The sequence below is a fragment of the Heterodontus francisci genome, chromosome 4 (genome assembly GCF_036365525.1).
Source record: "Heterodontus francisci isolate sHetFra1 chromosome 4, sHetFra1.hap1, whole genome shotgun sequence".
NCBI classification, from domain to species: domain Eukaryota; kingdom Metazoa; phylum Chordata; class Chondrichthyes; order Heterodontiformes; family Heterodontidae; genus Heterodontus; species Heterodontus francisci.
The window spans coordinates 171,343,087-171,415,175 of record NC_090374.1 but is presented as its reverse complement, the minus strand read 5'-3'; the positions used below and the strand labels follow the sequence as shown (position 1 = coordinate 171,415,175).

Sequence of the window (72,089 nt, the reverse complement as noted above, 5' to 3'; positions counted from 1 at the left end):
TCTGTCACTTTAGAATTGGCCTTTATAGCCACCCCAGGCACTGCTTCACAAAGCACTGACCACCTCCAGGTGCTTACCCATTGTCTCTCGAGACATGGAGGCCAAAGAAGAAGAGTTAGTTTTCTCTCATACTCAACTTTCTCCCTCTTTGTTATTTTGTTGGTTCTTAAAATCTGTCCAATCTTCTGACCTACCACTAAATGTGATGAGGGTGTTGCTGGCAAAAATCAGCATTTTGCCCATCCCTATACAACTGAGTAGCTAGCTAGGCAATTCCAGAAATAAAAATAGAAAGTGCTGGAAATATTCAGCAGGTCTGGCAGCATCTATGGAGAGAGAAACAGAGTTGACGTTTTGAGTCAGATATTACTCTTCTTCAGAACCAGGCAATTACAGAGGCCAATTAAGAGTCAACTACATTGCTGGGGGTCTGGAGCCACATATTGGTCAGACTAATTAATGACAGGCAATTTTCTTCCCCAAAGAATATTTGAACTAACCCAGTATCTTCACCATTACTATACTAGCTTTTTAATTCCAGATTTATTTAATTAACATAACTTAAACCCCCTAGCTTCCATGGTGGGATTTGAACTCATGGCACTTGTTCATTAGGCCAGGCTTTGTAATGATTAGTCCAGTAACAAATCCATTATGCTACCATTCCCATGAGCAGCAGTGGTGTGAAGTCAAGTCTCTGGAGGAGGTGGATATGGAGTGGCGGGGAGTGGAGATGAGATCATCCTCTGTGGAGTTGGAGGAAATGCACTCCTGCTCCTACTGGTTCTGCACAACAATTGTTTTCTATTTTTCCTGTTACAATCAGGTAAGGAGGGGTCAAAGGGCTCCCCTCTGTTCCCTCTCCTTGTTTGACCACAACAGGTATATTTATTTTTTAAAGTGGATATACTTACTAATTCAGTAAATGTTTAATTATTTACGCACTACGACCATAAAAAGAACCAATCAGACAGGTTTGCTTGAGTTTAACAAAGAAAGAGGTTAGCTTTATTGTACTTATACTGATCTAAGTAAAATAATAAACTATTCTCCAACTTTCAAACACACAAACACAAATAGATTACAGAGTGGGGAAGGATAGATTGGTTGAATTAGAATCGAGAGAAATAAAAAGGTGTATATAATCTGTAGAGCTTGGTGACTTGGCTGGCTTCTGGCTGAATTTGATGGTCCTGAGGCTTCCGGTTTGCAGATGTGGATGGCTGATTTGGTGGTTCTCCTGGAGACAGTGATGCAGATGATTTCCTTCCAGGGGTCTCTGTCTGCAGCAGTGATATGCTTAGGTGGTTATGGCCAGCAAGCAAGGTTTGAAGCTTGCAAGGTGAATTAGAGAGAGAGAGAGAAAGAGGGAAGAGGGACCCTACTTGGGTTTTCTCTTGTCAGTCTCTAGCTGCTTGTCTGGTTGTTGCAGAGAAAACACCAGCTTAAGCACACAGATGGTGGACCTGTCACATGACTGTCACCCAGTGATTCAACATGGTGGTTATCGGTGTGAATTCCCTCTTGTAACTTAATCAGTCCATGTCTAGGAATTCCCTTCCCTCAACCAGGCTCCCATTGTTCAAGTGATTAGTTCTGAGTGGTTTGTCTCCATCAGTTTAATGTCCAAGTGATGGCCTGAATGTCTTGATAATGGGAGCAGGATAGGCAGTACACTCAGATTCCCCAAGTCATTGTTCTTGCTGGGACTGGGCAGATACTTCGTCTCCACCTCAATGCATTGGAACGTAGTGTATAGTGATGCAAATTGGGGTGGCCATCTTAGCTGTTAGCAGAGTCACCTTTTATCTGTTTCTTTTCCTTTTAAATTTAATTCAGGTTTCCAGCTGGTGGATTAGAAAATCATCATTTAACATAGCATGTTTTCATGACATTCCTTTTAAGAACACTTGCCTTTTGGTGCCAATTACTCATTGGCCCTTTAAGAAACACAGACGGATCACTATTCCCCCACATTGAATACTGGCGAGGGGTCCTAGAACAGGCCTCTCATTTATATATGCAACGACTCCCCTAACAGCTGCTTTAGGCAGCTGCCAGTCACACTTGAAAAAAAACTGCTAGTCCAATATTGGACCAGATGTCTTTCAGACATTATTTGTGGAGGGGGTGGGGGAGCATTTGTTAGTCCCTAAAATTGGTCCTCTCAGCGTCCGTTTTACAATCCAATTTCTACCTCAGTGAAGATTGGCTATAAATAGCTGTCCCCTTACCTGTCACCAAACACTAAATTACATTACAAATAGAGCAGGATATATTGCAATGAAAGACATGTTAACAAAACAATGTTGCTTTGGAATTTTGTTTTTGATGGCCAGTTGTTTCAATGTTTGAGACTCCGAGAAGAACTGCAAAGAGTGAAAATGATACCTTGGGCCATTGAATATGGATAACTTTTAGGAGCTAGAGTTACAAATGACAATGGGGAGTCTCCAATTTCCCTGTGATTTCACTTTATAACTGATCAGAGAGCCAGTCCCACTCCAAATCTAAACACTACAGTAGCTTAACTTTGTTGTAATCAATATAATTAAAATCACTATAAATAGGAACTTGACAAATACGGACCTAATGTAGAAAGAGAAGACCATGCTTTTATATTTGTCTTTTATTTACAGTTAGGTAACAGATTAGTGTGAACAAAAAATGTGGGTAATCATATATTCTGCTATTTCTTCCAACTCAGTCAAAACAACTCACTTAGAAAACATTTTAACCAAATTTAGGTCATTATGAACTTTAGCTCAATCTCTCAGGGCCTACTCGTAAAGCTGAATCCTGGGGTCGACTCTGGGGATTTGTATCCAGTGACAAAACCAAAATCTAGTTACTCCCACCCAGACAGGGTTATCTGGCATGAGATTTCAAGCACAGAAATAGGAAGACACTATTAAATCATCTCAGTATAGGCATTATATGTTGACTGCTGTATATTAATAGCACAGATTCTGCAGTAGGAATGAGGGTGAGGTTATCAGCACCCTCAGCAGTTATTATGCAGTTAAAAGCGGAAATCAGGAAGTTGCTGTCGAATTTGCCCTGCCTCTCCTGAATATGTGCAGCACAACTACCTCACCCGGCATTCAAATACATGAAGGGTGTGAAGATGCAGTACGTAACTACTAGATACGCACTAAACATTATTACAACTGAGGTGGGAGGAGTGCATTGTCTTTTCTAGTCCCATTTCTCCACAGGTCACAACATATATTTTTAAAATGTTTACGCAGTTATCGATACGGTCAATCATATACGCTACTCTTTATCCCAGAATAAAATACACCAACCAAGTTTCTTTAATAAACAACAAAATTATCAGTTTATTATCAAACAAGACTTATCCAGTAATGAAGTAAAGCATTAACACACAGATTGAAATATGAAAGTTCCCTTTTTAAATTCCCCATACACACACTCACACACACTGAAAAAAATACAGAAATTCTCTCTGCAGAGGTCGGTTACAAAAAAAAGACAATAAAAAAATACTTTAGCCAGATACTTGCGAATTCTTGAAAAAAAGAGAAGATATGAAAGGAAGTCAGTTGTCCCTTTTGGTCTGGCATCTGGGTATATGGAGACGGGTCACTGGGATCTTTTCAGAAGCAATTTGTTCTGGGGATGACGAGAAATCGTCTGGTAGGCTTTCCAGGACATGTGGCATTAGGAGTTTCAGCCAACACACACTTGAATCACTGAGTTTTTCCAAAGACAGGAGGAAAGAGGAGCTAACACACTGACTGGCCTTCTCAGGGTCTCTTGGAGAGGTGCAGGCAAAATGAGTTGGGGTTTCTTCTTCCTTGGCAGGCAAAACACCAACTGTTTTCAAAACAATTCATACCTCGACTGAACTGAAAACAACATCCAAACTTCAAACAGAATGTCAACCTCCTGACCTCCATAAACCATGACAAGTGGCTTCTCCGTAAACATCTTACTCAGGTCACCAAGGTTTCTGTTATTTATTGAGCTTAAGCACATGATTTCCAGCAAAGATTGTTTTCCAACAACATCTCAAGTGTCCTTTCAGAGAACTTTGAAAAAAAGCACATCCATGGAACCTTTTCAGTTTTAAAACACAAGTCCTCAAAAAAAATTTTAACAAAATATGGAGCACTTTCGTAACAACATACCAGAAAAAGTTAGGACTCATCCATTCCAGCGTAAGTGAATTTTTAATGGTGCAATAAGTCTTAATTACTGTCAAACAACCACTCTGGCACTGAAAGTTCACTTATACAAGTGCAAATTCTCATTCCTTCAGATTTTAATTATTGTTGTAGATTTTAACAAAGATAAATATATTAGAGTAAAAATATTCTTTTTGAACTTTTTCTTTCTGTTTCTTTTATCTCCCTTGCTCTTGATCTAATTTTTATTTCACTTTCTGTACCTGATTTGATATTGAATCAGATATTCTAACTGACACTTTCACATTCAGATTCTGGTAGCCCAGTAAGGCTTCTTAGTGGGATTGGTTAAGAAGATATACAGTTGCTTGCAGTGTTTACACGGGTCCCAGATTCCCTGTAGAGGGCGTCATGCAGAAATGGCTTTCTAATTACGGTAAGTTATCATGCAAATGTCTACTAATAGGCTGTGGACAGCTGTAAGTGTAATGAAGGCCGATTGCCATTTCTTTGCCACTGAAGGCAAAATACAGGCCATTATGTCACAAATATTGGCCTAAAATCAGCACCTGCAGTGGGCATAGTGAAACTAGCAGACCTGGGCACCTCACGCTTTGCTCTCTGCTCAGCCTCAACACCCTTTTTGTGGGGGGAGAGAGTTCCAGATTTCCACAACACTTTGTGTGAAGTAGTGTTTCCAAACATCATCCCTGAATGGCCTAGCTCTAGTTTTAAGATTCTCTCCCCCTTTGTTCTGCACTGTCCCACCAGAGGCAATAGTTTCTTTCTATCTACTCAATCAAATCCTTTAATCATCTTAAACACCTCAATTAGACCCTTCTATACTCCAGGGAATACAATCCTGGCCTATATAACTTGTCCTTGTAATTTAACCCTTTTAGCCCCAGGATAGACTTTTGATTTCTACAAAAACAAAACAATGTAGATGTTGGAAATGTAAATCGGAGACACTCAGTGCACCCTGTCAAGAGAGAAACACAACTGGTTATTTTAGGTAGGGGACTCTTCCTTAGAGCTGTTCTGAAGATGAGTCCACATCCAAAATATTTGTTTGTGTTTCTCTTTCGACAGAGGCCGCCCGACCACCTGAGCTTCTTCAGGGCTTTAAACTTATAGATCTTCTCCTCTGTTTGAAGAAAGGCTTTTAAAAGATCAGGACACAAGCCACCAGACAGTCAAGTCCGTGGAGGCTGAGGAGGGATGGATTTTCCAGCCTCGGTAGTACAACAAGGTACAGAGAGAGTCCTAAAGGAATGGCCCACACCACTGCACGCTTGGAAATATCTGCAACAGAATTGAATTCATAACTCTACCTAGAAGGGACAGGAGTTTGCATGCACATGGAAGATATAAACACACACATTAATGCAGTGGTAAATCAGGACAAGTTAAGCCTTCCTCAGCTAAGAATGCAATTGCCATTAATTGTTTACCTTTGTAATCACCATTAGAACACACTAGAATTCAAAGAAAAAGTGAGACACAGTGAGTTAGCTCCTTTTAGTGTGAACATATAAATGTACACATTAGTATACATAAAGGTAAGTGCAATCATTTTCCTTTTGAAACGGTCATATTAACATTTAATGGAGATTACATCTAGAAGGAGAAGTTAGCTTAAGGGCAGTTTAGCAGAAGAGAGCTCAATTCAATAGCAGTACTGCATAAACAGGGTGAACATTTTGATTAGGGTGAATGATACATATGTAGCAGCAACGGTGTTGCATTTATTCTAATATGCAAACCTGTAGAAACTTCCCTTTTATTTAGGCTACTGCCTACTTTAAACACTGGAAAAAAGGCTTTTGCTCCAAAGGCAAGAACAGCTGAAATTTGACTATACAGACCAAATTGGGAAGTGCTCAAATGTCTTTTAAAAGAAAGAATTTGCCTTTATGTAGTGCTTTTCATGATCTCAGGACATTCTAAAGCGCTTTACAGCCAATGAAGTACTTTTATAGTGTAGTCAATGTTGTAACATAGGAAATGCACACTGCAAGATCCCACAAACAGCAATGTGATAATGACCAGATGTTTTGTTTTTCAATTGATGTTGGTTGACTGATATGTATTGGCCAGAATACCAGGGAGAGCCCCCTGCTTTTCTTTAAAATGTGGAATCTTTTAGGCCCTCCTGAGAGAGCAGATGGGGGGCCTTGGTTTAGCATCTCATCCAAAAAATGGCACCTCCAACACTGCAGCACTCCCTCATTTTGTTCTCAAGTCTCAAGTCTCTGGAGTGGAAACTGAATCTACGACCTTCTGACTCAGTGGAAAGAGTTCCCCCCCATTGAGCTACAGCTGACACATAGAAAACTGTAGGCTTGGGAAAAATAAAAGAAATAGTTCAAGAAAGCATCCTAAACTACTGTTGCAGCAAGGACACGAGTCTACTAAATAATTTCAAACGTACAAATTTTTGACTTCATTTTGCCACATCTCCGAATAGCTGATAATTACACCTTAAAAGTAACTCAATAGCAGAATTTTTACGGGAGAGGAGACTCCAGGATTCTAAAGCTGAACCTGCTCTCTTTCAATCAAAGTTCCTTGGATGATAGTCATAGCTTCCTGTGTCTGGCTGAAAGTGGATATACAATGACCACCAATGCTGAGTGGAGCAAACTTCCCCACTAAAGCACCAAGCTATTACATCAGCTATTATTGCTGACAACAGAGTTGGTGCTACTGGAACATTTAGTCCCTAGCACTTCTGGAGTAATCTGGCAATAAATCAGAACCACATCTTTAGCTGGTGTTATTTGCATCAATGAGGTCGATCATGGTTTCGTGCAATTGTATAAAATGGGTGAAAGAGAATCGGCATCTGGTTTTACACCTTGGCCCATTTTTTACAATTAAGTCAATGTCCCACCCTAAAGGCTGTACCTGCAATATGAAGGCTCTCCCTCGGTACCGCACTGGGAGCGTCAGCCTCGTTTATGTGATCAAGTCTCTCTGAAGGGGGACGTGAACCTTCTAGTTCAAAGGCGAGGCTGCTATCCACTAAGCCAAGGCTGATGACACATTAATACATGTTTGAGAATGCAGTTTACATATCTGGAAAAAAATATGAATAAACCATAGGGAGGTACAATGGAATCAGCAAAAATTCCAATCTTAAACCAAAATAACAAGGTCAACAAAGATGCACCACATAATTAATCACATGTAATATCCCTTCTTAAACCCACTGTCTAATACTCAAACCAGTCCAGAATGCAAACAAGATAGTGAAGATGGAGCGAAAAACTGAATATTTCACAACCTGTGAGGCAGCAGTGTAAAAATATTCAAAATTCCTACAAAAACAACCTTATGAAGGATGGCTATTGTGTTATAAGGTAATCTTATGAGGCAAAGAAAATCCCTGAAAATCAGATTTGGAAACATTTTAATGTGGCTTTGACATCCATCAATATTACAAAGCTTTGTTTCAATAATTTCACATATATCATCATAATTCAAAAAATAATGTTGTGTTGTTGCACAGTACTACCATCCTACAAATGGAAATTGTTGCCTATGTTATTGACACTTTCTATTGCTTTATAAACATACAAACACATGAAGTAGAAGTAGAAGTAGGCCCTTTGGTTCCTCTAGCCTGCTCTGCCATTCAATAAGATCATGGCTGATCTGTTTGTGTCTACCCATCTACCCCCAATAACCTTTGATTCCCTTGCCTAACAAGAATCTATCTACCTCCGCCTTAAAAATATTCAATGACCCCGCCTCCACCACCTTCTGAGGCAGAGTGTTCCAAAGTCGCACAACCCTCTAAGAGAAAAAAATTCTGCTCATCTCTGTCCTAAAAGGGCGACCCCTAATTTTAAAACAGTGCCCCCTCGCTCTGGACTCACCCACAAGAGGAAACATCCTTTCCACACCCAACTTGTCAAGACCGTTCAGGATCATATACACTTCAATCAAGTCTCCCCTCACTCTTCTAAACTCCAGTGAAAACAAACCCAGTCTGTACAACCTTTCCTTGCAAGAAAACCCGCTCATTTCAGGTATCAATCTAGTAAACCTCCTCTGAACCACCTCCAATGCATTTACATCCTTCCTTAAATAAGGAGACCAAAACTGCACACAGTATTCGAGATGTGATCTCACCAATGCCCTGTATAACTGAAGCATAACATCCTTATTTTCAATTCCTCTCATAATAAAGGATAGCATTCCATTAGCCTTCTTTATTACTTGCTCTACCTGCATACTAACTTTTTGTGACTCATGTACTAGAACACCTAGATCCCTCTGCATCTCAGAATTCTGCAGTCGTTCTCCATTTAAGTAATACTCTGCTTTTTTATTCTTCCTACCAAAGTGAACAACTTCACACTTTCCCACATTATACTCCATCTGCCAGATTTTTGCCTACTCATTCAACCTATCTATATCACTCTGCAACCTCCTTATGTCCTCTTCGCAACATACTTTCCTACCTATCTTTGTGCCTGCAAATTTAGCTACCATGTCATTGCTCTCCTCATCTAATTCATTGATATAAATTGTAAAAAGTTGAGGCCCCAGCACAGACCTCTGCGGAACTCCACTGGTCACATCCTACCACTCAGAAAAGGACCCATTTATGCATACTCTCTGTTTTCTGCCAGCCAGCCAATCTTCTATCCATGCTAATAGGGTACCCCCTGAGCTCCTACCTTGCTCAATAACCTTTTTCAGTGGCACCTTGTCAAATACCTTCTGGAAATCCAAGTACAGTACATCAATGGGCTCCCCATTATCCACAGCACATGTTACTCCTTCAAAGAACTCCAATAAATTGGTTAAACATGATTTCTCTTTCACAAAACCATACTGACTATTCCCGATTACCTTGAGTTTTTCTAAGTGCCCAGCTATAGTCTTCTTAATGATCGATTTCAACACCTTCCCCACGACAGATGTCAAACTAACTGGCCTATAAGTTATCTGATTTCTACCTCTCTCCTTCTTGAATAGAGGGGTTATATTTGCTACTTTCCAGTCTGATGGAACCTTTTCAGAATCTAGCAAGTTTTGAAAAATTAACACCAATGCATTAACTACCTCCTTAGCCAACTCTAAGGGGGCAGCACAGTGGCGCAATGGTTAGCACCACAGCCTCACAGCTCCAGCAACGCAGGTTCAGTTCTGGGTACTGCCTGTGCGGAGTTTGCAAGTTCTCCCCGTGACCGTGTGGGTTTCCGCCAGGTGCTTCAGTTTTGTCCCACAGCCTAAAAAAGACTTACAGGTGGATAGGTAAATTGGCCATAGCAAATTGCCCCAAGTGTAGGTAGGTGGTAGGAGAATTGTGAGGATGCAGTAGGGAATATGGGATTAATGTAGGGTTAGTATAAATGGGTGGTTGATGGTCAGCACAGTCTTGGTGGGGCCAAAGGGCCTGTTTCGGTGCTGTATCTCTCTATGACTCTTTTAAGACGCTAGGATGAAGCCCATCCGAGGACTGCAACAGTTGCGCGTTTCCCATTGTTATCACAGAGATTGGGCGTTCCTAAATTAGTCTCATGGAGTTTCCAAGTTGCAGGATTCTTTTGAGAAATAGGTAGTTCACCGCCTAGATTAACCAGCCAGTTTGCAAGACATGTATAAAATCTATGAGATCAATAGTTTGATGTACACTTTCTAACAAGACCATTCTGAGAACACTCTTTTGGAAATCATGGATGTACATGTTACGGAGAATGGTGCATCATGGAAAATGTGCTTTACATAATTTCTACAGGATTGACATACCTGCTAGTGCAGAGTTCCTGCTAATATTAAATGCTATGGCCGTACTTGGAAAATATGAAGAAATATGGGACTACATTTTCCTCCAACTTGTGGATGAGATAAGGGAAATCGAGCAAGCAGGAAGCCAGGTGTCCTGGTATTAAACTAATTCAGCTGCAATCATACATTTTGATTAGAAGTTTGGAATTGATAAGCTGATTTCTCTCAAACTGCAAATGTAGTTTGCAAATACAAGTTCCTTAACCTGTGTGGGTTTGGGGGCTATGGTGTCACACGACAGTCTCATTCATCCAACATCGTACCACTGAATTATTCAAGGTGAAAATTTAAGATCGACAACAAATAAAAACAGATTAAAAGCTGTAGGAGGCCAGAAGAGAATCAGTCACTGTCAGATGGTTCGTAGGGTCATAAATACAGCACCATTGAAAAAAAGGATCTTGCTGTTCTATGCCACCATTCACAACCTGTAGACGACCGATAGCGCTTTATAGCCAATGAATACTATTTGAGGTGCAGTTACTGCTGTAATGTAGGGGGAATACAGCAGCTAATATGTGCACAGGTAGGTCCCACAAACAGCAATGTAATACTGACCAAGTTATCTGTTTCAGTGATGTTGGTTGAGGGATAAATTTTGTTCTGGACAATTAAAATGTTGGTATTTGACTTTAAGAAAATATTTTTCTTTCCCTTCTACATTGGAATTTTTTACAGGAAGAAAACCTGAATATTATATGTATGTTTCCAACTATAATTTAATTTGTTGGGTTACTGTCAAAAACCCAAAGATGTGCATGCGCACACACACACACGACAGTGGTTCAGTAAGTATTCTAGTCGCCTGTAGTCATACACACTTGCAGAAGGCTACTGGTTATATTGATAGTCTGGAGAAAATGTCTACACTCACATCTTTATCAAAGCACAATTACATTGAATTACACAGAATTTACAGCACAGTAACAGGTCATTTGGTCCAACTGGTCTGTGCTGACACTTTTGCTCCACATAAGCCTCCTCCCACTCCTCTTCATCTCACCCTTTCAGCACATCCTTCTATTCCTTTCTCCCTCATGTGTTTACCTAGCTCAGTTGTTCTCAATCTGGGGTCCACCCACCTCACCGATATGTATAAGTAAATAGTTATTTTCTTAAAAGCATTATTAAAACACTGTACATGCAATACTTTCATATTACAAGCATTACACATGTTACAGTTGAGATGGGGGTTCACGATTACTAATCCATTTGAAAAGGGGTCCCTCAACCAAAAAAGTTTGAGAACCACTATGCTAGCCTCCCTTTAAATGCATCAATGATGAATATGAATCAGAATGCCCACTTCATTGCAAAAACCTTCAGCTATAAGCACTTCCATTTGCTTATTTCTAACGACATCCAATTAACAATTACCCTTACACAAAGTTTTGTCTTACGTACCTAGAATACTGCCGGTTCAGGATGAATTGGTGGTGTGTATAGAGCTCCGGTGCAAGAACATCTCTTTTCTGGCTAGTTATTTTCCTGCTTTAGGGAACTAAAACATAAACCTACACACCAACTTGCATGCAATATGGTTTCATTATTTTTCCTCCTTCCCCAGGACTTCATTTCCTTTTCTTTTATTTTTGGTTGAATCAGCATTTTTCTCTTTACTGCCAGTCTCCTCACCCCTGCTGATCTCTTCCTTATTCTATACCAAAGGTGCCTTTTTAGGATTCACTCATGCAATGTGACAGTTTTTAGCAAATACAAATACTTCAAAGTTATGGATTGAAATTCAGAAGTTCTCTTTTCCCAGTGGGAGACCATTTCCCAGCAATGCCCTTTACTGATTTGGGCCCAATAAGTTTATGAATGCATATTGTAGACCCCCAAGCAATGAAGCGTCCCACCAATTCATTCAAACCATCTGTTATTTCTTGTAATACATAAAAAGAATGAACTTGCACTTATATAGTACCTTTCATTACCTCAAGACATCCCAAAGTGCTTTACAGCCAATGACGTACCTTTGAAGAAGGTTCCCTTTAAGCTGTGTGGTCCAGAGTTGTGCTGCAATTTACAATGTACTGCGTAGGTAACAAACTGACTGTGCGCGGCTACGCAGCAAACTTAAAGGATCTGCACAATGCAACGTACAGGCCACACACAACAAAGAAAATTTAGAGGGAACACAGATTTCAAAGTGTAGTCATTGTGTTAATGTAGCCAATTTTGTGTACAGTGCAAGATCCCATAAATAACAATGTGATAATGACTAGATAATCTGTTTCAGTGTTGTTGATTGATGGATAAATATTGACGAGAACTCACCTGCTCGTCTTCAAATAGTGCCATGGGATCTTTTAAGTCCACCCAAGAAAGGGCAGCACCTCAGACAGTGCAGCATTCCCAAGATTTTGTGCTTAAGTCTCTAGTGTAGTACTTACATAGGATACAAGGCACTGAAAGAGGCCATTCTGCCCAGTCTATGCCAGTGTTTATGCTCCACTTGAGTCTCCTCCTGTCTTTCCTCATCTTACTTCATCAGCACAACCTTCTAATCCCTTCTCCTTCATGTGCTCATCTAGCCTCCCCTTAAATGCTTCTATACTATTCATCTCAGCCACTCCCTTGAACCCACAACATCCTGACTCAAAGGCAAGAGCCCTACCAACTTAGCCATGGCTGACACTTAGAGGTCCCTCCTTTTTTTGTGCCTGCCCATCATAAGTAGTGTGTGTTTTGCCAGAACAAGTTGAATGTGCGAATAAGGTAGACCGATGTAATGAAGAACAATGAACTCGCCTGACAAGAATCTACCATAATCTACTGTAAAGTTGTATTTCATGTGAAAGAACAGCAAAATTATAGGAAAATCATGCATGTATTTGTACATAAAAGGGACCAGATTACAAGGATATAAACTTTCAAGAACTGGAATGTGATAAAAAGAACCTGTATATATTACATTACAATATTAATAGAAGTTGTCTGGGAGTCAGACTCAGGCACCAAACTCTAGATCACTAAGAGTGCCTCTGGCTTGTGTGCCTGCATCTGATTTCATCTTCAAATATCAGGCTTAAAACCGATTCAACTCCAAATATGTTTTTTTTCAAAATATGCTAAAATCATTCATTTCAAAATACTGACTTTAAAGATGTAACTGTAAAAAGCTGCACCAGTACTAATATTTCACAAAGTCTAATTAGTTCTTTAATATATGTTTTTTCAATGAAATATTTGCTGTAGAGGAGCAAAGACCTAACTATGAAAGAAATGTCACTATTTAGTGATTTATGTTTATGTATGAGTGTGTGTTGTGGTGCTTACAGTGATCAGAAAAGCATTTCATTGGCCATAAAGTGGTTTCGGATGTCCTGAAGTCAGGAAAGGCACTATATAAATGCAAGTTGCTTCACCACAAAATCAAATGGAAGGAGCGATGCAATGCCATATAAATCACCATGAAAACAACAACAACTTTTGTATTTATATAGCGCCTTTAAGGTAATAAAATGTCTCAAGGCACTTCAGAGGAGCATCATAAAACAAAACATAACCCTGAGCCACATAAGGAGACATCAGGTCAGATGACCAAAAGCTTGATCAAGGAGGTAGGTTTTAAGGAGTGTCTTAAACGAGAAAAGCAAGGCAGAGAGGTTTAGGGAGGGCATCCTGAGCTTAGGGCCTAGGCAACTAAAGGCATGCCCACCAATGGTGGAGCAATTAAAATCGGGGATGCTCATGAAGCCAGAATTAGAGGAGCACAAATATCTTGGAGGGTCATGGGGCTGGAGGAGATTACAGAGATAGGGAAGGGTGAGGCCATAGAGGGATTTAAAAACAAGGATGAGAATTTTAAAATTAAGATGTTGTTTGACCAGGAGCCAGTGTAGGTCTGCGAGCACAGGATGATAGAGGAATGGGACTTGGTGCGAGTTGAGAAACAGGCAGCAGAGTTTTGGATGACCTCAAGTTTACGGAGGGTCGAATGAGGGAGACCAGCCAGGAGTATGTTGGAATGGTGAAGTCTAGAGGCAATGAAGGCATGAATGAAGGTTTCAGCAGCAGATGAGCTGAGACATGGCAAAGTTGAATGATGTTACGGAGGTGGAAATAGGTGGTCTTACTGAAGGTGTAAATAAGAGTTTAGAAGCTCTTCTCGGGGTCAAGTGTGACACAAAGATTGTGAACAGACTAGTTTAATCTGAAACTGTTGCCAGGGAGAGGGATGGAATAGCTAGGGAATTTGGAGCAGGGACTGAAAATAATGGCTGCAGTCTTCCCAATATTTTATTGAAGGAAATTTCTGTTAATCCACTACTCGATGTTGGATAGGAAGTCTGATAATTTAGCAACAGTGGAGGAATTTACAGAGGTGGTGAAATGGTAATGAATAGCAGCATAGGAATAGGAGGAAGCCATTCAGCCCCTCAAGCCTGCTCCCCTATTCAATTAGACCATGGCTGGTCTGTATCTTAACTCCATCTACCTGCCTTCGTTCTGTAACTCTTAATATACCTTACCTTAAAAGACTGTCAATCGCAGTTTTGAAATCTTCAGTTGACCCCCAGCCTCAACAGCTTTTTGGGGCAATAGTGTTCCAGATTTCCACTATCCTTTGTGTGAAGAAGTGCATCCTGACAACACCCCTGAATGGCCTAGCTCTAATTTCAAGGTTATACCACCTTGTTCTGGGTTCCCCCCAACCAGAGGAAATGGTTTCTCTCTATCTACCCTATCAACTCCTTTAACACTCAATTAGATCACCCATTAATCTTCTAAACTCACCTGAATATAAGTCTAGTCTATGCAACTGGTCCTCATAATTTGACCCCTTCAGGCCTGGTATCGTTTAGGTGAATCTGCACTGCACTCCCTCCAAGATCAATATATCCTTCCTGAAGTGCGATGCTCAGAACATTCAAGTGCTTCAGGTGGGGTCTAACTGCAGATCTATACAACCGTAACATAACTTCCATCCTTTTGTAGTCCAGCCCCCTTGAAATAAAGATTAGCCTTTTTTCCACTGGATTTTAGTAATTTCAGTGCCATTAGGAAGAGATTGGGGAACAACAAATGGCCCCAATACATACACTGAAAAGAAAAAATTGCATTTCTCTACACTGTCCAACTTAAAAAAAAATGAATTATGAAACTGATCCACATTCTTTCAGCAGCATCAACCTGTTACCAGAACATTCAAGTATGTGCCGCATTTCCATTCCGTTACCATAAGCAAATCAGTCTAGAAAATTGAGATGGATTCAGAATATACCATGTTAAATCATAATTCTAGACTTCAGAATCAGCTCTAACATCCACTTGATGTGATCGTTTCACAGGAGCAAGAAACCTGCAATTGCTACCTGCAAGGCAATTAACTCCCCTGCACAAATAAAAGCAAAATACTGCAGATGCTGGAAATCTGAAATAATAGCAGAAAGTGCTGGAGATACCCAGCAGGTCTAGCAGTATCTGTGGAGAGAGAAGCAGAGTTAATGTTTCAGGTCTGTGACCTTTCATCAGAACTGGCAAAGGTAAGAAATGTAATAGGTTTTAAGCAAGTGAAGGGGCAGGGGTTTGGTGGGGAAGAGGACAAAAAAGCTGTGTGATGGGGCAGAGGGCAGGAAAGATTAAATAACAAAGCTTTCATAGGGCAAAGGCAAAGAGTGTGTTAATGGTTGTGGTGAAAGACAAAGCATTAGTCCAGAGAGTGTGTTAATTGCAGAATAATGAGAAGCTCTGTCCGAAAGGACAACATGGAAAACCAAGTATGAGGCAGGCACATGGTTAAAAAATAAAATAAAATAATTAAAAAGAAATAAAATTTTAAAAAAGGCCAGTCATGCTCTGAAATTGTTGAACTCAATGTTGAGTCCGCAAGGCTGTAGAGTGCCTAATCAGAAACTGAGGTGCTGCTTCGCGAGCTCCCTTCACCTCTGCCACCTTCAGTATGATGCCACACCAAACACATCTTCCCTTCCCCTCCTCTGTCAGCATTCTGAAGGGATCATTCCCTCCGTGACACCCTGGTCCACTCCTCCATCACCCCGACACCTTGTCCCCTTCCCACGGCACCTTCCCATGCAATCACAGGAGGTGTAACACCTGCCCTTTTACCTCTTCTCTCCTCACCATCCAAGGCTCCAAACATTCCTTCCAGGTGAAGCAGCGATTTACTTGTAGTTCCTTCAATTTAGTTTTTGTATTCGCTGTTCACAATGTGGTCACCTCTACATTGGGGAGACCAAAATGTAGATTGGGTGACTGCTTTGTGGAACACCTCCACTCTGTCCAAAAGCATGACCCCGAGCTTCCGGTTACTTGCCATTTCAACATTCCCCCTGCTCTCATGCCCACATTTCTATCCTTGGCCTGATGCAGTGTTCCAGTGAACATCAATGCAAGCTCAAGGAGCAGCACCTCATCTTTCGATTAGGCACTCTACAGCCTTGTGGACTCAACATTGAGTTCAACAATTTCAGAGCATGACTGATCTTTCTAAAAATAAAATTATTTTTTGCTTCTATTTAAAATTATTTTATTTTGTTTTTTAACCACGTGCCTGTTTTTCATGTTGTACTTTTGGACAGAGCTGCTCATTATTCTGCCATTAACACTCTCTCTGGACTAATGCTTTGTCTTCACCACAACCATTAACATGCTCTTTGCCTTTGTCCCATGAGATTTTTGTTATTTAATCTCCCCTGCCCTCTGCCCTATCACACACCTTTCTTTTTGTTCTCTTCCCCCCCCCCCCACCATATAATTAGTATTCGCTCCCACCCCCCGAAAAAAGGCCCTGCAGTTGAGCCAATAATACTAATTCATAAAAATATATAGTACCAATGAATTTATCAGCAATGGTTTCCAGATTCATCTCCTTCTTTCTCTGTGGGACAAATTTGTCTTAATGGCTACAATACTCAAGACAGCATTCTTCTTATTTCTTGAGATGTTGACCATTAGCTGCTTCTCATTTTTTCAACTAAAGCGCTATACGTTCCATCAAGTTTAGCTGCTTGATTTTCCTCACATTGTTCCAACAGAACCACTTATCAGCCGAACCCGTTTGTTCCCAACCTATTGAAATTCCAGAGATATACTTGAAAAGGAAAAAATACTTGAAGGGCTATGTGGAAAAGGACAGGAGAGTGGGAGTAATCAGATAGCACTTTCAAAGGGCCAACACAGGCACGTTGGGCCAAATGACCTCTTTCTATGCTGTATGATTCTATTCATCAGAACACAGACTGAAACAACTTCTGAAAGCGCTCCCTTGTTAACAGCTGCTCCCCCACTATCTGCTAGAATAACAGCCTAACTTTCTGATTCATTATTGTTTAATTTTCAAAAAAGATAGGAAACCCATGCTACTGGAATAAACGCTGCAAAGAAGTTAGCAATACTCTGTCATGTATAGCAGATGCAGTCTCTGATGAAAGCATGGCAAAATGCAAGTAACAATTCCAAACTGCATTCTACCATAAGAATGCTTAACTTCTTGTAAACTATGTTTAATTACATAATTACAAAATCTTTGCCTCTTACACATAGAGCAAAACTAAATGTTCATGCAACATGCTTTGTCATTTCTAATATTGTAAATTCTCATTACATATAAGTATACACAAATATATTTTCAAACATATTACATTATCTCTAAATCAGGTGCACTAGGTTGATTTATGACATTAGTATCACATTTACAGATGGCTGCAGGAAAAGTAATTTAAGCACACCGCACCTGACTGCAAATTTGAAATATTTGCATTTTGGTTAATGGGTTAAATACTGTCCTTTCAACAAGAAAACCTACTTCATTTATATAGAAGCTTTAATGTAGTAAAACATCCCAAGGTTTATCGCAGGAGCAATATCAGACAAAATTTGACTCATAATGAGATCTTAGGACAGATGACCAAAATCTTGATCAGAGAATGAGCTTTTAAGGAGCATCTTAAAAGGAAGTGGAGAGGTTTAGGGAGGATATTCCAGTGCTTAGAACCTAGACAGCTGAAGGCATCGCTGTAATTGGTGGAGCAAAAGGAATCGGGATGCGCAAGGGAATTGTGGGACCTTACACTTTTGGGACCTGCGTTCAAATCTGGCCAATTATGATGAGAAGCAAGTCTCTTCTGCCTGCTGGTTTAATGATCATATATAAAATATGTTTAAGCAGTTTCAATCCAGTTCCTAGTGGATATGCATCCACAATACTAAGTTGCACTCTTACACAGCAGAGGCTACAGGAAAAGCAAGTGCCACATTGTTGGAATAGGGTGCTCTCATGAAATTAGGGTAAATTTTCATCTTCTGTACTCCTGATTTGCAGCTTTGCATGCCATTAATGCCCATTGGGAATTCAGATGCAAAACTCAGTACTGCAAGCACTGAAGATGAAAATTTAACTTCTAAAAATGTTCTCCTTGATGGAACAGCAAACATGCAACTTTACCTGACCCAGTTATCCTTAAAAAGCAAAATAACAACTGACAATGCTGGAAATAATCAGCAGGTCAAGCAGCATTGGTGGAGAGAGAGACACAGAACTTTCAGTTTGATAACCTGTCAAGTTCATCGACCTGAAACGCTAACTGTTTTTCTCTCTATACAGATGCTGCCTGGGAATATGTGATACTCAAATCAGGTAATTTCCATTTGCCTTCAGTAGTCTTCAACCTTTACATAAAAAGCAATTATTAAAGTGCCATTTTTCCCTATACTTGCTTGAAGCCACTGAGCTGATTACTCACATCAATTCCCTGACTCACTGGTCAAGCGTATCTTTAAATAGCTTTAATATATTGCAGCTTGTATAAACAAAATCCACAATAAGGAAATATTCCACTCATGAACTTGTTCTTGAAATAAAGTGAGGTATTCCTTGTCAGTGTTTTTTCAGGTGGATGTTAAAGATCCCATGCCCATTATTTCGAAGAACATGAGAGCAAAGGAAATTCAAGCATTTGAGTCTGCTCTGCCATTCAACAAGATCATGGCTGATCTACCTCAACTCCATCTTCCCACCCTATCTCCATATTCCTTGATTCCCTTAGGATGCAAAAATGTATCGACCTCTATCTTGAATATATTCAACGACGGAGCAACCACAGCTCTCTGAGGTAGAAAATTCCAAAGGTTCACAACCCTTTAAGAAGAGAAATTTCTCATCTCAGTCCTAAATGGCTGACCCCTTATTCTGAGATTGTGATCCCATGTTCTAGACTCCCCAGCTGAGGGAAACATCCTCCCAGCATCTACCTGTCAAGCCCCTTAAGAATTTTATGTTTCAATGAGATCACCTTATATTCTTCTAAATTCTAGTGAATATAGGCCTAGTCTACTCAATCTCTCTTCATAAGACAACCCTCTCATCCCAGGAATCAATCTAGTGATTCTTTTTGCACTTCCTCTAAGGCAAGTATATCCTTCCTTAGGTAAGCAGACCAAAACTATACACTGCACTCCAGGCCTCACAAAGGCCCAATACAATTGTAGCAAGACTTCTCTACTGTTATACTCCAATTCCTTTGTAATAAAGACCAACGTACGATTTGCTTTCTTAATTGCTTGCTGCACCTGCATGATAACTTTCTGTGTTTTGTGTACAAGGACAACCAGGTCCCTCTGAATTCCAACATTTCCCCATCTCTCACCATTTAAAAAATATTCTGCTTTGCTATCTTTCCTTCCAAAATGGATGACTTCACATTTCTCCACATTGTATTCCATCTGCCGCATTCTTCCCCACCCACACGACCTATCTATATCCCTTTGCAGACATATAAGAGCAGGAGAGTTTTTCTGGTGTCCTGGCCAATATTTATCCCTCAACCACCATCACTAAAACAGATTATCTGGTCATTATCATTAAAAAGTACATCATTAGTGGCAAAGCACTTTGTGACACCCAGAGGTTGTGAAAGGCACTATAGAAATGCAAGTTCTTCACAAGGTAGTGATGGAGCACAGCACTAAAGTGATTTAATAAGCCATTACGGCAACGCTTGCTCTGTTCACTAAGGGAACTTCAGTCTCAAGGCACTTTACTCCCTAGCCTTTTACTTAGTAGCATGTATTAACCTATAACGTATGCAAATATATAGATCTGATACTTTAAACTGGCTTACATTTTTCCAGATAATTAGCCCTGAAATGACTGATAGTGATAGACAATTGACTCTGGCTAGTATCACATGATTAGACCAGATTGTTATCAGGATTTATTTCACTGAATAAATCATCGATTTAATCAACACCACAGTTCTCATTTCTGCACCACTGTGGAGTAGTTTCGCCACTTCACAGATGCTAAAGTCGCAACAAGTTGGAAATCAACTTGACTATCAGGTGCACCAAAGTGAATACTTTCCTTCTGAAGTTTAACCCTTGGGTGAGGGAGTCCCTGTCTCCCAGGGCGAGCAAAGAGTTTGCTATATGACAGCTCCCAGTCTCAGACTGGTAGGACAGTGGTGTATAAATGAAGCATTAATTACTGGCTCCCTCTCCACCGAATAATTCCAAATTGTCCAAGTCATTTCTTTCAACAAAATTGCGAGTAGCTGTGTCTTGTACAAGCTCACTCCACACTTTCGTCGAAATGAGAACAAAATAATGCATCTTCAGCCATGAATCAAGATATAGAAATTTTAAGTTTTATTACATTTTTCTTTTCCAAAAACACTATATGCAAAATTCAAACGGCAGAAAATGTTACTCCTTATTTACAAATGTACAAAATTGTCACATAAAATGTAAATTAGATAAAATATTATGTCGAGTATAATACAGAAATGTAATTTGTTCTGCTTTGAAGTATAGAATAGAATAAAATGACTAACAGTTATTGCACAGAGACCACAGAATGATATTTAGCGACATGAACGAGAAACCGTTACCTGACCTTTTTGGCAATACCGCGAACCTGACGTTATTTGTAAATCTCCTTATCCAGTGGCAGGGTTTGTTGCATAGTTTTCGTTTCAATTTTTGTACGTTTGATAGAAAGTCACCGAGCACCATCACATCATGGCTTCTTTTTTAAAAAATAAACATTTATATACCTGAACTCCCCCTTTAAAAAGGAAAATTAAAGTTGGTTGCATGGAAAGTGAGATCCTCTCGCAAGTCTCTGACCTCAATTTGCGGATCCAGCGAAGAGATTCCACTTTCAGACTAATATTAACTTATAGACATAGTGGGGTCCGTCAATGTCCTTTGCATGACTCCCATGTCCAGTATATAAGGCAGTAAATCTCTCTATTTACAGGCTGAAGACTTGGAGCAGTTTCTGGCTGCCTTTTATTTGCTGGGCTACAGGTGCCTTTTCATGTGCAGAGCCAAGTGATCAGATCTGGAAAACGCTCGGTCACATTTGTGACACTGGAAGGGACGATGCCCCGTGTGCTTTCTGTAGTGTCGAGTCAACTCGTCAGAGCGAGCAAATTTCCAACCACAGCCTTCCCAATCGCAGTGATAGGGCTTCTCACCTGAAACACAGAGACACCTCCCCTGGGTCAGAACTGCCTGGTTGGAGCGACAGACGCAGAGAGAGACACACACACATACACACACACAGATCCCAGCAAAGAAGACCCAGCGTTTCTTTCAGCTGTCTCCGTTCATGTCCTCAATAGCCCACTGCATTTGCATCCTTGAATTGTCCAATATTTGTAATCTAATCTCATGTGCATCCATATAGAGTGCAGCACCAAAAATGGTTTTCAAACAGTTAGGTTAAGATACTTAATCCTTGTACTGAACTTTATCTTAAAACCCCCAGGAATATTGAATGAATAACACCTCACACCTTAAGGAGGTGAGATCAAACTGCGTGCACAGGATATGGGGAGGGCATTTTTTTTAAAAGACCATATTTTGGGCTTAACATGTTGCTTCCAGCTTTGAAAAAGAAGTCAGTCACCGACTCGGATGGGAAAGTGTGAAAATCTTTCGGAGAGCAGACCTTTTAGTACAAAGGTCTCGTGGGCATCACATAAAGCGTATATACCCACATGTACAGGGGTTTGTTGAAGAGGCACACGATTGGCGCAACATTTCATGTTTAACTCTTCAGCTGGAAGCCAAAGGCGGCGCCTTGATGTAAACACATGGCAACATTTTCACCTACACTGCACACGGGATAACATTTGCAAGTGACAAAAGGAAAAACCTCGATTTGTTTTTTTTAAATAAAAGAGATCTTTGACTATCTTATTTTACAGTCTGACCTGAAAAGCAGCGCAGACAGGAAATTGTTGGAACCGTACCAAAAACACAACAAACAAGCGAGGAACAAGAGGAAGGGGAATGAATACCTGTGTGTGTCCGAAGATGTGCCTTGAGGTGCGAGCTTTTGGTGTACGTTTTCCCACAGCCCGCATAGTCACACGTGTGAGTTGCTACCCGTTTCCTGGGCCACGATCTGCGACCTCTCCTTGGCTTCTCCTCTTGAGAAGTATATCCCGAGGGCATTAGCTCTAAAGATGAAGAGGAGTGGGGAAGTCAGCAAGGCTCTTTGAACCGAGTGCTGAAAGTTTAATGGATCTTCAAAAAAGACTTAGATAAAACTGACCTTGGTACTGCATGGATGGCTGTTCCTGGAAGTGGGGGAAGTTGCCTGGAGAAGGGAAGCCCTGCTGCAGTGGGATGGCCGGCGCTCGTTGATGAGTCAGGATCTGGGATGAGGAGCGGCATTGCCGGCTGAGCATGTCCTCTGAAGCCAGGGGCGAGGTCACCCTGCTGGGGAAGGTGTGCTGGCCTGGCCTGGCCCTGCAGGGTTGTCTATGGCTGCTCCCTGCGACCTGAACACCACTTACACGTACATCCAGTGCTCTTGCCGAGGAAGACGTGGCGCTGGCACCGAGCGGCTCCTGTTTGATCTTGCGACAGACCTGTTGAATGTGACTCGGATGGGTCAAAGGCGCATCCATGGCTGGGGCATGTTTGGTAACATCGACGGGCTGGCTGTAATCCCCCGCGTCTGTTGCTGTCCTTACCACAAACCTGCCGTGTAGGCTGCTGAGATGGCAGTAACTGGGATCCAAATCTGGCCTCAGCAATTCAGCAACAAAACTCCCGCCGGTAGGCGGGCCTTCGCTAATATCCGTGATACTGTAGCTTGCTGGAGGCTCTCTTTGATACATATCTCCGCCACTCTCTGGCGTGTTGGGCATGGGGCAGTTAAAGTTACTGGCAGTGCTCGCCATCGATTCCGAGTGCATGGTGTTGGATAAAATAAAATCTAAATCTAAGAGTTCGCTCAACTCCTCGTCCTCCCTCCTAAATCCCACATTCTGGCCGTCGTGCTCCGTGGATCTTCTAAAATTTGTCATTTCTTCCCTCCATCTCTGCAAAAGAGAGATCGTTTTAATTTCATCAGATGGCTCCATATTTGAATAGGTCTCCATGCAAAACCAATCAGTCATTAAAATCAAACAGGAACATTACTAGGGAATCATAAAGCGAAATGCTAATAACACGATCCAGTAAAAAAAGCCTTCTTTCATTATCAGTTTATAACATACATTCCGCATTGCAATTTATAAGTTATATACATTGCTATAAAGGCATGCTTCTAACAACCAGTGTCAATAATACTCATAAAACCCAAACTTTGAAAACTGCCACAATTGAATGCGAACAGTGGAAAGAATTGAAAGTCTGTGCCCCACCATCTGTACAAAGTTTAATGTAAAAGAATCTGAATCGGAGTGAAGTTTAGGACTTGAACAGGAAACTTTGAAATAAGAGGAGCATTAACTCCCGGCACTTACATTGCACGCGGTGTGTTGTCCTGTGGATCTGTCCACGCTTTTCTCGTTCGAAGCCGCGGCGAATGTGTTTATGGACGGGAGGACAGTCCCGGACAAAGCCATGTCAAACTCACTCTGCGGCCGCCTGCAGACAACCAGATAACCAAGCACAAGAAAGTGATCAGCTGGACTCTTCCCCTCGCCAGCTTCCCTTCATTGCATCCCGGGATCACAGCTTCTCCCAAATGCAGCACCGGGAACACTTTTTTTTAAAAGAATGAAACTCCTAATGAAAAACCTACCTCATTAATAATTAGTTGACCAATTGCAAAATCTGCGTACAGGAAGCACCTGCACTGGGAACGGCCGGAGCATGAAGTGCGGTGTGTTACTACAGGAGCCGGCTGGCCCTATATTTAGTCCGAGTATATATAGGGAGCAGTAGAGGCTGGGAGCTGAGAACTGGCAGTGTGGATTTTGTTTTTCTTTTGCAGAGAGACAAGGCTGTACATGCGCTCCAGGGAACGGCAGCGATGCTGCTGTTAATGCTGCTGTTTCTGGAGCTGCTGCTGGTGCCCCGCACACTGCATTCCCCGGAGCAGGGAGCCAGGGAGAGACTGACTGTCAGGGGCAGCCTGCGCCGCCCTGCCTTATGAAATCTCCAAGGACCCGCCCCTGGCCGCCGTTGCCATAGCAGCGCAGCAACAAAAATAACAAATTCTTCAAAGTAGCAGCGAGAGGGAGGGCGCGGATTGGGCGGGGACCCCCCTTGACGTCACAATGGTTAGCGTCACAGTGACGCCGAGCCGGAAGCAAAGCTTGTAACTATTTGGGAGCAAAACAGTGGCAACCAGCGGCGATTGGCCATTGTCTTCATCTCTTTATTTACCCTGTTCGGCCGCCACGGTTTTTTTGGTTGCAAAAACCTTGTCTGAGATAAATAAAAGATACTTCAGCGAATATTAAAACTTGGATTATTTGTTAGAAAGATCTTTTAAAATTCACAACAAAACTTTTAAATCTTGTCAAGGACTTTTCCGGGTTCATGGCATTGCAAATGCGCACCACCACCCCCCACCTCCCCCCCCCAAAGGCTTTTATATGAATCCTTGTTTTTTTTCTTTTGCATTTTTGCTCACCGGCTTGTTCATACGAACATACGAATTAGGAGCAAGGGTAAACCACTCGGCCCTTCGAGCCTGCTCCGTCATTCTATAAGTTCATGACTGAACTGATTACTCCACATTTCCACCTACCCCCAATAACCTTTCACCCCCTTGCTTATCAAGAATCTAGCTACCTCTGCCTTAAAAATATTCAAAGACTCTGCTTCCATCGCCTTTTGAGGAAGAGAATGCCAAAGACTCACCACCCTCAGAGAAAAAAATTCTCCTCATCTCTGTCTTAAATGGCCGACCCCTTATTTTTAAATAGTGACCCCTAGTTCTAGATTCTCCCACAAGGGGAAACTTCCTTTCCACATCCACCCTGTCAAGACCCCTCAGAATCTTATATGTTTTAATCAGGTCGCCTCTTACTCTTCTAAATTCCAGTGGATACATGCCAGCCTGTCCAACCTTTCCTCATAAGACAGCCTGCCCATTCCAGGTATTAGTCTCGTAAATCTTTTCTGTACTGTCTCCAATGTATTTATGTCCTTCCTTAAACAAGGAGACCAATACTGCATACAGTACTCCAGATGTGGTCTCACCAATGCCAGAGAAGAAGAACCTCCCAACTTTTGCATTCAATTCCCCTCGCGATAAACGATAACATTCTATTAGCTTTCCTAATTATCTGCTGTTAAATTGATAATAAGTCGAGCTCCACACTGGTCAGGACTCTGCAACAAGTGGGGTTGTGGTCCCAGCAGCTAAATCTCCAAACTTGTGTAGAACAAGAGCTAAATTAACATCAACCTGTTTGGACCTCCCTGAATGTAGATTTTGAAAACAAAAATCAACCCAAGATTCAGCTGAATCTGCAGTATTACTATTCCCATTAAATTGATGTGACATACATTGTACAAATATTTCTGTGCAGTTTAGCTTCTGATGTTAATTTAGTAATGATACATTTCAATGCTAAAAGTAATTGCGGAGAGATCATAGTGCGATATTGCAAGTTGCGGGGCTATGGAAGAAAAAGAGTGGGACTATGGATAGCTCTTTCAAAGAGCCAGCACAGACACGATGGGCTGAATGGTCTCGTTATGCGCTGTAAGATTCTTTGAATGCCACCTTTCCCATTCATTCAGATGCTGCCAGGTTTAGTATTAGCTGGGGGGGGGGGGGGGGGGGGGGAAGGAGGGTGAATTGGTATCTGCTTCCAAAAGCAAGGACCTCCCCTTTTCCTTTTTAGCTTTCCGAGATCAATAGCAATTGTTCGCTTTTAAACACCTCTCCGTTTATTGCTTTAAAAAACCGCACTGACGTAAAGCGCATTATATTTATCCAAATTCTGTGCTGAATGGGTAACTGTTTACATTTGCGACACTTATTTTCATCCAATGTGCGTGCAATGTGAGAACTTCCTTATCTCGGTGCCAAGCCATGCTGCCCAGGGCAAAGCGGCACAACTGGGCAAGTGCCAGGCGTGACTCGTCTCCGTCACTTTCTTTCTGGATTGCGCTCCCGCCCGTGGAATCCATCTGGTACAGTAATAATCAACATTCGTTTTTCTTCCAAAACGACATCCAAGAGGCGACAGATTGCAAAACAATAATTGTTCAGTTCAGAAAATATGTCTGGCCTTATTCCATTAGTACTGCCGTGAGGTTCTTAAAGGTAACTCTGCTATCTATAATACGGAGTTTTAAATAGCCAGACACCCTGCTGCTTCTAAACCTGCTTCCGACAGCTTTTTAGAACCAAATCGTTGACTTCTGTCTTTCCACAGATATCGTGTCTGCAGCTTTTTCTATTTTTATTCAGATTTCCAGCCTTTCATTGTTTTGCTTCTTTTTCTGATGTAGTTTTCATTAGGATATGTCATTTCCACACCATTCTTTTCCGCATGGCTTTCTGTTGCGTTTAGTGCAGTGTAGAATTGGAATCCAGTGATTATTTGCGCGCTCGCTGTTGCCTTGAACAAACCCTGCTATGTTTGCCAGTGGCAGCATTGTGAATTCCAGGACCCCAAATCTACTTCAGCCAGGTAACAGAGACTTAAGCATCCGACACTGCCGCCACGGTAGTTGCGCTTCCCTTGTTGGTATTTCTGTTGTTAAGAGTATAAATTTCAAAATCTTTGTCCAGGTAAAAGTTACATTGACTTAAAAAGAGAGGCTGTGAGGATATACATATACAGGTTATTACGCCCCAGTTATAACTATAACTGCTGCTTGAATTTTATTTTATAAATTCAGAAAGCTAATCAAAAAAGCTTGAATTTTAAAAACAAATAGGTAGCCTCTAAAAATCTCATTCCCTGTGTTTTGTTGGTAGAGAGAAAATATAGATATTTTAACGACTCATACCTGTATGATAGAAAAGTCAGAGAGGTGCACACACTTTCTTTTCTCCTCCTGATTTGAATTATTTTAAATATTTAAATATGCATTGATTTTAAAAGAAAACAGCAAGCCTCTAATTATCCCTAATTATCATCTATGTCTTGGTGAGTTAGAAAATATAAACATTCACATTATTGATGCCTGTGAGTTACAAACAGAGACACACAGACAAAAACTAGTTACTAACTAGTGTTGCCACATGTAGGTTGCCAGACAGCTAGAATCCAACAGTGAATCAAACCACATATTCCATTCACCCCTTTGTTCTGCTAAGTCTTGGGTTCTCAAATACAGTAATGCCAGATCAAGCCCCCACCCCCACAACTCCCCGCCCCATGCCCTCCTCCTTTTTAAAGCCTTGGGATCACCCCCCAGTGCTACCAAATCCCAGCATCATCCACCAATTCCACAAAACTCCAGGTCATCATCAGTGCTGCCAAAGTGCAAAACCTACACCCCAGATCATCTACACCACCATGCTCTTGCCCGGTATTGGGAAATAGCAGATATCTAACTCCAACTGTTACATATTGCAGACCATCCTGTTGTTTATTTTTGGTTTTAAAGCAATGTAGAAAATATAAAGGCTGCTTCTTTACAGTTTTTACAGAATGATGGGCAAATTTGTGGAATTCAATGCAAGCCAGCAGTAAAATTCCCCAAATACTCTTTAATAAAGATCTTGTTTGTGTTATTCAGTTGATAAATATCAGTGATCCTGTGAGATCTCTTACATGGCATAATCACCCCACTGTTATAAAGCAGTGTATCCTCCAATTTAACATAAACAATACTATGAAAGATTGCTGTTGTCATATATTATATGTAGAGTGTATTTAGGAACAGTATAAAGATAGGGACTATATAGGCTTTAGGTGTTGTGTGATGAATTCTTTGGTTGTGAGGTTTTCAAGTAATGGGAGGGGTCTCTAGTTCAAATGCCAAAATGCTCCTCCAGTTGATCTCCTTGAGTGAATAGCTCATCCTAATTCATTCTACTCAGCTGCAGTATGAGTAACAGCATTGCTAGGAGGTCAACAGGAGACCTGTGCGAAAAGACTGGTCCATCGCCATTTGTACACTCCTGGTCCTGAGCTCAAGTAAGGGAAATGCTAACATTCCCCCCGCCTCCAATAACTGGTCTTGATTAAGGATTGGCTTTTGGTAGCTTTTTATGTACTCATATGTGAATTTCTTTGTAGATGGATATTGATGCTTATAGAAATAAGTGCATTTATATAGCATTCTTTTACAACCCAGGACATCCCAAAGTGTTTTTCATCCAAGTAGTTTTGAAGCACTGTCACTGTTGTATTGGAGGGAAACATGGCTGCCAATTTGTGCACAACAAGATCCCCAAAACAGCAATGTAATATTGACAAGATAATTAACATAACTAAAAAAAAGGTTTAAGGGACAAATATTAGGCAGGATACAAGGGAGAATTCCCGTGCTCTTCATCAAAATACTGCCACAGGATCTTTTCCATTCACTGAGAGTACAGCATTCTCTCAGTACTGCACAGTAAGTGTCAGCCTAGATTACGTGTTCAAATATTTGGAATGGGACTTAACCCATAACCTTCTAACGCAAAGGTGAGAATGTAACCCACTAAGCCACAACTGACAATACCTAACAATCCAGCACAAACAACTTAATCCATATTTCTTATTTGTTACTTTGTCCTGTTTGAATTTTAGTAATGTGTAGTTTTACAAGGGGCTATTAGTAGATAAATCCGGAAACAGAACACCAAAATCTGTTAGTATCCACAACTTGGGAACACTGAATTAAATTTTATATCTGACCAAGGCTCCATGGTATGTCCTAAGAGACCCAGGGAGCCAAAGGCATTCGGGTAACAGTGCTCAAGGTGCCTTTGCCTGAATATAACATTGGGAACTGGTCCCCTACATTCCAAATTGCATATTTTGTTGTTAATTGTAATTTTTTTTTAAAGATAGCTTTTGATTATAACAGCAATCTGTTTGCACCACTGGTAAAAACATAAGAAAAATAAAAGCATACATCAAGATGGTATAACCAGTAGACTTTAAGAGTTTCTTACTTAGGCAAGTACCTAATAGTGGATTTGTATTTTAATCACAGGTTGATGGTTTTGTTTGACTGATGTGATGCAAATTGCTGTAAAAAAAAAATCCTTTGGATTGGTTTGCATTAATAGCCAGATCCTACAAGTAAAAAGACAATAGTAGTAACTCACCATACAATCCAGACTCCTTGTTACTGGTAGGGATACACTCATGTTCCTATATTAAAATATTATCTTTAGTTAATTATCTGCATCTAGGTGGCAATTATTTATTTCAAATGTTGTTTGAAAGAAACAGAAGCTAGTACTGTTAATCAAATCACCAATGCGATCACAAAGAAGCAACTGCTTTACTTACCATTTTTTATCCTTTAAAAAATTGCAAATTGATTTTAGTTAAAAACTGACACACAATGGAATCATAGGAAGCTTTGAGTAATGATGTGTTATTTTCATTGCTGAGGTTTACAATACCTCAGATACTCTCCATAACTATAACTCAGGTACTCGATACTTCATAAGTTAGGTAGTGATTTTACTTGAGGAAGAAGAACACATCACCTCAATTGACCAATTTATTTTCTGTTTGCAACAGGAAGTAAATGGTCAAAATCACAAGAAACCGTTATATAGTAAGTAGCATTATTGTTTAGGGCGTTAGCATTAAGAGCAGCTCCTTTGACCAGGAGTCAGCCCCAACCCCTGTAGGTGGACTCCCATCCCTGATCTCCAATACTACACACAACTCTCACCTGTGCCCTGATCAGTCACTGACTTACTGTGATGGTCGACCCTGGACAACTCACTGGCTCCCAGGCTAAAAGAAGTAAAAGGTAGCTCCCAGGTGGATGTCCCTAAATGGTGGAGAGACACATACCTCCCTTTCTGGGGCATCAAGTCTACTGCTGTGGACAGCAACAACTTGCATTTATATGGAGCCTGTAGCATAGTAAAACATCCCAAGGCACTTCACAGGAGTGTTATCAAACAAAATCTGACACTGATTCACATAAGATGATATTAGGACCGGTGACCAAAAGCTTGGTCAAAGAGGTGGGTTTTAAGGAGTGTATTAAAGGAGGAAAGTGAGTAGAGAGCAGGAGAGATTTAGGGAGGGATTTCCAGAGCTTATTGCCTTGGCAGTTGAAGGCAATGCACTAATGGTTGACCGATTAAAATTGAGAATGAACAAGAGGCCAGAATTGGAGGGGTGCAGATATCTCTGAGGGTTGTAGGCCTGAAGGGCATTACAGAGCTAGGGAGGGTCGAGGCCATGGATGGATTTGAAGTCAACGATGAGAACTTTAAAATGACACATTGCTCAACAGGGACCCAATGGAGGTCAGCGAGCACTGGGGTGATGGGTGAATGGGACTTTGTGTGAATTAGGGCATGGGCAGCAGAAACGCAGGACCACACAAAATGCAGTTAGGATAGTAACCAGTGTGCACATGCAGATACAAATACACTGACACACACACCTTCCTTCGTTCCTTTGCTGGGTTGTGGCCTTACACGTTACATTTTCCTGCTGCTGCCTATTATTATGCAGCAATGAACTGCAACTAAAGTCCATTGAAATCAGAGAGAAAATCAGACTCACTGGGAGTGAGATTTTTTCCCCGTGGTGTATCAATCACTGATGTTGGAGAGTTTCTGCCCTATCACACTTGGTGAGATTATGTGAAGGTATATAGAGAAGATTTCCCTTCTCTAGGCCACACTGTGAAAAAGATAAAAGTATCTGTTGCAATATTCCTGATTTTATTGAAATGGACCTACAAAAATGCAATGTGAAAAGCTGACAGATATAAAGCCAAACAATTAAATATTCTGTTATTTCAGCCAATTCTTCAGTAAACTGAAATACCTGTCAAGTGATTGCATGCAATGCTACTCCTTGCTAACATGATAATTTCAGCCCCCGTACCAATTAAAAGAACAAAAATCATTGTTCAGGTGACTTTTTTTCTGTAGTGAGACACCAAATAAAATTATACACAAGAACATACATACGAATTAGGAGCAGGAATAGGCCACTCGGTCCCTCGAGCCTGCTCCGCCATTCAACAAGATCATGGCTGATCTGATTGTAACCTGAACTCCACATTCCTGCCTACCCTCAATAACCTTCTACCCCCCTTGCTGATATTATTGTCTAGAATACCTCATCTAGATTAGACAGTTGATGTATTCTAGATAACAATAACAGTATAAAATAGCTCACTTTCAGAAACGTTTAAATATTGTAAGAGCATGTTTAACAAGTCAACACTCAGATACATATACATACACTCTAACATACACACATACTGTATATACAAACTCATGCACATGCACAGTCGATACATATAAGACGGAGATAGATAAGCACGAGGGAGAAAGGAATAGAAGGATATGCTGATAAGATTAGACGAAGAGGGGTGGGAGGAGGCTTGTGTGGAGCAGAAACACCAGCACAGACCAGCTGGACTGAATGTCCTGTTTCTGTGCTGTGAAAGCCTATGTAACTCTATGTAATATACAAAAACACACATACATCCATATACACATTAAGTCAACAACCATCAAAAATGCACAGGTATACATACGAACACATTCGCACAGTGAGTTCCAGATATGTAACAGTTACTCGGGTACACACATCTGAAATGTGCAAGAAAACTTCTTTATGGGGTAATGTTCACAACTAAACGCAGTTTTGAAAAAGTGTATTCTATTAAACCATTTGTCATCTCGACATCTTGCACAATTGCACACCGGGGCTGCAAACCTACAATGCACAGTTCCTACCTTTTAAGACATATATTTCATTTCATTGCCCATAATGTAAAAAAAAACAACTGTGTATTATTGGAATGCAAAACATACCCAAGAGAAATGAACTGTCGGATAGATAAGCGACACCGCTAACTCGGACACTCTTGTTCTAACTTTCTCATCGCATTCTGTATGTTTTAAAGCACCTTTCTCAGGATGTTTGAGAGCCATGGAAATACAACATCTTTTTCGTGCGACTGAAATTAAGTTTCAAACCTGGCGATATAAAACTATATAGGAGTGTGCATGTCTGAGAGAGTTTTCAGCGAGAACACCCAGCAAACCATACCCTTGAAATGTAATCTGAAACAAAGATTTGAAAATAGTGCTGTAAACCGTTAAGTTTGCTACAAATCCTGCAGCAATGCAATTTTAATGACACCCAGAAACACACTCATAGACACACACAGACACACAAACACAGACAGACAAACAACTGGTTTTCAAGGCGAAAGTCGAGGCTCTCATTTCTGCAGACTGACCACTCTCTCTCTCCCATCCCTCCTCTCTCTCTGGTCTGGGATTCCGTTGCACCAATCCTTAAATATCTCAGTTATTTTTAACCTACTACGTAATTCTCAGCGCCGACATCCCACAACACAACTCTGTCTCCTACAGCCGAGAGGGGAAATGGAAACACTGCCTGCCTTCCTGATCACATGGCGCTGAAGTCAGTGATGAAAAAAATACACAACTTCTTTTAAGAACGTTTGTCCATCATAAAACCCCTGAACCACGGCGTCTGGCGCTGGCGTACGTTTCAGGGCCCACGCCAAACTAAACAGAGGAGAAAAGATAAATAGAGAATTCCCATCCTGATTGGTGGCAGTGGACTGTTGCGGAAATGATCCAGTCCCGACAGAGAGTCAGCTGACGACATGGTCTGATGTAACGGGCTGATCCAAGATTAGAAACCCATAAAAGCCCCCCGAAAGTTGGGAACCCGGAGCTGACACCAGACTTCGGGTGTGGTGACAGACATCAGATTTGATCTGGCTTCTCCCACGAACTGTTCCACTACGATGGCCTCTTAACAACCATGCTGAACTTAGATCTCAACCACTTACATGTCTCTCTCTCCCCACAACCCACCCCCACACCAACCCCTTGCCCCTCTCCTTCCCCAACCCCGGCACACGAGTTTCGTATTAAATAAAAAAGGAGCATTTTAAGCTGTTATTATGGCACTTCTTGGCCGAGGTGTGATGACATCAATCTTCGGAAGCAAACTAAAATACAGAAAGTCTTCTTAAAGAACCACAAAGCACGATTTTAGACAATTTTTCAAGAACCATCTTTCACGTCAATCCTGCCTTAAATATTTAGATAAATAATTCAAAACACACACGCCAGTCAATTGACCAGTCAATTGTATTTTCACAACATCCCATAAACTATGAGATCCACGCTTACATCCCATTCTATTAAGACTTCCAGTCCTGAATTTAATCCTTTTCCACAAATATATTCCCATCTTTCCCCTGCGAATTTCCGGTGCTGATCAATTAGAAGAGTGGGAGTTGGACATTTTCATTAATTTCCATTCTCTAATCAGAGTAAGCGAGTTGTTTGTGCTTTGTTTGGCTGTGATAATGGGTTACACTGAATAAAAAGCTGATTCTTGTGGGCATTAATAGCGACAAGTCTGAACAGTGACAACTTCATCCTTTCAATATTTTGCCATTGCAGTAATCTTCCAACGTGACCTGGATGGAGTTTACAATTGATTGTACACTATTCATCTCCCCATATCATAAAATCTTACAGCACAGGAGGAGGTCATTCGACGTATCGTGCCTGTGCTGGCTCTTTGAAAAAGCTACCCAATTAGTCCCACTGCCCTGCTCTTTTCTCAAAGCCCTGCAATCTTTTCCTTTCAAATGTATATCCAAATCTGCTTTTCAAATTTATTGTTGAATCTGCTTCCACCACCCTTTCAGGCAGTGCATTCGAGATCACATCTCACTGCTACAAAATAATCCACTTATCTTCTTTGTGGTTCACTTACCAATTATTTTAAATCCTTTGGTAACCGATCCTCTTAACAATCACAACACAGAAAACCAATGTCTTCATAAAGTCTGTTTCAGTCACACCAATAAAAAGCGAACCAAAAGCCATCCATTTTTTCAAGAATTCATTTTAAGATGTTGCCATTTCCCTGGATATCTTCTCACACTGGGAGAAAACTTCATCTAAGACTTTACGGACAATGAAAACTGTCCTCGAGTCATTATTTTAATTAAAAGGTGTAGTCCCAAAGCCGGTGAATGTAAAGTGGATGTAAAGTGATAAAAGTGATTTTGGTATAAGGAATGAAACAATAATTTACAAGCAAATTATTCATTTGCAGCTCCAGCTAGCGTATTGTGTCCAATTCTGTGCACCGCACTTAAGGAAGTGAAAGCTTTGAAAAAGTACTGTCATGCAGGCCCCCAACTGTCAAGAATGAGACACATTAATTTCGCCACATGGACATTAAACTTCAAATTGTTGCTGGGAAAAAAAGAGGGCCTATCGCAAGGAATTGCCAGGCCCCTTGCCAGAAAGACATTTTTGCATACTAGCAGGCAGTGTTGGAACAATGGAACCAGTTCCTGCTCCCAATACACAGAAGATGTGGTCAGACCAGTTTAGTCTCATGATTAACTGGCTGTTGCAGAGTTTTGAACTCAGAGTTTTAAATTGGCCACAGAGAATTTGAACCAAGAAATCTCCTGCCTCCTGGATTGAGAACATCTTTCTCCTGTCTACTCCCATCTCCTTCTCACCAGCTTCGAAATCCATTGAAGCCACATGAACCCCAAGAGAGAAAAGTCCCCTAGAGTGAACAAGGTTTAAGAAGAATACTGGGCCCCAATGAAAAGATAGAACTACCTATAAAAGGACTCTACAGTGAGCTCGAAGAACTGTAATATTGAAACTCTTCAGTTATTGCCTCAAACCTCTCCACTTTATTTTTTCTTCTGCTCTTTTCTGTCTCTATTTGCATGTGTGTTTCACGTATGCATACTAGCGTGGGCACGTCGTGTATCCGTGGACATCAACCGAATTAGACTTTAAGTTTAAGATTTAATAAATTTCAATCTTTCTTCTTTAAACCTAAGAAAGCCTGTTTGTGCTCATTTCTTTGCCTTATAATTGGAAAGCAGTGAACAAGGATTCACCAAGGGGGAGCTCAAAACATGATGTGTTTAAAATTAAACCCTGTTACAGTAAGACCAGGTGAAGGCTGAAAGGGGCCCCTAGACACCTTTCTCACCCGGTAGTACAAAAGCTATTTATTAGAATGGTTCCAGGGATGAGGGATTACAGTCACGTGGATAGACTGGAGAAGCTGGGTTGTTCTCCTTAGAGCAGAGAAGGCTAAGAGGACATTTGTTGGAGATGTTTAAAATCAGGAGAGAAAGAAGGACTTGCTTTTCTACAAGACCTTTCATGACGACCGGACATCCAAAGCACTTTACAGCCAATGAAGTACTTTTTGAAGTCACTGCTGTAATGTAGGAAACATGGCAGCCAATTTGCACACAGCAAGCTCCTACAATCAGCAATATGATAATAATCAGATAATCTCCTCTGTTGAAAGAGGGATGAATATTAGTCAGGAACAACTCTCCTGCTCTTCATTGTAATAGTGCCAGAAGATCTTTTCTATCCAGCTGAGAGAGAAGGCAGGGCCTGGGTTTAAGGTTTCATCTAAAAGGCAGTACCTCAGAAAGTACTGCACTCCCCAAGTATCAGGTTAAATATTGTACTCAATTCTGGAATGGGATGTGACCCCACACCTTTCAGGCTTAAAGGAGAATGTGCTACCTACTGAGCCATGGCTACCACTGAGCTAAACAGGCTTTTGATAAAGTAAATAAAGAGAAATTGTTTCAACAGCTGCAGGGTGGATAAACAAAGGGCATAGATTTAAAGTAATTGGCAAAAAAGGAACAGAGGCAATATGAGGAAAAACTTTTTTCATGCAAGGAGTGGTTAGGATTTGGAATGCATGGCCGAATGGGATGGTGGAAATAGATTTAATTCTTTTCTTTTCTTTCTTTTCTTTTGGGCCTCCTTATCTCGAGAGACAATGGATACGCGCCTGGAGGAGGTCAGTGGTTTGTGAAGCAGCGCCTGGAGTGGCTATAAAGGCCAATTCTGGAGTGACAGGCTCTTCCACAGGTGCTGCAGAGAAATTTGTTTGTTGGGGCTGTTGCACAGTTGGCTCTCCCCTTGCGCCTCTGTCTTTTTTCCTGCCAACTACTAAGTCTCTTCGACTCGCCACAATTTAGCCCTGTCTTTATGGCTGCCCGCCAGCTCTGGCGAATGCTGGCAACTGACTCCCACGACTTGTGATCAATGTCACACGATTTCATGTCGCGTTTGCAGACGTCTTTATAACGGAGACATGGACGGCCGGTGGGTCTGATACCAGTGGCGAGCTCGCTGTACAATGTGTCTTTGGGGATCCTGCCATCTTCCATGCGGCTCACATGGCCAAGCCATCTCAAGCGCCGCTGACTCAGTAGTGTGTATAAGCTGGGGGTGTTGGCCACTTCAAGGACTTCTGTGTTGGAGATATAGTCCTGCCACCTGATGCCAAGTATTCTCCGAAGGCAGCGAAGATGGAATGAATTGAGACGTCGCTCTTGGCTGGCATACGTTGTCCAGGCCTCGCTGCCGTAGAGCAAGGTACTGAGGACACAGGCCTGATACACTCGGACTTTTGTGTTCCGTGTCAGTGCGCCATTTTCCCACACTCTCTTGGCCAGTCTGAACATAGCAGTGGAAGCCTTACCCATGCGCTTGTTGATTTCTGCATCTAGAGACAGGTTACTGGTGATAGTTGAGCCTAGGTAGGTGAACTCTTGAACCACTTCCAGAGCGTGGTCGCCAATATTGATGGATGGAGCATTTCTGACATCCTGCCCCATGATGTTCGTTTTCTTGAGGCTGATGGTTAGGCCAAATTCATTGCAGGCAGACGCAAACCTGTCGATGAGACTCTGCAGGCATTCTTCAGTGTGAGATGTTAAAGCAGCATCGTCAGCAAAGAGGAGTTCTCTGATGAGGACTTTCCGTACTTTGGACTTCGCTCTTAGACGGGCAAGGTTGAACAACCTGCCCCCTGATCTTGTGTGGAGGAAAATTCCTTCTTCAGAGGATTTGAACGCATGTGAAAGCAGCAGGGAGAAGAAAATCCCAAAAAGTGTGGGTGCGAGAACACAGCCCTGTTTCACACCACTCAGGATAGGAAAGGGCTCTGATGAGGAGCCACCATGTTGAATTGTGCCTTTCATATTGTCATGGAATGAGGTGATGATACTTAGTAGCTTTGGTGGACATCCGATCTTTTCTAGTAGTCTGAAGAGACCACGTCTGCTGACGAGGTCAAAGGCTTTGGTGAGATCAATGAAAGCAATGTAGAGGGGCATCTGTTGTTCACGGCATTTCTCCTGTATCTGACGAAGGGAGAACAGCATGTCAATAGTCGATCTCTCTGCACGAAAGCCACACTGTGCCTCAGGGTAGACGCGCTCGGCCAGCTTCTGGAGCCTGTTCAGAGCGACTCGAGCAAAGACTTTCCCCACTATGCTGAGCAGGGAGATTCCACGGTAGTTGTTGCAGTCACCGCGGTCACCTTTGTTTTTATAGAGGGTGATGATGTTGGCATCGCGCATGTCCTGGGGTACTGCTCCCTCGTCCCAGCACAGGCATAGCAGTTCATGTAGTGCTGAGAGTATAGCAGGCTTGGCACTCTTGATTATTCCAGGGGTAATGCTGTCCTTCCCAGGGGCTTTTCCGCTGGCTAGGGAATCAATGGCATCACTGAGTTCCGATTTGGTTGGCTGTATGTCCAGCTCATCCATGACTGGTAGAGGCTGGGCTGCATTGAGGGCAGTCTCAGTGACAGCATTCTCCCTGGAGTACAGTTCTAGGTAGTGCTCAACCCAGCGGTCCATCTGTTTGCGTTGGTCAGTGATTATGTCCCCCGATTTAGATTTGAGGGGGGTGATCTTCTTGATGGTTGGCCCAAGAGCTCTCTTCATGCCATCATACATTCCTCTGATGTTTCCGGTGTCTGAGGCCAGCTGAATATGGCTGCATAGGTGTTGCCAGTAGTCGTTTGCGCAACACCTAGCTGTTCTTTGTGCAGTACTTCTGGCTGCTTTAAGTGCTGCGGATGTTAAATCGCTGGGGGCTTTCTTGTAGTTCAAAAGTGCAATGCGCTTAGCGGCTATGACAGGTTCCAGCTCTTCATTATGAGATTGAAACCAGTCTGCATTTCTCTTCGCACTTTTGCCGTAGGTGGTCAAAGCTGACTCATAGATGGCGTCTCTGATGTGGGCCCACTTGGTCTCAGCATCCCCTGTGGGAGTGTTTTGAAGGGCTGTTACAAGTGAATTTAGAAATTTTTGTAACAGCTGTGGGTGAGAAATTCTGCTCGTGTTGATGCGCGGGTGGCCCTTCTGCTTGGAATGATGCAACCTCTTTGGTCTGAGTCTAACCTTGCTGCACACCAGGGAGTGGTCGGTGTCGCAGTCCGCACTGTGGAAGCTGCGTGTGATTTGAACACTGTTTAAGGCGGCTCGCCTTGTGACAATGAGGTCTAGCTGGTGCCAACGACGTGATCTTGGGTGCCTCCATGAAACCTGGTGACAGGGTTTAGTGTGAAAGAACGAGTTGGTGATGCAGAGGTTATGATAGGTACACAACTCAAGCAGTCTCTGCCCGTTCTCATTCATCCTTCCAACGCCATAGCGCCCAAGGCAGGAGGGCCATGAGTCATGGTCGGCCCCAACCCTGGCATTAAAGTCCCCCAGCAGGAATCGGTGTTCGGTGTTGGGGATGCTGCTAATGATGTTATGGAGTTGTTCATAGAACTGGTCTTTAGCTTCAGGTGCGGAGCAGAGTGTTGGAGCATAGATGCTGAGTAGGTGTACTGGACCAGAGGTGGTGAGCAGTCGGATGGACAGTATGCGTTCCGAGCCATTTGAGGGAGGCTCTATCATGCTGAGCAAGGAGTTTCTGATGGCGAAGCCCACTCCATGCTGTCTTGGTTCTTCAGGATCCCTGCCCTGCCAGAAGAAGGTGTAGTCTTGCTCTGCTAGAGAGCCACTCGCGGGGAGGCGAGTCTCCTGAAGTGCTGCAATGTCCACATTGAATCTACTGAGCTCGTTGTTAATGATGGCGGTCTTCCGAGAATCGTTGATTTGTGTAAGGTCTTCCGACAGGCCAGGACACATAGTTCTGACGTTCCAGCTTGCAAAGCGAAGGGCTGGTACCTTCTTTCCTTTTTTCATGTTGTTTGCTGCGGTGTATCAGTCCACCTTTCGGGCAATGACCCTGAGCTCCAAGCACCCATTGAAGCAGGCAGACTGTGGCAGGACAGAACCTTATTGACCGGGGGCTGCCCGGTTTGAGGCGGGCGGTAGCTGTCCAGTGAGGTGCAATGACCTCTCCCACCGACAAAGGCAACCCGTGGCGCCCAGTTTCTACGCCAATTTATCTGGACTTATAACCCGTAACTGCTGCCTTCCGTGTTGTTTTAGTCGCTGTGAGGCAACTATGGAGTGACCTCTCCATGGCGCATGCCTGGGCAAATTTATGGAGGTCGTCAAAAAGTAGCCGTCAAAAGGGAATTGGATGAATACTTGAAAGAGAAAAGAACGCAGGGATATGAGGAAAGAGCAAGGGAGATGGACGACCTAGATTGCTCTTCCATAGAGCCGGCACTGACTTAACTGGGCCGTAAAACCTCCTGCTGTGCTGGAATGATTCTATATTCTTTCAAGCTTAGCAGGTCTGGCAGCATCTGTGGAAAGAGAAGCAGAGTTCACGTTTCGGGTCAGTGACCCTTCTTCGGAACTGACAAATATCAGAAATGTCACAGGTTATAAGCAAGTGAGGTGGGGGTGGGGCAAGAGATAACAAAGGAGAAGGTGTAGATTGGACAAGGCCACATAGCTGACCAAAAGGTCATGGAGCAAAGGCAAACAATGTGTTAATGGTGTGTTGAAAGACAAAGCATTAGTACAGAAAAGGTGTTAACGGACTGAATATTGAACAGCAGCAAGTGCAAACATGAAAAAAAAACAGTGGGTAAGCAAACTGAACAAACTAAGATGAAATGAAATAAATTCAAAAACTAAAAGATTGTAAAAAATGTAAAAAAGCAAAAAAAACTAAAAATGAAAGTAAAATGGGGGGCTGTCATGCTCTGAAATTATTGAACTCACTGTTCAGTCCGGCAGGCTGTAGTGTGCCTAATCGGTAGATGAGATGCTGTTCCTCGAGCTTGCGTTGATGTTCACTGGAACACTGCAGCGATCCCAGGACAGAGATGTGAGCATGAGAGCATGGTCCATCTCTGACACTTCCCTTCCCTTCCTCGACTTCTCTGTCTCCATCTCTGGGGATAGGTTGTCTACAAATATCCATTATAAGCCTACCGACTCCCACAGCTACCTCAGCTACACTTCTTCACACCCTACCTCCTGTAAGGACTCCATTCCATTCTTCCAGTTTCTCCGTCTCCGACGCATCTGCTCTGATGATGCTACCTTCCATGACGGTGCTTCTGATATGACCTCCTTTTTCCTCAACCCCCCCACTATTGTTGACAGGGCCCTCAACCGTGTCTGGCCCATTTCCCGCACCTCTGCCCTCAACCCTTCCCCTCCCTCCCAGAACCGTGACAGGGTTCCCCTTGTCCTCACTTTCCACCCCATCAGCTTCCATATCCAAAGGATCATCCTCCGCCATTTCCGCCACCTCCAGCGTGATGCCACTACCAAACACATCTTCCCCTCCCTTCCCCTGTCAGCATTCTGAAGGGATCGTTCCCTTCGCGACACCCTAGTCCACTCCTCCATTACCCCCACCACCTCGTCCCCGTCCCAAGGCACCTTCCCCTTCAATCGCAGGAGGTGTAATACCTGCCCATTTACCTCCTCTCTCCTCACTATCCCAGGCCCCAAACACTCCTTTCAGGTGAAGCAGAGATTTACTTGTACTTCTTTCAATGTAGTATATTGTATTCGCTGCTCACAATGTGGTCTCCTCTACATTGGGGAGACCAAACGCAGACTGGGTGACTGCTTTCGGAACACCTCCGCTCAGTCCGCAAGTAGGAACCTGAGCTTCCGGTTGCTTGCCATTTCAACACTCCCCCCTGCTCTCATGCTCACATCTCTGTCCTGGGATTGCTGCAGTGTTCCAGTGAACATCAACGCAAGCTCGAGGAACAGCATCTCATCTACCGATTAGGCACACTACAGCCTGCCGGACTGAACATTGAGTTCAATAATTTCAGAGCATGACAGCCCCCCATTTTACTTTCATTTTTAGTTATTTTTTCTTTTTTGCTTTTTTACAATCTTTTAGTTTTTGCATTTATTTCATTTCATCTTAGTTTGTTCAGTTTGCTTACCCACTGTTTTCTTTCATGTTTGCACTTGCTGCTGTTCAATATTCAGTCCGTTAACACCTTATCTGTACTAATGCTTTGTCTTTCAACACACCATTAACACATTGTTTGCCTTTGCTCCATGACCTTTTGGTCAGCTATGTGGCCTTGTCCAATCTACACCTTCTCCTTTGTTATCTCTTGCCCCACCCCCACCTCACTTGCTTATAACCTGTGACATTTCTAATATTTGTCAGTTCCGAAGAAGGGTCACTGACCCGAAACGTTAACTCTGCTTCTCTTTCCACAGATGCTGTCAGACCTGCTGAGTGGTTCCAGCATTTCTTGCTTTTATTTCAGATTTCCAGCATCACAGTATTTTGCTTTTATTCTTTCAAGCTTAGTCGGTTGCAATTGCTACAGGGGAAGGAAGCGTTTTACGATTTTGGAGAGCATGTCTCTGCAGCTCTAGCGCACAACCCTATTCAGATACTCGGATCAGATTAAAAACATTTTGGAAAGGAAGACGCACAGATGCTTTCAACGACATATGTTTCTTACAAGTTATTTCAGATGGCTGTGTTCCCGTATTGTTAAAATATATTACAACATGTTATCATTTGAATCCGTGTCGACAGAGCCTTGCAGCAGGGACAACATAATGCGAACAGTGTCCTTTCCAACTGGATATCTAACTTCTTTATTCAACTATTCTTCCTAGAGTAATATCTGATGCCAGCGCGCGCCATGAAACAAAGACAAGAGAGATCACATCTGCAACGGCCTTTTCGAGAACAATTTTCGCTGATGTTGAACAGAAATGAAAACAGACAAAAAGGTCACCAGCCTTGATACAAATTCACCAAATCTTAGGATAAATAGACCTTCTTTATTTCCAAAATATACTTTATTCATAAAATCTGTAAAAAATACATGACAAAATAGTTCCAAAAAGCACCAAGTCAAACAATACAGAGTGCAAAGGAGATCACTTTCCTTCAATACAGGAGTGAATTGCCTCACAACCCTTCCATTTCATTTTACATGCCATGTATATTTTACAATCTTAAGATAAGTAGACCGGCACATCAAAGATTAACCCCAGGCACATTAACCAACCATCGCAGTCATCATATTCCTTTTTATTCGTTCGTGGGACGTAGGCGTCGTTGACACGGACAACATTTATTGCCCATTTCTAACTGTTGTTAGAAAGTTGTTACATTTTTCAAATACAGCCTTTACAAATTAGGAAATCGTTTAACATTAATTTGTTTGTTGGGCAGGTGAAGTTGGACATGTCCCATTTCAGGAAAAGATCGCTTTTTGGTGCAACCGGTAAAAAAAAGGGAACTGGAGAACATACAAATCTAGGTGAGACCACCTTTAAAATCAAATGCTGCCACAACCTTGCAGTAGATTGTTGAAGCGCTTGCCACGTCTTTGCGCGGCGACCTCTGTACTACTTTAGATGAGCAATGTTGGAGGCAGCATTTTGTTAGAGTATTAACCTAACATGACAGTCCTTTAACTCCGATTGTTGGCCATGTCACAAGGACATTGCTAGCAAGTATGACATAAGTAATGCTTCGAAATTTAGCTAGTTGAAGATTAGAATTAACTCCCGATAGAGCATCTCTCTCTCTCACTTTGTTGTTGGAATATTCAGTTTGGATCCATTCAGTGTATGGTAGGAACCCCTCCCATGTAGTTTGGAAGCGAGACTTTTTGAATCGAACAGATGATTGGAGACCAGAGAAAATCAGACAGTCCAAATCGGTAGCTCAATAAGTGGCCCTTTTACAACTTAAAACAGCAATTTTGACCGATACACAGTTTTTTTTTTATAGAATGAATTAAATCGTTCGGGGGACAGGATGTTAGAAAGAACAAAAAGTTCGAATGAAAATGATTTGGCGATTTGTGTTGATGGAGCATTGGAGCTCGCATTAATCAGAGTGCGTTTCAACACAGCGGGAACGGTCCAGAAATTCCCCATTTGATTGAACTAAAACCTAAAGTAATCTCTTTCATTCGTCAATTCCTAAAAAAAAATGTTTTACTGCTGAGTTAGTCAAATCGGTGAGTTGTTGGCGGGGGGGCGGGGGGGGGGGAGGGGTTATTCCTGATCTGTCTTCGTTAAGGAAGGAGCAAATCCCTTCATAGAATATTGCATATGTTTTTATACACACATTGAACGCACAGCATCCGCGCACAGATCCTACAGAATTAGAAGAAGCAACGAAATCTTAAAACCCTACCTCATTTAACAAAACTTTATCACATAATGCTCCGAGAAAAAAAGCATTTCCGCTAAAATGATTGTCTGACTCCTAACGCATCTACTCGTGGGGTGACTGCAAGGAGGGCATATTTAATTTTACGTCAAGGTCCAGTTTTAAATTCTATTTTAGTTACAGTTTCCAGTAAGGCAGCGTTTTAATTTTAGCAATGCATTTATGAGTAAGGGTGAATGGAACTAGAATAGCATTTATGAGTGGCATACGCTATTTGTTGAAGGGAAATTCACTCAGGTTCTTAATTCTGTATTAACAGTTTAAGACAAGGCTAAAATGACACGTCGGAGTTTCAATATAATATAGGTTTTCACAGATTTCTCCTTTGCAGTTTGCCATTTTTGGTAAACCTGCAGAGCCATTGCCACTGGGCTGACAACCTGAAGCTTGTTTCAAGCAGCTATTGACATTTCACAATATGAAACTGTTAAAAATGTTAATTTCAATGCAATGTAAATCAAAGTTCAGTTCAATGCATAAAACATCCAATAACACATAAGAACACTAAAATATTAATCAAAAGTTTAAGAATCGAACTCTTTTAGCTCACTCGAGGTGAACTCTATTTTTGTTCTGTGCTCAAATGCCATTACATATGTAATATTACATAGAATTTATACATATTACAGAGAATATAGACGTTACATGTAATATATGTTATTTGCAATAAGGCCGAAATCTAACTCGATCCTGGCCCACTACCCAGGAATTCGTTATTTGGAATTTACCCATTTTATTGTTAATAGTTACTGCAGTTTCTGAATTTACCGTGCTTAGTGACATTTTATTTTGTAATTTATGAGCTCAAGCCCCGAAGTCAGTTAAAGCCTAATCCCGAGTTAGGTTAATGATCATAAAGGGATTGAGCTCCATTCCTTGGGTTTCTGTTTTTCCCTCCTTAGGGCACTTTATTGGAACTCATTAATAGTTATTATTAATTTGTATTTAATACACAGTCCCTTATATATATCTGACACCAAATTATTTCATCAACTTTAGCACAGTTGAAATATGAGAAGTGGAGATCTTATTTACATGATTATACGATAAATATAAGTATCAATTGGTTTAAAAATTCCATTATATCAAACGCAAATAATACATATATGTTACAAAACAGATTCCAGTCTTTGGTGGAACTCTATCTCTCTCTTGGCCAATGTAGTTCTGTTGTACGCCAGTCATTATTCCATGTGTAATGTGTAACGACTGCAAATGCATTGATAAACACTTTGTGTTTAAAATAATAGCTAGATATAGTGGGGATACCTAACGATCTTTAATTCTTTGGTGACATTTTGGCACATTGCATTAGAGCTTTTACCTTGTACATCGAGTGTGGAGACATAGGTTGATGTCTGCCATTTCTCACTTGCTGAATTCCCTATCTCAGTCAACCCTATCAAGGAGAGTCCTGAACAGTAACCATGTGTTTTCTTACAGGGAAAGGGGAGCGTCAAAAGGACAATCCCTCCTAGCAAGCAGTAACAGTCTTGGCTCCTTGGCAACCTTCTTGCACAGAGGTTTTAGGGAATGACATGAAGAATTGTTTCTATAACCTACATATATAATAAAAATCAAAATGATAAAATGTGTGAATGATATATTATTTTCTAATTAATAAGATTCCTTTACTGAATATGAAAGAACTTAACTGCACTCCTGTTATATGTTTAAGCAGTAGAGCTTTCTGACATTGAAGCAGGTGCTTCTGGATTTTAGTGTCAATAACCCCAAGTTACTCCAAAGGAATGCATTTAAGGTGTGGTCTTATTAAGTGGTGGAACAGGCTGGAGGGGCTGCATGGCCTACTCTTATTCTCGTTTTTTAATGTTTTTATGATACTGTGGAGTTGGTCATGTGCTTTGAGAGCCTTTTTAAAAATATTGTATAATTTATACTCTCTGTTTATAATATTTTCTCATAATACTGAACACATATAACCTGTTTTTCATTTTCATTTTTCATATATCACATCATGGTACAGATCTTCCAAAAGCTGCACCTACTACTTAGCATAACATTGATGAAGATCTATTCAAATTTGGAAGCAGGAATGCAACAAGCAAAAGTAATACAATGGAGAGTCTGAACTGAGGAAAGAATTTAGCCATTCATAATATTTTCCATCACTGGTTTTCTCCTCTCTATCAAGAAACTATGATTTTCCTCCATGTCCCACTCCAGAGACTTGAGCACAAAATCTGGGCTGACGCTCTAGTATGGTACCGAGGCAGTGCTGCACGGTTGGAGGTGCATTCTTTCAGAGAAGACATTAAATCAAAGGTCTGTCTGCTCTCTCAGTTCTCTCTCAGATCCCATGGCACTATTTCAAAGAAGAACAGGGGAGTTCTCCCTGGTACCCTAGTCAGTAGTTATCCTTCAATCAACACCTAAAATCAGATGATCTGACCATTATCATGTTGTTGTTTGTGGGATCTTGCTGTGTGCAAATTGCCTGTTGTGTTTCCTACATTACAACAGCGACTACACTTCAAAAGTACTTCTTTAGGATAAAAATGATTTGGAATGTTGAAGTCTGAAATGTTTTATGTACAATTCTAATCACCACATTACAGGAAAGATGCAATTGCACTGGAGAAGGCATTGAAGAGATTTATGAGGATTTTGTCAGGAATGGAGAATTTTAGCTATGAGGAATGATTGAATAGGCTGGTGTTGTTTTCCTTGGAACAGAAGAGGCTGAGAGGTGACTTAATTGAGGTGTGTAAATTTATGAGGGGCCTTGATAGAGTAAATAGGGACAACCTATTTACCTTAACAGAGGGGTCAAAAACTGGGTGCTTAGATTTAAAGTAATTGGTCAAAGGATTAGAGGGGAGCTGAGGAAACATTTTTTCACCCAGAGGGTGGTAGGGACCTGGAACTCATTGCCTGAATGGATGGTAGAGACTCTCACCACATTTAAAAAGTATGTAGAGATTTACTCGAAGAGCCATGAGCTGCAGGGCTATGAACCTCGTGCAAGAGGGTAGGATTAGGTTAGGTGGCTCTCTTGACCAGCGTGCACATGATGGGCTGAATGGCCTCCTTCTGTGACAAATTTTCTATGATATCTTTCTTTTTACATGAAGTGTGCTGTTCACATGCTAATTATTGCTGCTGCTGTTGTGCAACACTTAATAATCTTTTGTTTGATGTTCTTGAATTTGTTCTTTGGAACTGGGTAATTTCAACATCCTGCTTTGTTTGAATGCATGTAGTCCTGAATGGAATGGAATGTTTGGTGGCATTTTTCCAAAGAAAGCTGCAAAAAAAATGTGCAATGATGGGTAAGAGGACACCTCTGAATTCTAGGCAGTTCTATTACAGATTTTGCTTTGGTGTCCAGGCCCAGTTGTTTTTATAGTGGAAATAGAAGCAGTAGAGCACAAATCTTAAATAGTCTGCCAGGAGTCCATTGGACCACATGGGAATGTTGCAATTTTCACTTTTAATCTTTATAGTATTAACAACGAGCTAGCTTCCCTTTCAGCTACTGTATGTACTCAAGTAGAAGTCGATCTCGTGTGACAGTCAACCCATGACCCATAATTTCTTGTATGTCTCGTGTAAATATTGACCTTAGTTTTTCAGGGATAGTAGCCCTACACTTTCAGGACAATTATTCATGCAATGATGAAGCAGATGATGACATAATTGCTGCTGATGATCCATATGATGATGTGACTCAAACAGGTGATTGGGAAGAATTATTCGGAGCTGCCGACAACGAGAGTGATTTTGATGGATGTTAATGCATGTTCAGTTCAAACTAGATTTCATTATTAAATTGCTCCATGTATGGGAATAAAAATAGTATAAAATTGCCATAAAATTGTATATGACTTTTGTCTAAATAATCAAGTGTACACTAATTATTATCTGTCTCCATGGTAGCTATTATTTTGCTAATAAAATAATAAAAAAGAGAAAGGGAGATGGCATTAAAGGAGGGAGGGGGAGTAGGCCTACTATTGTTGTATGTTTCTTTGGTAGGCTACCACCTTAATATGCTTAGTTAGTCTAGCTTGGACAGATTCCTTAGTCTGGAGTAATTAGAACATTAACCTTTATTGCATTACAACTATGTACAGCCTCACACCAGTCTGTGTGACTCCTCTCAAGCCACACTGCATCTTTCTTCAAATTTCTCTCGCATGTGATCTCTTACATAGAAACATAGAAAATAGGAGCAGGAGTAGGCCATTCAGCCCTTTGAGCCTGCACCGCCATTCAATACGATCATGGCTGATTGTCCAAACTCAGTACCCTGTTCCCGCTTTCTCCCCATATCCCTTGATCCCTTTAGCCCTAAGAACTATATCTAACTCTTTATTTAATATATTTAATGATTTGGCCTCAACTGCTTTCTGTGGTAGAGAATTCCACAGGTTCACCACTCTCTGGGTGAAGAAATCCCTCTTCATCTCAGTCCTAAATGGCTTACCCTTTATCCTTAGATTGTTACCCTGGTCCTGGATTCCCCTGCCATTGGGAATATCCTTCCTGCATTGAGTCTGTCCAGTCCTATTAGAATTTTGTAGGTTTCTATGAGATCCCCTCTCATTCTTCTAAACTCTAACAAAGATCGACCCAATCTCTCTTCATACGTCTGTCCTGCCACCCCAGGAATCAATCTGGTGAACCTTCGCTCCACTCCCTCCATAGCAAGAGCATCCTTCCTCAGATTAAGGAGACCAAAACTGCACACAATACTCCAGATGTGGTCTCACCAAGGCCCTGTATAATTGCAGCAAGACATCCTTGCTCCTGTACTCGAATCCTCTCGCAATGAAGGCCAACACACCATTTGCCTTCTTATCTGCCTGCTACACCTGCATGCCTACTTTCAGAGACTGCTGCACAAGGACACCCAGGTCTCACTGCACCTCTACCTTTCCCAATCTATCGCCGTTCAGATAATAATCTGCCTTTCTGTTTTTGCCACCAAAATGGATAACCTCACATTTATCCACAATATACTGCATCTGCCACGTATTTGCCCACTGACTCAACCTGTCCAAATCACACTGGAGCTTCTCTGCATCCTCCTCACTGCTCACATTCCCACCCAGCTTTGTGTCATCTGCAAACTCGGAAAATCCAAATACACCACATCATCATGGTTGGAGGTATTCTTTACACTCTATGGAGATTAACCTTTTCAAACCCTTATACTACATCTGCCACCTGCCCCCCACCCCCCAAGTCTTTATCCAAATATATATATTTACATATATTCACTTTTTATTTGCATACTACTCCATCTCCACCACCCCCCGCCCCACAAGTCTCTGACTTCATAGATTCAGTCTGTCAGAAGGCTGCACAAAGTTTCTGATCCAGTTGCCATCAAATGTGGAAGATTGGTAGTCTTTCTCGGAACTCTTTTTTTTGACATGGATGGCCTTCATTGAGGTTTGTAGTATCCAATGCTTTCTGAATTTCAGGTTCAACATCTGATTCATCCAAATGTATGACCAATTGGTGTCTCTGATGAGTAGAAATAAGATTCCTTCTGTTTCTTCTTATAGTACCTTCTGAAGTTCTTATTAAATAAGATCGTTGTTGATTCTCCTTTCTCTGGACAACTACTCCTTCACTGTTTTGGTCTTGTACCCATACCTTTAGCCCTTCTGACAACTTTGGTAGGTTCCTGGTATGGTATTTCCTGTTGTAATTACTGGCTGGTTGCTTTCGGTAAGACTTTTCTCTGTCTTGAACTCTCTGATAATCATGGACTTGTAGCCCTAAAAGTAACATCTTGGGTAGGATTGGAAGTTGCGTTCTAAGCTTTCTTCCCATTAACAGTTCAGATGGCGCTAATCTGCATAACAGAAGTGCTGTTTGAACATTCTGATTTTTCTTTAACAGTGCTTTAATAGCTCTGACTGCTCGCTCAGCTTCTCGATTAGATTATGAATACCCCTAGGCAAACTTGTTAGAAGTGCAAATCCACAGTTTTCCGCAAATTGTATGAAGTAATCGTTTGCAACTTGTGGTCCATTATCGGACACTATCTGATCAGATATACTATGTGTTGTGAAGATTGCTTGTAACATTCAAACGACTGCTTCAGTTATTGCTGCATACGTTTAATTTTGATCCACCTTGGAAAGTAAGCAACTACAATCAGATAGGATTTTCCATCAGGGATGAATAGATCCATCGCTAGACGTTCCCATAGTCTGGTTGGGAATTTGGTCGAGATAAGAGGTTCTCTCTGATTCTGTCTGTGCACTGCACATATGCGGCAATTTGAAATCATTTCTTCGATATCTTTTGATATTCTTGGCCATCAAACGGATGCTTGAATCTGTGCTCTACATTTAGTTATGTCCATATGACCCTGGTGTATTTTCTCCAAGATCTCTATCCAGAGTGATTCTGGAATCAACAGTCTCTCATCATATATCAGCATAACATCCACTAAGGTAAAGTGTCTTCTGTGTTCGAAGAAGATTTTCATCCTCTTACCACTGGGACTCTGTTGTGGCCAATCTTGCCTGCAATACTAGAGGATATAGATGCATTCTTCATCTTGCATCTACGCCTGATGGATTTGTTGTACAGAAATGGGAAGTGGAAATTCGCTGATGGTGCTCATCTTTGGGAGGTCTGCCATTATGCCGCTACTGCTGACAATGTGTCCTAAAAAATAAATGGATGTTTTTGAAAACTTACACACCTCAGTATGTTAGGCCTTCATCCTGCAGATGATTCAAACCTGCTCTAACCCTCAGTTCTTCATTGGACTCACCGTGAACTAAGATGTGGTCCATATGGCATATTTTTTTAATTCATTTATGAGATATGAAAGTCGCTGACAAGGCCAGCATTTATTGCCCATCCCTAATTGCCTTTGTGAAGGTGGTAGTGAGCTGCCTTCTTGAACCGCTACAAGGCCTTGTAGAATATTCAACATCGTTCTTTGAAATATTTCTGGTGCTGACGTGATACCGAATGGTAGATGGTTAAAATAAAATCTCACAAACGGAGTAATGAAGGTTGTCAATAACCTTGACTTCTTATCCAAGGGAACTTGTCAAAAGACACTTTTCGCATCGAGCTTTGTGAAGACTGTAATTTTGAATAACTTTACCAGGTTTTCATTAACTGAAGACATTGGATGAACTTCCTGTGTCACAGCCTTATCACGTTGAGTTAAGTTTACACAAATGTGAAGATCACCGTTGGGTTTAGGAACTGGAACCATTCCCGAACACCACTGTGTAGGTTCAGTGACAGGAGAAATGACTCCCATCCTGGTCATGTCTTCTAATGGTTGGACTTGCTTAGTTAGTCTAGTTTAGAGTGATTCCTTCATCTGGAGTAATTAGAACATTAACCTTTATTACGTCACAATTATGTACAGCTTCACTCCAGTCTGTGTGACTTCTCCAAAGCCATGTCGCATCTATCTTCAAGTTTCTCTCACATATGATCACTTACACCATTATGGTAGGAGGTATTCTATACGTTCTCTAAACATTAACCCGTTCAGACCCTTACACTACAGTTGTGAGGTCTGTTGTCGACAGCCATATTCCCAACTCTCCCCCCCCAACCCCCTGACAAGACATGCAGCCCTCACTCTTTGATATAATGTGGGCTTTTGTTTCATGTATTGTGAACTCAAAATGAGCATGGATTTCAACCTCTTGAAAATATTACTCGTGTAAAATTCGACCCCCAAAATTTAAGTCTAAAAATTTGTCTCAAAAATTTGACTTTTACATGAGTATATATGGTACATTAAAACTTAACTGGCCTTGGGATGCTAAAGAATGGAGCTTGATGCAAGTAAGCATGTACTGAGATCTGTTTTCCCATACTAAAGTGCAATGCACAGCCAACAGTATAACCTGGGTCTTCTGGCCCCATGGTCCTCTAAGTAATTACTGAATTCAAATTGATGACCTGGCACAAAGATATTGCATATGCTCAGATGCCTCTTCTGACCGTTTTAAGATATTGACAGACAATAAAACTGCTGGAATACAAAGGGGTGGAAGTTATGCTTCAGTTGCATAGAGCTCTGGTCAGACCCCATCTGGAGTACTGTGTACAGCTCTGGGAATTGCACCTCAGGAAGGAAACATCGTCCTCATAGGGGGTGCAAGAGAGATTCACCAGAATGATACTCGAGCTCAGATGGTTAAATTATGAGGCTTGTATTCCCTTGAGTATAGATGATTAAAGGCAAAATAATTGAGGTGTTTAAAATGATTAAAGGATTTGATATGATAGATAGAAAGAAACTATTTCCTTTGGTGGGGGCAGTCCAGAACAAAGCGGGGTATAACCTTAAATTTAGAGCTAGTCTGTTCAGGGATGATGACAGGAAGCACTTCTTCACACAAAGGATAGTGGAAATCTGGAACTCTCTCCCTTAAAAAGCTGTTGCGATTAGGGGTCAATTGAAAATTTCAAAACTGAGATTGGTAGATTTGTGTTGGTTAAGGGCATTAAAGGTTACAAAACCAAGGCGGGTAGATGGAGTTATATTGCAGATCAGCCATGATCTACTTGAATGACAGAATAGTTTCAAGCATCTGAATGGCCTACTCCTGTCCTATGTTCCCAAGTATGACATAGTTGACATTTTACTTAATACCATTCAAGGTCAGTAAGACAGAAAATCCTCAGAAAAGGAGCCCAACAGATTTAAAATATATGAAATATTTGGCATACTGAAAGGCAGCTTGATTATAATTTTATTTTGCATTATAGCTTGCTGTCTGCCAGATGACAACATGAATACTGTTTGTGAAAGAACCTGTGATTTATTGTCAGTCAACATTTTCTTTTTTTGACATTTTTAGAAGATATGGGTTATACATAGCTATATTTTGCTAAGCCTTAATTAAAGAGATGGGATCTCTTTTGCTGATCTAGACAGACTGTAAGGCAGTTTTTCTCTTCTCTTTTTTTAAAAATAGCAAAACCGTTTGAAAGAAAAGTATAAATAGTTTGGAGAAGACTGAATGCAGAAAGTTGGCCTCAGATCGAATAATCCTGTAACGACTAGCCTGCCTCCTTTAGATGTTGGTTTGTGAAATTCATCAAACGGAGCCGATTTGCCTTTGAAGAAAGCTACGCTGAAGATTTGGGATGAGCTGGAACATGCTAATGAAATATGCTGCAGGTTTTGTTTGACCAGCTTTTAAGGTAGAGTTTAAAAAGAAGTGGATGCTTTCAAAGGCAAAATAATCACATAAATGCAATTGTAATGCCATCAATTAAAAAAAAATCTTAAAAGAAAAGGAAGACTTGCATTTCTGTAGTGCCTTTCATGACCACCAGACATCCCAAAGCACTTTACAGCCAATGAAGTACGTTTTGAAGTGTAGTCAATGTTGTAATGTGGGAAATGTGGCAGCCAATTTGTGCACAGCAAGCTGCCACGACCAGCAATGTGAAAATGACCAGATAATCTTTTTTCTTATGATGTTGATTGAGGGTTAAATATTGGCCAGAACACTGGGTATAACTCCCTTACTCTTCCTCAACCTAGCATCCTGCCACCTTTTAGATCCACCTGAAAGGGCAAATAGGGCCTCAGTTTAACATTTCATCTGATAGACAGCACCTCCAACAATGCAGCACCCCCTCAGTACTACACTGCAGCATCAGCCTTGAATTTTGTACTTTAGTCCTAGAGTAAGACCTGAACCCACCATACCTTCTGACTCAGAGAAAAGAGTACCAACCACTGAACCATGGTTGGCAATAATACAGCAATGCTTCACGAAAACAATCTTCCACTAAGTTTTTGGAGAAAGTATCTTTAGTAGTTTTTGTTATGTGATTGCCTTTAAGAGTGATGTCCCTTTAAGATCTTAGTATGCTAATGAGTGAAGTGCCAAGACTTAGTCATGTGACTCAGAACCAGATTCACTCTAACTGTAAATAGTTAACTGTATACTGTATATACTTGTTAGCTGTTAATAAACCTGTTTGAGATCTTCAACAACCTGAACTCCACACATCTCATTTATGTTGCATCAGACAACATAAAAAGCTTCTCATTACATGGTGGCAGCTGTGGTGAGAAGACAAAAATCCAAGATTGAAGGTCACAGGAAAACAGGTTTAAAAACTACCTACAACTAAAAGACAGAAAAGTTAAAAGAATCATTGGTCCAAACAGTGTTTAGAAGGAAAAAAAAACTCACTCTTATTCTAGAGGACAGAGCTGAATGACAATCACTGTGAGCGGGTGAGTCAGTGTGCCGTTAGTACAGGATCCCCAGTTAAAATAAAAAGCTTTGAGGTGCTTGCAAGTTGTTTTTTTTTAAAGGCTCAGTTAAAAAAAGGAAAACCCAATCCTTATCTCAGGCTAATTGATTGTTTTCAAAGGCTGCCCCAGGCTGATCAGTTCCCCATCATTACAGGAGGCGCCGGACAGCAAAAAGTGCGGGAATACTCCATTCACACAGCTCACAGCTGGAGTTATAAAAAGAAATCATTAAATCACTCCAGCCTGAAGAGCTTTCATTCACTCAATCTGAGTTTTAAAAAAACTCATAAAACCACTCAAGCATGAAGAATTGCCTCTTGAATGGCTGTACAAATAAACCCTAGTTAAAAAAGCACTTGAAATGACTATTGCATAGCTGGATAAACAGACAGTCTAGAGTGATGGAAGCTAGATAAATGGACAAGCTGTTCCTGTCGATCAAAGCAGCCAGTCTAAAGAAGATAATTTTTTTTGAAAGGGAAGCAGTACAGAGTCACAGAAGCTGGTTCTTAAAGCAAGGCTAAAGCAAAAGAACAGCAAGAACATGGATACCAATTTTCCCAGCAAGAACTAGAAAGCCTTGGATATCCTATCTGAGTCCAAACTGTTCCAAAAGAGAATGCAATTGTGCTTTACAGACCAAGTAATTGCAAAACCAGAAGAAGAACAGACTGTAAAAATAATGATAGCAATTGAAAATGAGGGATAACACAGAAGCAATACCTCAAACATATCTGAAGAGGACCAGAAATATCCCACAAAAATATGGAAAGTGCTGGAAGATCAACTCAGATTAAGAGTGAATTTTAGAATTCACTGCCTAGAATTGATGTCCACAGGCAACAGCCACAGGAATCAATAGAACAGTTCATCAGCAGATGCTGTTTCTGAGAAGCTGAGCTGTCAGACTGAATAATAGAGCTGGTGATTGTATCAACACCCATTGCAGTATTCCAGAAAGACCTCTTGGGGAAAATGAAAGGGCACAGCATTGACGCACTGCTGGAAGATGGCTGGAAATATGAAACTATTGTAGCTGGATAACTGCACCTGCAAGCACTAGGTGCAATCAACAATATTGGCACCATAACCAGGTGGAAAAGGGCGAGCAAGCTGTGTGGTAAGTGTGGCTGGTCCCACTCACAGCGAAGTTGTCCTGCATTTTGAGACCTGTGCAAGGCATGCAGTACAAAAGGACATTGGGCTCGCCTATGCAGGAATTCTGGCTCGAATGATGCAGCCTGAAGTCACAATCAGATGCAAACGAACAGACAACAAGGAAAGAGCCAGGGACCAGCATAAATGCAAGCCAATACAGAAATCCATGGCAAAACAGACCTGAGACAAGACCCAGAGAGAAGTAGTTCTAGGCAGAAGACAAACAGGCATTCTACCTGACACATCATGTTGCTAGAGTCCAACGACTGGAAGCTTTCGGCACTGTTAACATCACGCGCTCAAAGAAATCTGGCAAACATACACTCAAGGTTAAAATTGACACCGACGCTAGTGCAAATATCCTGCCAGACTGAATCCTCAAAGATATGTACCGGAGAGGTTGGAAATCAATGATACAACTAACAACTACCAAGTTAACTGCATACAATGGGTTACCCATCCCGTGCTGTGGCACATTAACAATGCAATGCAGCTATGGCAAGTCAGCATGGAAACCACAGATGTGCTAGTAGACATGAGTGGACCAGCAGTGGTAGGACTACTAGCATGTAAGGACCTCAACATCATAACTATCCATGAGAGCACTGCCGATGGGAAATCTCCAAAGGACTGGAACCCACTTGCAGGTTCTGACCAGCATCAAATAGTACAGTCTGGAAGTCCAGCAACAGCACAACTATGCTGCGCCTTCACTTCTGCTCTCTAGAGAACTGCCAGCACCACAACGAGCCAGAACGGACAGGTATCTCCATGAGACCAAGTACTCTTCCCCCAACAAGTCCTTGACCTTGAGCTCCAAGCTTCAGACACAGAGGATGATGAGAGGCGAAGGACACGCAATGTCCTGAGGAGGCAGAGGAAGAATGAGTTGAAGCATCGTCTGCTGGATCTTCGAGATGAGGTGCCGGACCTTTCCAAGAACGACAAGGCCCCAAAAGTGGTCATCTTGAGCAGGCTGAAGGCAGAGCAACAGAAACTGAATGCAGAGAGGGAGAAACTTCAGAAAAAACAGCAACAGATGAGACACAAATCCCACGAGCAAGAGTTGGCAAACCACCAAGACAATATATGGACTTTTGAACCTCTATATTTTAAAGTTCATAATCTCTACCCATGAGTTTCTCTACCCATAATCTCTACCTTTGACATTATCTAATTTTATATGTTCTTACTTTTAGCATACGGGACTTACCTTTGGAAAGAAGGGGGATGTTGTGTAATTGCCTTTCAGAGTGATGTCCCTTTAAGATCTTAGTATGCTAATAAGCGTCTCGGTGGTTTGACAACTTTTGCTCGGGATGTTTGCATCTCGTCTGTTGCTGTTCTTTCTGAAATTTCTTCCTCTCTGCATTCAGTTTCTGTTGCTCTGCTTTCAGCATGCTAACGTACTCTGTTTCTTTTCTCAAAATGACCACTTTTGGGGCTTTGTCATTCTTGGACAGTTCAGGACATAGTCATGTGACTCAGCATCAGATTCACTCTGTAACTGTAACACCTAGAGACTAGCACGTAAATAGTTAACTCTGCACTGTATATATTTGTTAGTTATTAATAAATTTGTTTGAGATCTTCAGCAACCTGAACTCCACACATCTCATTTATGCTGCATCAGACAACATAAAAAGCTTCTCTTACAGTATTTTGTATAGTTGATGCATTTTCCTCCTGTGCTTCACTGGACCAAGCACATTTTATGCCATTTTCAACCTTTTAATTGAAGTACTTCATCTCTGTGAATGAAGATTGGCAATTCTGATTTTCATAATGTATCTGCCCTTTTCATAGCATGTGATAGAATTAGCTAAAGGCGCTCTTTGCTTTTTAAGTGTGATGCTTGAAAAAAACACATAATAAAGCTCACCCGGGCTCTGTGATGTGCGAGCAAGTAAACATATAAAACTCTCAAAATGGAAGAACACTAGGTCAACAAACATTTTCAAATTTATACACTTCTGGTTTATTTTTGAATGTTTACACCCTCATTCCCAGTAGAGTCTAGCCATTTCTGATAGTCTTAAATATTTATGAATCCTTCCTGTTACACATACATGCATTGCAGACGGAAAGCTGACTTTTATATGCTCCCCTTTTCCCTTCTTCGAGCTTGCATATTATGGGGGTAATTTTCACCCTTGCTGCTTGGGCGGTGAACTGACAGAATGTATTATAAAATCACAGAGCACAGAAGGAACCATTTGGTCCATTGTACCTGTGCCGTCTCTTCGATTAGTCCCATTCCTCCACACTTTCCTCACAGCCCTGCAAACTCTTCCTCTTCAAATATTTATTGAATTCCTTTTTGAAATTTACTATTGAATCTGCTTCCACCATCCTTTCAGGCAGTGCATTCCAGATCACAACAACATGCTGCGTAAAAAATCTTTCTTTCTCATCTCCCCTCTGGTTCCTTTGCCAATTACCTTAAATCTGTGCTCTCTGGTTACCGACCCTCCAGTTAGTGAAACAGTTCCTCCTTATTTAATCGATTAAAATCCTTTGTGTTTTAAACAGCTCTATCAAATCTTCCCTTCTCTAACTTCTTTGCTGTCAGGAGAAAAACTTCAGCTTTTCCAGTCTCTCCACAGGTCACTCACCTGTTATGGATTCTGCCTGATTTTCTGCCCATTAAAATCAATGGGAACCAAAATCAGGTGGGTATTGTTGAGGGTGGGTGATCCAAGTGTGCCAATTTACTGCCATGGGGTGAAAGTGACAATTATCCTCAAATGCCCTTTCCAGGAGAGACAATCAGCTGTGCTCCTCCAAATCTGGCCTCTTGCCCATCACTAATTTCTATTACTCCACCATTGGCAGCCGTGCCTTTGGCTGCCTTGGCCTCAAGCTCTGAAATTCTCTCCTTAAAGCTCTTTCCCTCTCTGTCGTCCTTTAAAACTTGGAAGTGTTATGAACCGTGAGGAGGATGGTGATATACAGCAAGAGGACATAGGTTGGTGGAATGTGTGGGCAAGTGGCAGATGAAATTTAATGCAGAGAAGTGTGAGATGATTTATTTTTGTAGGAAGAATGAGAAGAGGGAATATAAAATAAAGGGAACAATTTTAAAGGGGGTGCATGAACAGAGGGACCTAGGGGTATATGTGCACAAATCATTGAAGGTTGCAGGGCAGGTTGAGAAAATGGTTAATAAAGCATATGGCATCCTGGGCTTTATAAATAGGAGCATGGAGTACAAAAACAAGGAAGTTGTGATAAACCTGTATAAAACACTGGTTCAACCTTAACTGGAGTATTGTGGACAGTTTCGGGCACCACACTTCAGAAAGCATGTGCAGGCATTAGAGATGGTGCAGTAAAGATTCATAAAAATTGTTCCAGGGATGAGGAACTTCAATTATGTGGATGGATTGGAGAAGCTGGGTTTGTTCTTCTTGGAGAAGTGAAGATTAAGAGGCAATTTGATAGAGATGTTGAAAATCATGAGGAGTCTGGACAGAGTAGATGGGGAGAAACTACTCCCGTTGGCAGAAGGATCCAGAACCAGAGGACACCGATTTAAGGTGATTGGAAAAAAAGCAATGGCGACACGAGGAAAAACTTTTTTTACGCAACGAGTGGTTCGGATCTGAAATGCATTGCCTGGGACTGTGGTGGAGGTAGATTCAATCGAGGCATTCAAAAGAGAACTGGATAACTAAATGAAGAGAAAAATTTTGCAGGGCTATGGGGAAATGGTGGGGGAGTAGGATTAGGTGAGTTGCTCTTGCAGAAGGCTGACACAGACGCAACGGACCAAATGGCCTCCTTCTGTGCTGTTAGCATTCTATGATTTTATAAGATGCTCCTTAAAACCTACTTCTTTGGCCAAGCCTTTGGTCAATTGTCCTAGTATTTCTTTATGTGACTCGGTCTCAAATTTTGTCTGATAATGCTCCCGTGAAGCACTTTAGGATGTTTTATTACATTAAAGGCACTATATAAATGCAAGTTGTTGTTGTAGCAGTGTAGATTGTTTAACCAATAGCCAATATGACAAAGTATCAGCATAACCTAAACCTGGAATTAGAAACCCTGAGTAGAATTCACCTAGTGCCGAGTATCCCATCACCAAACCTCCTCTCCCCCCACCGCCTTTCCTTTGGAAGAAAAATAAAAATAAATATCTCACCAAATAAATCAAACCAGCAGGAAATGAGTCGTCCTTATTGGAAGGAAGTGGAGACATAAATGGGTTACAGATCCAGCGGTCAATCACAGTGTTCCGTCACAGCTAAGCAGGAAGAATAAGTGCACACAGGACTTTGCAAGCCAAAGGTGGATTACAGTGACATTTCTGATCAGTATTAATATACCATGATCAGTTTAGATTGAGCAGCTACTTCTGGGGCAAGAATAGTGCAAGAAAAAGATGACTTAAAGATAATAAAAGAGAAAACTAAAGTAGTTACAGATTTGATCTAATGCTGCATTTCTGACATTAGGACTAAGAAATACTATCCAATCTCATGACACATTGAACATCATTTCTCATTGACTAAGAAAAGTCTATATTTCCTCTGGATTGTAACCAAGTCTACTGGAGGAAATCCTAAACAGAAATGACAGGATCCACATTCCTCACACTCAGTAAAGGCACAACAGGAAATAGCCAGGCATTTGTTCACGGTGACGTGGAACTTAATCTGCATTTTCAGAACAGATTACAAAATCTCTTCGGATTAAAAAAAGCACCATTGCTTCTCTCAGATAAGAGTAGAGCAAATGAAAATGCTAAGGAAATAGCGTTTGCTCATTACCTTTAATCGTTGAGGTGCCCGTTTTCATTACAAGCTGTTGGCACGAGTTGAAAAGTTGTTTCTCAGTGCGATAATAATAGATCAGGAAATGTCATCAGCCATCTATATAGTCAGGTACTCAGTTAATCTCAGGACACTTCAAAAGAGCATACTAAATTAGTGCGGGCAGGGCAAATATTTCAACCAGATGTGGAAGGGGTGCATTTCAGTGTGGTCACAAACCACCATTATAGCGGCTTTACAATAAAGAACCTAAGTGGCCCATACTCCTGCTAGGAAGGATCTGATTTTGAAGTTCAGCACAGGGAAAGGAAAGCTTAATTTGGAACCAGATGCCCCATCACACAACCCTAGCCAAGCACGCAACAAGGAGGCGAATAAAACGAGGAACACATTCCATGTTTAATATAACATACAAACGGAATTAGACAGATAGTGTGTGCAGAAAAACAAAGACATATATAAGTCCAAATATGAAGTATTCCTATCATTTTGCACCATGCTTTTACTTAGCGTGAGAAAAACATTGAGAAATGAAATTACAGTATACACGACAAGATTGCTTGGATTTTATCAAATTATATGCTGAAGAAAGGAATATGTTTTAGCCAAGCAGATGAATTTAATGGACACAAAAGTAGAAAACTTTAACAGATTTGTAATTAGTAGTTATGCATCTATTAGAGGCAAACCTTTCAAAGAAATGCACTGGTAATATTGTGGTGGATCGATGGATTTCAAAGTAAACGCAATTTAGGAACTTTTCGCTGAAGTAACGCCACAGATTATGTGATAACTGCAAAATTATAAAGGCAAGCCGTGGGTCAGTTAAGCACGCTGACGTAATTGAAACCTTTATAAAGTTATGCGATGCTGTTTTTAACCCTGTGAGTGTAAGGATGGGATTCAATGAAACTAGACAATGTTATTCTCACAAACTTCTTTTGCCAAAGAAAGTTAACAGAGTTAAATAGTTATGAATGTATTGATTTTTTATGTTGTTTTTTAAAATCATAGCGCATGTAGACTGAGGACTAGTAAAAGACGTTTACAGGAATGTAGGGTCCTAAATATAAAGTTTATAAAGTACAAAAGTAAGGAACTTATGCTAAATCTTTATAAATGACTGGTTAGGTCTCAGCTGGAATATTGTACCCAATTCTGGGCACCACTCTCCAGGAAGGTTGTCAAGGCTTTGAAGAGGGTGCAGAGGAGATTTACCAGCATTATATCAGGGTTAAGTTAACTGAAGAGACCAGAGAAGCTGAATTGTTCCGCATAGAGCAGATAAGGTTAAGGGGAGTTTTAATAGAGGTGTTTAAAATCATGAAGGGTTTTGGTAGACTAAACAAGGAGAAACTGTTTCCACTGGCAGGAAGGTCAGTAACCAATGGACACCGATGTAAGATAATTGGTAAGGGAACCAGAGAGGAGGAGAAATTATTTTACGCAGTAAGGTATTGTGATCTGGAATGCACTGCTTCAAGGGACAGTGGAAGCAGATTCAACAATAACTTTCAAAGGGGAATTGGATTATTATTTAAGTGGGGAAAATTGCAGGGCTATGAAGAAAGAACAAGGGAGTAGGACTAATTGTATAGTTCTATAGTACAGGTATGATGGGCCAAAGGGCCTCCAACTATGCTGTATAATTCTGATTCTAGGAATGTTAATCAGAGGCCAAGATAATAATTTTATCCATAATGATTTGCTATTGTTTGGAAGTCATTGAAGTGGCCCAGAATATACTTTGGGAGCAATTACCACCTCATTGAAGAAACAAAAGCAAAGTGATTTTTCCTGGTTTGTGTTCAATTAGTTGATGTCAGTTGGGTTGTAGAAAGATCTATACTTTACCTCTGGGCATTGGGCAAGAGAGGGGGGGAAAATCAAGTTATTTCCTTGCAGGAAGGTGTGTGTGAGGTGAGAGCACACTGGGTTTAGATGTAATGTCCCCCTTGAGCTATGGCTCAGTGGGTAGCAGTCTTACATCTGAGTCAGTAGATTGTGAGTTCTAGCCCCACTCCAGAGCCTTGAGCATAAAATCCAGGCTGACGTGCCCAGTCGTGCACTGTTGGATGTGCTGTCTTTTGGATAAGACATTAAACTGAGGCCCTGTCTTTGCTCTCAGCGAGACGTAAAAGATCCCATGGCACTATTTTTCTAAGGAGAGCAGGGGAGTTCTCAGCAGTGACATGGTCTGCATTTATTCCTCAACCAGCATTCCTTAACTAAAAATAGATTATCTAGTCATTGCCACATTGCTGTTTGTGGGATCTTGCTAGGCACAGAATCGGCCAGCGCGTTTCCTACATTACAATAGTGGCTACACTTCAAAAGTATCTCATTAGCTATAAAGCACTTTTGGGGGTCCTGATCTTGTAAAAGATGCTATAGAAATGCAGTCATCCTTTCCTCCTCAAGAACACAAGAACACAAGAAGTAGGAGCAGGAGTCAGCCATTCAGCCCCTCGAGCCTGCCCTGCCATTTAATAAGATCATGGCTGCTCTGTCCCTGGCCTCAACTCCTCTTTCGGGCCAGCTCCGCATAATCCTTGACTCCCCGAGATTTCAAAAATATATCTACCTCCTCCTTAAAATACAATTAGTGACCTGGCCTCCACAACTCTCTGAGGTAGAGAATTCCCTCTGAGAGAAGAAATTCCTTCGCATCTCAGTTTTAAATGAGTGTCCCCTTATTCTGTAACTACGTCCCCTAGTTCGAGATTCCCCCACCAGTGGAAACATATTCTCAACATCTACCCTACCAAGCCCCCTTAGAATCTTATATGTTTCAATAAGATCACCTCTCATTCTTCTAAACTCCAATGAATAGAGGTCTAATCTGTTTAGCCGTTCTTGATAAGACAACCCCTTCATCCCAGGAATCAGTCTAGTGAACATTTTCTGAACTGCCTCCAATGCTACTATATCCTTCCTTAAATACGGGGACCAAAACTGAATACAGTACTCCAGGTGTGGCCTCATCAACACCCTGTACAGTTGTAACAAGACTTCCCTATTTTTAAACTCTAACCCCCTAGCAATAAAGGCCAAAATTCCATTTGCCTTCTGAATTACTTGCTACACCTGCATACTAACTTTTTGTGTTTCCTGTTCAAGAACACCCAGATCCTTCTGTACTGCAGTATATTGTAGTCTTTCTCCATCTAAATAATAATCTGCCTTTTTATTCTTCCTACCAAAGTGGATTACCTCACGTTAACCTCCTCATTACTGATTAGCCCATTCTCAGTCTCTATCGGCTCACAAAGGAAGAATGGCTATCTGGGTGACATATTATTGGGAATGTTACCCCCAACATGTATTGGGGTGGGGGGAGGAGTGAACTTCACCTGGGAGGTTGCAAAATGATGGAAGTAGTGACAAGCTGCCTGCTTTACTCCTCCGCCTGACTTCCCAATGTCTACAGGTGAATACTACAGTCAGATGATCCATTACCGTCCATTTTAAGTTGCATTTTATCCCCATGTTTATTTTTTAAATTTATTTAGAGGTACAGCACTGAAACAGGCCCTTCGGCCCACCGAGTCTGTGCCGACCATCAACCACCCATTTATACTAACCCTACACTAATCCCATATTCCTACCACATCCCCAACTTCCCTATATTCCCCTACCACCTACCTATACTAGGGGCAATTTATAATGGCCAATTTACCTATCAACCTGCAAGTCTTTGGCTGTGGGAGGAAACCGGAGCACCCGGCGAAAACCCACGCGGTTCACAGGGAGAACTTGCAAACTCCGCACAGGCAGTACCCAGAATTGAACCCGGGTCGCTGGAGCTGTGAGGCTGCGGTGCTAACCACTGCGCCACTGTGCCGCAGAACATGTCTTCAGAACATTGTGAAATAAATGGATTACCACCCCACCTCTGATGATCAAAGGTTGGTGGAAAGGGAGCACCTCCCAGGAATCTCTTGCCCATGACATATAAGCAATAGGAATAAGTGGTAAAGCAATCATCTTATACTTCAAAGCACAAAGTCATTTATATTGCACTATACATTCTTCTTTTGATCAACAAAGTGAAGAATGCTAGTCCTGGGAAATGGAATACGTCTTTACAATGGGCTCAATGTCAGCAGTATGCATTGCCAACTTCTCTACTCTGCTCCAACAATTGACCTCAACTCCAACCACAGCGTAGTGGTGTGAACGTTTTGCTTCCCCTACTAGTTATCATTGCAATCTCTTTGATGGGATTGCCAGTCTCGATCAAATTTATGGCAACTTGCAAGCTCCCTGCAGACTAAAAAATTGGTTGAGACTAGTTAAGCCTGACAGTTAACACTGAAAGTGAATGAGCGAGAGAGAAAGAGAGAGAGAGAGACAGTTCCTTTATCAGCTCAGTCTGGGTTGGATTTGAACCCACGTTCTACAATTGAAAGGTTTATGTGAACAATCCATTCCTCTCTAAGGACAAAAAGTATTTTTCTTCCTCAGATTTCTTCCTTATTTGCATCTAAAACTCTGCTGCCTATATCCTGCCTCGCACCCAAGTCCTGCTCACCCATCACCTCTCTGCTCGCTGATCTACATTAGCTACCAATCCAACAACACCTCAATTCAAAAATTCTCATCCTTGTGTTCAAATCTCAATTGTGCAGCAAGATCTGGAATATGCTGCCTGAAAGGGCGGTGAAGGCAGATTCAATAGTAACTTTCAAAAGGAAATTGGATAAATACTTGAAAAGGAAAAAGTTGCAGAGCTGTTGAGAAAGAGCAGCATGTGTGAGACTACTAGGTAACTCTTTCAAAGAGTCAGTACAGACACGATGGGCCAAATGGCCTGTTTTTGTGCTGTGTGATTCTATGACTGTTACAATAATGAGTAAAAGGTAGAATGTTGATCTATTTCCTGCCCTATATTAAAAATATTATTTTGTTTGTCTCCATTCATAATAATTTGGCTGCCTGCAAAATGGATGCTTTTTCTCCTGGTTCTAGCAAAGATCAGGGGTCATAGAGTTTCCACATTCAATGTTGTCTTTGACTGTAACAATGAAGAACTGAACTAGAAACTACATAAGGCCAAAGTTTGAAAAACTTTGCAATTAAGTTTTCATAGCTCAGATGACAGCTTGCAAAAAAACCAAGAAAACCCCCCGCAAGAACAGTTTCAACATGAAGAGAAAAGTTCTGCTGCGAGTCATAGTACAGGAAAGATAAAGATATGGAAGAACAGGAGTAGTCATGTTGGGGAATTGCTTTAAATTACTACCCTAAGTAACTTAAACTAAATCATATTTTTTTTTTTTAAAAAGGAAAAATGTAAAAGGGGACTGATGGATCTGATTCCTTTGAAGAGTGATAAGGACACTACTGTACTGCTTAATTATTGTACTCGGGTAGAATTAACCAATATTTGACGAACCTTTTTGAAAATGATAGCTGAGTGTATGGTTGAAATGTAATGCAGAAAATTGTCCAACCTTGTTTGAAGAAACTTAATTATTACAACCTTTCTTCCCCTAAGACAACCAACCTATTCTCCCGCTTAATTGTAGTTAAAATGTTATTAAAGTTAGGAAAGCAGATTAAATTGCAAAATATATATAGTCTGATACATGCTTTGGTGTCCACAGAAAACTATTCATGAGATTTTAATATTTAACTTGTAAAGTAAAATACTTTCCACTCCCAATGAGCACAGTTGCTGTTATCACTGCACATTTTCAATGTATTGTGGATTGTACAGTATATCAGTAATTTGAGACATGAAGTGTGGTCAGTGTAGTGTTCTTGGGACTTTGGACCTATGGCTCCCAAAGCTCTCCATGACAGGGGGTTTTCCTCCCCTCATGTCTCACTCTGTTGTAAATTAATTGGTAGAGATTGATTGCTGTGATTAGTCAACAACTCCATCATTGTTGCAACATGTGACTACCAGGAGGTAGCAGGTGAACAAGATGGACCTTGGTCTTTGTCATCTAGTAATTCCTATGTTTCCATGTATCTCGGAGAAATAACCATGCCCAACAATAGCTAGGGTTGTTAGTTCCTGAATCCAACACCTCACAAATCCCAACACCAAACCAGGCAATGAAGTACTACAATTAGAATATGCCATTTACAGGAACATTTTTAATGGAGAAAACAACTGATGCACGTCAATGACCAGAGCTTAATGCAAAATAAACTGAGATGTTGGTCACCACATGACTCACAAGTGCCAAAGTCACAAGTCCGGTACCACATTTGTAACATAAATGGATGCTTTCCCATAAGCCACCTGGCCCAGCATGAATGTACATAATACCTACCTCTTTGACAAAGCATTTGGTCACGTGTCCTAATATCTCTTTATGTGGCTCAGTATCCAATTCTATTTGATAAGCACTCCTGTGAAGTACCTTGGGACGTTTTGATCTTGGGTTCACTTCTATCCCCACAATGATTTGCAAGTACAAATGGTGAGGTATTGAGCTGAGTTATTGACATAGTTATGTGTAGTTAGAAGAAAAATCTTGTTTAAAAAGTTAAACTTAATTTTTTATTTTGTTTTGATGATTTGGCTAAATACTATAGATTTTCAAATGAGAATTCAAATTTTAAAGCATTATGGTGGTTTACAAAACGACCAAATTCAGCAACTGTAAAAATATTTTACAAAGTATTTGCAGCACAGAAACAGGCCATTCGGCCCAACTTGCTCATGCTGGTGTTTATGCTCCACACAAGCTTCCTCTCACTCCTCTTCATCTCATCCTATCACCAAATGCTTCTATTCCTTTCTCCCTCATGTGTTTATCTAGCTTCCCCTTAAATGCATCTCTGTTATTCACCTCAACCATTCTCTGTGGTAGCGAGTTTCACATTTTAATCACTCTCTGGTTTCTCTTGAATTCCATATTGGATTTAGAAATATACTGGAATTAGGAGGCTTATCTGAAGGTTTGAAGGGGAAGATAGCTTATTGGAGGCATACACCATAGAATACAAACCATCAGGTATCCCTAGGATGAACTTCCCAGTATACTCTCCTTATGTAATAGTGATGCATTTTAAAATAGTCAGATATATACTAAGACAGTGAAATGACAATTCTTATATTACACAGAGGGAATGTGTTTGTACTGTTTCATATAATGCACTCAGGGCACCTTAAACTCCTGTTTGTATTAACTCTTACTATAAAACTTGGCAGCAAACCCATAATTATTAAATATCGGGAGACAAGACAGATTAGCTGGATATTTGATCTGGTGCCAATGGTGGAATCAAATAATTTGGGCTGCTACATAATTATTTCCAGATCCCAATGCCTGATTTGTCTAAATACTTACAATTGAGACATATGGTGCAATTGGCAATTGGTAAACAGATGCCAGGCAGACTGTTTCTGGGTTCTTTTACAGAAGAAACTACCACCAGAAAGACTCGCTAATTGTTATTTTTTTCTTATTCATCTCTTATCCACATTCATTACTTGGATTAAAATCAGCGTGGGAATATGATGTTACTCTTGATTAACGGAAGGGGATTTGGACAAAGACTCCCAATTTTGTAAAGGAAGTATGAAGTAAACTGATTCTCTGGAACATAATTTGTCATATATGCTGGGGATATCGCAGTCTAGTAGAAAGCGGCTGACCTACTGAGTGACAGCCCATGTTGCTAATCTAACCCATATTATCTGGTCATAGCCTCTACAGATAAAGTTCTAACACAAGCACATTGAAGGTAGTTCAACGACAGTAGCAACCCAAGCTTCCTGAGATAATGGCAACAACAAATTGCATTTATATAGCGCCTTTAATGTAGTAAAAACATCCCAAGGCTTTTCACTGGAGGATTATCAAACAAAATTTGACAAGGAGCCTCATAGGAGTTATTAGGACAAGTGATCAAAAGATTGGTTAAAAAGGTAGGTTTTAACTTGAGTCTTACAAGGAGGATAGAGAGGTGGAGAGGTTTAGGGAGGGAATTCTAGAACTTAGGGTTTCAGCAGCTGAAGGCATGGCTGCCAATGGTGGGACGATGGAAATGGGAATGCGCATGGGGCCAGAATTGGAGATAGATTGTACAGCTGGATAGGCCCTTCCTTAATATTTGGGTGACTCAAACATGATGAAAAGAAAGCTGAGGAAAGAAGTGGCTCTCTGCTCATGGTCTCCAAGTATATTCTGTAAACACTGGAGAGAATAATTTAACTGTCTATGGACTAATGGTCAGTTCTTGCTAAGTGCCTTGACAAGCTATACTCAAGAAGCTAGAGGCTGTTGGTCTGACCTTTACTGTCTGCTCCAAACAGGCATGTTAATCCATCTTTAAACTTCACAAAATACAAAACATTTAATATAATTATATAACAGATATCAAGCTCCAGCATACAGTGCCAACTGTCCACCCGAACTTGTGTGTGTGTGGCACACTTCTGTTGCAGTTGTTTGGGGTTAACATCATTGTATTAAAGTGATTTCCTTCATTATTTTTTTTTTAATAATAAATCAATGGTCAGTTTGCTGTTTATATTACAAAATTAATCTGTTTTCTGTCTAATCTTAAATATGCAGTAAAAGAGGGAATATTGTACTTTAACTTTGCTGTTTATATGTAATTGCTTGTAATGTATACATATACATTTCTGAAATACCTTCTGTAGTCTGTTATTTATATGATAAATGCTCACTAGTCTTCGATCTGGACTGGGAAGTCTAGTTTTTAAACCAGTTGACTGGATTTAAAAAATAATTGGACCAGATACCAAACTCCCGCTTTTTACTATTTAAATTGCTGAGCAGGTCCAGGGAAATTCCCTACCTTCCTGGGCTAGATCATAAAAATGTGCAGGATAGGAGGGGCCATTCGGCCCATCATGCCTGCTCTTTGAAAGAGCTTTCCAATTAGTCCAATTCCCCTGCTCTTTCCCCATATCCCTGCAAATTTTCCCTTTTCAAGTACTTATCCAATTCCCTTTTGAAAGTTAGTACTGAATCTGCTTCGACCGCCCTTTCAGGTAGTCGATTCCAGATCACAACAACTCGCTGCATAAAACAAATCGAGGGAGATGCTTTTGCAGCTCATACAATGCGCCGATGAGAAAAATAATAATATAAGATTAATCAGCCCTAACATTAACCATCTACCATCAAAGCAACCATTTAAAATATGGGCCCGGATTTCTCAGTCATCGGCACAGCGAGGATTGCTTCCCGGCGTGAGCTGCAGAGCAGCCCAGCAGCTTAGGCTGGTGTGGGCAAAACTGGCAGGCAGTTGTGAGTGTGGCTTCCCATCACTGCATCATGAACGCTGAAAAAAGGCTGCTGCAGTAAAAATGGCATTCGCAAATCACATTTTTAGTGATGTCAAGAAAACATGCTATGCCAAATGAGGAATTTTAATTAATCGGTTGGAAATCTACATTAAACTTTTAATGAAAAATAAAGAGCTGGAATCCTACAGTTAACCTTTAAAAAACTGGAAGCCAAGATGGCCACCGCAATTTGCACCTGAAACACCTTTCACATTCCAAGGCATAAAAAGTGGAGACACATGTCTGATTAGCCTGTACCCAAAACAATGGCTTGCCCTATTGATTGAACTACCTGAGATTGCTTTAATTAGCAAGACATTCAAAGCCATGCTGGGACATTAACACTGAAAGGACGAACCCCTCCAGGGCAAAACATTAACAATATGAGGCTTGAAAGAAGGAACTTCCTAAACTTGAATCTCATTAGAAGGTACCAGAGAATACACTCATACAGTCATGTGGCCACCTGTCCATCTCTGTGAAAGCTGGGAGTTTCCCTTGGACAAGCAGACAAGCCAGTGACTCATTCTGTGCAGAAGGGCTGTCTCTCTCTCTCTCCAGAAGGCCTGGTGTGGCAGGGGGGCGGGGGGCGGGTAGGGGGGGGGGTGGGTGGCAGCCGGTGTGATGCGGAGCCTAGCTGGTGGCTGCTCAATTCAAGACAAAGACAGCGAGAAGGAAACCCTCTGCTCAACTTCATAACAACTAAGAATGCAGAACTTCAGGACCACGAATTCAACCAGAAGACCATTAAAGTCACCAAATTTGTTCTGGACTCTAATCCAACACAAATCTATTCCTCAGCACTCTGTAATCTATGTGTGTGTGTGTGCGCGCGTGTGTGTGAAAGTGTAGCATATTTTATTTATTTTTTTAGATAGGGTTTAGATTTTTAAGTATAATAAACTCACCTCTTTCTTGTTTATACTCAAGATAATCTGTCTGATTGGTTCTTTTATGATCACAACAAAGGTAAAAGGTAAAACACTCACTGAAGGGGTAAATACATCCTGTTGCGGTCAAATAAGAGAAAGAACAAGAGGGGAGCCTTGTGAACCCTCCTCACCTGATCGTAACAGTGAAAAAATTAATTTTACAAAATTAAAAATTCCAACATATCTTTAAAGTTACAATAATTTTGATCAAATTTGGTCCATTTTAAAAAGCGATATTTAAAAACTGTAAGTCTTGCTAAAAGGTCATATAGATTTTACTTTTTAACAGGATTTATCAGAGTAAAAAATCAATCCATTTTAACTTTTAAGATGGTGTGAGCCTCCTCATTAAGTATCTGTAAACTGAGAGGAGGCCTGGAAATGCAGGTGTAAAATTTAAAAATATAATTAATTCAGAATTAATGGGCAATTGGCCCAAGTTCACGTTGGTTCCTTACTTGTCCTTTGAAGTTGTGAACCCTCTGGAGTAATGTTGGTTGGCTCACTGCAACCTTTAGATTAGTACACTATAATGTGTGCACTCTGAAAGTTACAGGGCCTTTCTGACATCCAGTAGCAGCAAAGACTGAATGCATCGCCGTTTGTTAAAAAGGAAACATATTAATTCTGCTCATCCAGTCATCTTTATGTTCCCCTTCTCCTGTTTTGCTTTCTCTCATTGTATTATTTTAGTTTGTTAACTTGCAGTTTGTTTATTTTTCTACTTAAACTTATCCCATCCCTTCTAATGTCCCTCCTGCACGTACACCCTCCCCCCGCCCCACCAACCCCAAACAAAACATAGATTCTCTTGCTTAACTTTTTTTCTTTTTCCTCCTGGTTCCCACCGACCATTTTGGAGATAAGAGCAAAGTTTTAAGAACTTGGCTTTTGTTGGCTAACTGCTGGCTTCCAATGCACTTTTATCTGGCAACAGCCTTGTAAATCTTGTTGCATTTTTTCCAGTGCTTCTATTTCCTTTTAGTAATATGGAGAGCAGGACTGTGCATGGTACTCCCAAGTCAGGTCCAACCACAGTATATAGAGATCAGAACTGTGCATACCAAGGTATATGGAGATCAGTACTGTACACAGTGCTCCAAGTATGATCTAACCAAGGTATATGGAGACCAGAACTGTGCATAGTGCTCCAAATGTGGTTGAAGCAAGGTTCAACAAGTTCAACATAACTTCCCTGTTTATAGAAGCATAGGACCATAGAATAATTATGGCACAGAAGGAAGCCATTCAGCCCATTGTGTCCGTGCCGGAAAAACTAACCGCCCAATCTAATTCCACCTGGCCCATAGCCTTGCAGGTTACAGCACTTCAGGTGCATGTCCTGCTACCTTTTAAAAGAATTGAGGGTTTCTGCCTCCACCACAATTCCTGGCAGTGAATTCCAGACACCCACCACCCTCTGGGTGAAAAGGTTTTTCCTCATGTCCCCTCGAATCCTTCTACCAATCACCTTAAATCTGTGCTCCCTGGTAATTGACCTCTCTGCTAGGGGAAACAGATCCTTCCTGTCTACTCGATCTAGGCCCCTCATAATTTTGTACACCTCAATTAAGTCACACCTCAGCCTCCTCTGTTCTAGGGAAAACAACCCTAGTCTATCCAATCTTTCCTTATAGCTGCAACTTGAAAGCCCTGGCAACATTCTTGTAAATCTCCTCTGTACTCTCTCCAGAACAATTATGTCCTTCCTGTAATGTGGTGACCAGAACTTTACGCAATACTCCAGCTGTGGCCTAACCAGCATTTTATACAGTTCCAGCATTACATCCTGCTTTTGTATTCTGTCCCTCGACCAATAAAGGAATGCATTACATATGCCTTCTTGACCACTCTATCTACCTGTCCTGCCACCGTCAGGGACCTGTGGACATGCACTCCAAGGTCTCTCCCTCTCAAGTTCTACCCCCTCAATATCTTCCCGT

The 72,089-nt window shown here is 41.2% G+C and overlaps 1 protein-coding gene and 1 long non-coding RNA gene across 3 annotated transcripts; one reads left to right on the top strand and one right to left on the bottom strand.

The window, feature by feature from the left end:
• Positions 1-20,381: 20,381 nt before the first annotated feature.
• Positions 20,382-26,483, bottom strand: LOC137369385 (Krueppel-like factor 4). 2 transcript variants are annotated; one of them, XM_068030530.1, is made up of 5 exons: positions 26,154-26,483; positions 23,690-23,813; positions 22,489-23,263; positions 22,232-22,393; positions 20,382-21,403 (listed from the first exon to the last, which is right to left on the bottom strand). In XM_068030530.1, coding segments are annotated over exons 1-5 (1,239 nt in total). In that variant the 5' UTR covers positions 26,156-26,483; the 3' UTR covers positions 20,382-21,227. The 2 variants fall into 2 exon arrangements, with proteins under 2 accessions (XP_067886631.1, XP_067886630.1); XM_068030529.1 differs by lacking the exon at positions 26,154-26,483 and adding an exon at positions 23,971-24,355.
• On the top strand, positions 26,122-47,270 carry LOC137369386 (uncharacterized). The gene is made up of 3 exons (XR_010974942.1): positions 26,122-26,321; positions 42,742-42,829; positions 45,740-47,270. It is a non-coding gene; the product is annotated as an uncharacterized lncRNA (long non-coding RNA).
• Positions 47,271-72,089: the final 24,819 nt, after the last annotated feature.

What these genes read in the sequence shown, in the direction of transcription:
- LOC137369385 (XM_068030529.1), bottom strand. An exon ending in GACAACACACCGCGTGCAAT is followed by an intron (nt 23,264 to 23,689) that starts GTAAGTGCCGGG and finishes TCTCTTTTGCAG; the next exon opens with AGATGGAGGGAAGAAATGAC. An exon ending in ACATCTTCGGACACACACAG is followed by an intron (nt 21,404 to 22,231) that starts GTATTCATTCCC and finishes TCTGTGTTTCAG; the next exon opens with GTGAGAAGCCCTATCACTGC.